This window comes from Rutidosis leptorrhynchoides, chromosome 4, assembly GCF_046630445.1.
Source record: "Rutidosis leptorrhynchoides isolate AG116_Rl617_1_P2 chromosome 4, CSIRO_AGI_Rlap_v1, whole genome shotgun sequence".
Taxonomy (NCBI): Eukaryota; Viridiplantae; Streptophyta; class Magnoliopsida; order Asterales; family Asteraceae; genus Rutidosis; species Rutidosis leptorrhynchoides.
Genome location: NC_092336.1, coordinates 12384378 through 12456466, shown reverse-complemented (window position 1 = coordinate 12456466; position 72089 = coordinate 12384378). Strand labels below are relative to the sequence as shown.

The window sequence follows — 72089 nt, the reverse complement described above, 5'->3', positions numbered from 1 at the left end:
ACATGCACAAGGGAAGAGCGATCTCTAGTTGGGACTTGGTGACTATCCTAAATGTATCTAAGTATGTTTTAGGATTACAAGTCATTACTAGTTAATCTTGAGAGCAGTGTTCCTCATTTAGCCTTAATTAATCACTAAGTCATTTCTAATAGCAATCATTGTTCTAGTGACATTGGCTTAAGTGTGTTGGTACTTGATGATCATACTAAGGATATCCAGATAAGAATTAAGATCACAAGTTGTTGATTAACACTTATGTGTTATGCCTAATCTTGATTAATTTGTCATTAAGATGTCATTATGCGTAATTAATCACAAATAGTGTTTTTATGACCAAAACTCAATTGAGTATGGAGAAGGCATCTATTCTAAGAATGTTGAGAAAGGTTTCATGAATTATAGATGTCGAGAACTAGTCAAACTTTATTTGGTCGAAAATGGTAATAGAGAAAACTGCGGTCGCACTGCGGTTGACCGTGGTGGCGACCGTGCAACTTGTTTTCACAAAACTGCGTTGCAATTCAGTTTGGGGTTTCACGGTTAACTATGCGGTCGACCGTACCTCGACCGTGTGTTTAGCTGAACATTTGATTTCATTCTTTAACTTATGTTTGACTTGGTAGTTTGCAAGATAAAGTATAAATTAGTGATCTTGCGTGTTTTATGTTAAGGTGTCGGTCATCACTTATGCATATGTGTGTGTCATTATCAAAACATATTCTTTGGTTAATCATACTTAAGTTTATTGTTTAGTGCATTAACCCATATTCAACCAACAGAGCTTAAACTAAAACTTAAAACTAACTAAGCTCGCACCTGATAAAAATAACAAAGAATACAATAAGAGCAAGAAAGTAGCCAAACTACAGAGGACGGTACCAAACAAAAATCAACGATTAATAACCATCTTCATCAAAATCATACGACAAAAAAAGAAGAGAACTCAAGCGTTCTTGATGAATTCTCCAAACTTCTACATCTCGACATCTTGTATCTGGCGTCGTCGTCTCGAGGCCCCCGGCTTTGTCGTTTTTACATCAGTAATTCCTTCAATAGTATTGGGGATGTCATCCCCGTTAATGGTGTCAGTCGCGAAATTAGTCATCGAAATATCAAATTCGACAAAAGATCGAAACGACCCCGAAAAACCATCAACCATGGAAAAGGTCGGAGATACCAAAGTTGAAGTATCACACGGTTTACTAAATTTGGATTTGACCGTCTCAAAATCAACCGTAACACCCTTAGCACAATCATCCACCGAAAGTGATTCGGAAGAAACCAAACCGTTTCTACCCATCGAAGAAGAAAAGCCTTTTAATACTATAGGAGGAGTAGTCACAATACATTCAACCTCAAGAATGTTATCCAAATCCTGTTACTCTATTATTCATATGAAAAAGTTTATTCATTTAGTTTTGCAATCTTCTATAGTATCATATAAATCTCTAAAATGATGATGTCATAAATAAAGATTATCCAAGCTTAAAAAAATTAAAAAATAAGGAAATTTTTTTTAAGCCCCTCATGATGATGTTATTAAAATAATTAATTATTTTTAATAAAAATTTTAACATGTTAATTGTATAATACATAAAGCATTATGTACAACCTTATGATAAAATACCCTTATGACCATATGTACAATATTTGAAGTATTATGTACAACCTTATGATAAAACACTCCCATGAACATATATACAAACTTTAAAACAAATTGTACAATCTTTTACAAAACACTCCATGAACACATGCACAAATTTTAGAGCATATTGTAAAACTTGCATATAGTAATTGTATTTTAGTTTTATAAAAAAAAATTAAAGAGACATTTGTTATTATTAATAATTATTATTAAAAATATAAATACTCAAGTTCAAAGAAAACTTTATTATTATTATATTATTATTATTCAAATATGAATTCTCTTTACATGATTAATTACGTTACATATGTATGCGAAGTACATGTCTCAATAAAATTTGTAATGTAACTTATATGACAAGAAAAATAATAATTGTGATGAAAATTGGAAGAAAGTGGCGGGAGAATGAATGTAGTTCATTTATTCTGACCAAGTTAAGTATATCAATATGTTTGTAAAAACAACGACAAGTTTCTTAGTCGGAATCTGTAGTTTTACGGGTCATTAAACAAAATGACTTTAGCATGTACGTTCACTTAATACCTAAAACATATCATTAAACTATTTCATTTAAACATACCCGTAATTCCACGAATATTTCACTAGTTTACTAGATAAAGTGACCAAGTTAAAATTGGCTTGGAATGACCAAGTCAAAATTGGCTTGGAATAGATGAAGCCATGAAGTAAATGTTTACCTCAACTTTAATGATTGATTTAGCCAAAATGGCATGTAACTAAATGTGAGAATTGAAGTTAGGCATTAAACATGGCTAGTAGGGTACATGCAAGGTTTTCAATATGCGTGGGGTACTTGAGTACGTTAATGGCGTTCTAAATATAATTTGACAAAATTTTATTTGTCTTGAATTTAATGTTCACATTTCTATTTTGATATTTCAAAATAATTTTATTAGTGACACTTTCAAATTTTCTTAACCAAGTTTATAAACTTTTATTTGTGATATAACAAAAGTTAGCGTGACAGATCTTGAACAAAGTTCCTAAGAGGGCCTGAAATTACTATATTAACTATTAAACAAAAATGGTGAATAGTAATCAGAGGCATTTTCGAAAGACTATTAGACAAAAATGGTGAATAGTAATCAGAGGCATTTTGGTTCTTTCAAAAAAGCCTCCCAACTTGTTCAAAAAATAAAACCGACACCCCAAACAGAGGGGGTAAAGTGTCAAATAACTATTTTCATAAGAATCTTAACTAAACTCCACCCAAATATTCAACGGGTCATATCTTCTCGCTCGCAACGAGTTAAATTTTTCCGACAATATCGTTAAACTCGAAATAATTTTAGGAACACAATGTCACTAACTGTCACACCCCCAGTTAGGGCCTGGGCGAAATGTGATTCAATATCATTATACATACCAACATATTATAAAATGAGAACAATAACTATATGAATAAAACCAAATTGTATTTGAATAAACGCAGCGGAAGAATTAATAATGTCGTTACAAGAATTATAAATTGTTCAAATGCAGAAAAGTAAATATGCGATAAGTCTTGATCCTAGCCAAGTAAGTCATCACATAAGCAGTAGATATAGAGGTCCTGATCATTCAGTACCTGAGACAAACATGCTAAAAGTGTCAACCAAAAAGGTTGAGTGAAATTCATAGGTTTAACAAATATGTTTGACCGTTTGTTTTTAGACCACAAGATTTGTTATAAAAGTAGATCACGCAGATCCAAAAGTAGTACTGATTCGTGATATTTTAGACTAAACGTTTGTTTTGTTGCCCCGATGATAAGTTGGCAGTACCTTATCACCATGTTTAAATCATTATTAAGAAATACAAAGACATCGCAGTCAAATGTATCGGGGACGTTACTCCCGATAGGCCTACCCCCAATAATTAAGAATGCCTTATCCTGAAAGCAATTAAAAAATATCACTGTGGGGTCTTAGTAGCATAAGCTAGTCATAGTACAGTTTAGGTTCGTACTTGTGTCTAAGTTGTTTAAAGTATAAAAGCAGCATGTGTCTCACTCCAGTAAGTATAAAAAGTGCTATAGCAATAAGAGTTGGGCTATGAAAGTCACCTTAGTAATTCGATGAGATAAAGTAATCCTTAAAGAGGAAGTATGGATGATCGAAGCACGGAATAAGTCAACCTAAGAATAAGTTGAGAATAGTTTAGATGTTTTGCCCGTATTATGATAAGTGTAAGTATTTTCTTTTATAGTAAGTTTAAAGAAGGTTTATCGTTTTGGAAAGGCTTTTCATACTAGACAAGCTTCCAATCTAACACTTTCAATTTAAAATGGCCTTTTCAGGTCATAGGTTTCTGAGCCACAGGATCCTTTAACTCGGTAATCCAAACTCTCCGCCTAGACTTTCGAGCGTCCATCCACTCGAGAAAGATCAAGATCTATACCCATCTAATATACCGTTCCAATACGTTTTTAGGTGCGTATAGGAATACAACACTTTAAATACTTTATACAATAAGTATTTACTTAAGTTCGATTGTATTATCGTTATTAAGATTGTTTGGTTTTTAAATCCTAATAATAAGTAGGATATATTTAAGTAGGTAAACAAGTGTTATACATAGAAATTGTGTTTTATGAATGGGTATGTATTAATATCAAGTTAATATGTATATATATATATATATATATATATATATATATATATATATATATATATATATATATATATATATATATATATATATATATATATATATATATATATATATATATATATATATATATATATATATATATATATATATATATATATATATATATATATATATATATCTTATATGTTAAAATATGTATAGTTTAATTTTAAGTTTTATGTCAATATAAGTACCAATAATTATCTAAAAATGCTAACAAGTATTTTATTGATTTCATAACAGTAAGTGACATGTATAAAACATTATAAAAATTTTCTATACATAAATATTAAGTTTTATGTATTAAATATTAAATTTTTTTTATAGCTAAAATACAAATAAATAGATAAACAAGTTTAACAACACATTTTATATTTTTCTTAGGTTCTACTGACCAAAATAAACTTAGGAAAAATTTATAAATTTTTGTATTGGTATAAAAGTATTTATTTCTAATTTCTTTTTCGGTTCAAGATAAATCAAAGTTTATAAAGTAATAATTATTATATCAACTCAATTAATTCATCTAAAATTTTTGTATGCCTAATATAGTGTATTAAGCTTATAAAAATTATTTGTACATTTATATTAATAGTTTAACTATTTAATTCAACTTTTGTATTGTTTTTAATTTAAATTCGGAATTAAATAGAAATATATAATTATTAATTCTAAAAATAATTTTTATAACTTTCTTATTAGTTCCTAAGTAATTTCCATTGATTATTGTAGTCATAAACATGTTATATCATTAAATTCAATTTTTCTTTTTAAAACAGATTTTCCGGTACTGTAGCAAAAGTAGAAGAAAATACAAATTAATTATTTAAAATGACAAATAAATCAAACATAAATTTTTATAATTACTTTTATGACCTAAGGAACAAGTGAAAATTATAAAACATAATATATAAAATTTTTTACTATTTATTTCTTCATTATATATATATACCGAATATAAAAAAAATCAGTTTTTAATTTTTAATAAATATAAATTCGAATGTATAATTCATAAAAATAATTTTTATAGTCATCAGGATACTTAATACTAATTATCATGTATTTACATTATTTATTATAATTAATTTCATAATTATTTGGTATTTAACATAAAACTAGCACAAAAATATGATAAAAACTAAATAAAAACTATAAAAATAATATAGAGAACTTACAAAAATAATTTTTGCAGAGGTTTGAGAGTATGATCTTCAAGTGAGAATAAATTTTTGAGGTGTAAAGGATTTTGAAAGAAATGGCTAGTATTTATAGGTGAAAACTTGGTATAAAAAAATGTATAAAAGAAATAAAAAGAAAACGAAAAGAAAAATAAAAATATTAAAAATTGTATCAGCCCATAATTTGTATTAAATAAAGAAAAGTGTTTTTATAAAGCTAGATCTAGATCTAGAATAAAATTAAAAAAAAATAAAAAGCAAAAAGTATTAAATTTTTTTTTTGTTTACTATTCGGCGCTACAGTAACTTTTTTTTTTTTTTTTTTGGGCATTTTAAATTATACGGAAGAAAATATAGATGAAAAAATGAGGGTCGTTATAGTACCTCCCCGTTAATGAAAACTTCGTCTCGAAGTTTTAAGTGGAGTTCCCGTCTGCTTCATCAACAGTTGGGAAGAGATGGGGGTATTTCCGTATCATTTGGTCTTTGCGTTCCCAGGTATATTCAGGGCCTCTACGCGAATTCCAACGGACTTTAACAATAGGTATGTTGCTCTTACGAGTTTCTTTGACCTCTTCTTTCATAATCTCTATAGGTTCTTCGATAAAGTGCATTTGCTCATCAATGCGGATATCATCCAAAGGAATAACAAGAGTATCTTCGGCGAGACACTTTTTCAGATTTGAGACATGAAACACATCATGTACTTGACTTAGTTCAGCTGGAAGTTCTAATCGATACGCAACGGGACCGATTCTTTGAATAACTTTGAAAGGTCCAACATAACGCGGACTGAGTTTACTTCGTTTACCGAAGCGGATAACACCCTTCCAAGGAGATACTTTCAACATAACGTTATCTCCAACTTGGAATTCTAACGGTTTTCGGTGAGGGTCGGCATAACTCTTTTGTCGACTACGAGCGGTTTCTAAACGCTTCTTGATTTGCACGATCTTTTCGGAAGTTTCATGAATAAGTTCAGGACCAGTTAATTGTCTGTCCTCGAGTTCATCCCAACACAACGGAGATCTACATTTGCGACCGTATAAAGCTTCGAATGGTGCAGCTTTAATACTAGAGTGATAGCTGTTGTTGTAAGAAAACTCGGCTAAAGGTAGGTGTTTATCCCACCCTTTTACCGAAATCGATAACACATGCTCGTAGAATATCCTCCAAAGTTTGGATAGTTCGTTCACTTTGACTGTCCGTTTGCGGATGATAAGCTGTACTCATGTCGAGTCGAGTTCCAAGAGACGCTTGCAAGGATTTCCAGAAATTGGAAGTAAATCGACTATCGCGATCCGAGATAATAGAAGTAGGGACACCATGACGAGTAACAATCTCTTTAACATAGAGTCGAGCTAACTTTTCCATTCTGTCAGTCTCTTTGATTGGTATGAAATGTGTAGACTTAGTGAGACGATCAACTATGACCCAAATCGTATCATTGCCATTTGCAGTCTTAGGCAATTTTTGTGATAAAGTCCATAGCTATACCATCCCACTTCCACTGTGGAATATCGGGTTGAGTTAGAAGACCAGAAGGCTTTTGGTGCTCGACTTTGACTTTCGAACAAGTAAGACACTTACTCACATAAGTAGCAATGTCGCCTTTCATGTTGGGCCACCAGTAGAACTCTTTCATATCCTGATACATTTTACTAGAACCGGGATGAATAGAATACCTAGTCTTATGTGCTTCATCCAACACTAGTTCACGGAGATTACCATAACGAGGAACCCAAATTCGATTACCAAAGTATCTTGTACCATTGGACTTAACTTGCAGTTGGTTTTCGAAATTTATAGGTCCTTCACCTTCGATAAGTGTCGGTTTAATAGCTTCCAATTGAGCTTCACAGATTCGTGAAATAAGATTCGATTTGATTTTTAGGTTTAAAGCACGAACACGTTTAACATCGTCTTTTCGGCTAAGGGCATCGGCAACTACATTCGCCTTGCCAGGATGATATTTCAGCTCACAATGATAATCGTTCAATGTCTCGAGCCATCGGATTTGCCTCATATTCAGCTGTTTTTGATCAAAGATGTGTTGAAGACTTTTATGGTCAGTGTACACGGTAAAATAGGTACCATAGAGATAATGTCTCCATATCTTTAATGCAAATACCACGGCACCTAACTCAAGGTCGTGTGTGGTATAGTTCTCCTCGTGTTTCTTCAACTGTCTAGATGCGTAGGCAATAACCTTTTCACGTTGCATTAAAACACAACCAAAGCCTTGCTTTGAGGCATCACAGTAAACAACAAAATCTTCAGTACCTTCAGGTAAAGATAGAATCGGGGCTGTGGTCAACTTCTCCTTCAGAATCTTGAAAGCAGATTCATGTTCTTCGGACCACTCAAACTTCTTCCCTTTTTGAGTTAGCTTCGTAAGAGGTTTGGCAAGAAGGGAAAAATCCTTTATGAATCTCCGATAATAACCGGCAAGTCCCAAAAATTGACGAATATGCTTCGCAGTCTTTGGTATCTCCCAGTTCTGGATAGCGGTAATCTTAGCTGGATCGACATGTATTCCTTTACTATCAACAACGTGTCCAAGGAATTGTATGGTTCTAAGCCAAAACTCACACTTAGAAAATTTTGCGTAGAGTTGTTCTTTTCTTAAGAGTTCAAGAATCAATCGTAAATGTTGCTCATGTTCTTTGTCGCTTTTAGAATAGATCAAGATGTCGTCGATGAAAACAATAACGAATTTATCAAGGTAAGGCTTGCAAACACGGTTCATAAGATCCATAAATACGGCTGGAGCATTGGTTAAACCGAAAGGCATAACACAGAATTCGTAATGTCCGTATCGGGTGCGGAATGCAGTCTTAGGAATGTCGGATTCCTTGACTCTGAGCTGGTGATAACCGGATCTTAAATCAATCTTAGAATAAACGCTTGACCCTTGAATTTGGTCGAATAGATCATCAATGCGAGGTAACGGGTAACGGTTCTTTATGGTAAGCTTGTTGAGCTCTCGGTAATTAATACACATTCTCAACGTACCATCCTTCTTTTTGACAAATAAGACAGGAGCTCCCCACGGGGACGTACTTGGACGAATAAAACCTAGATCCAAAATTTCTTGGAGTTGGTTAGAAAGTTCCTTCATTTCGGAAGGTGCTAAACGATACGGTGCTTTAGCAATGGGTGCAGCACCTGGAGATAAATCGATTTGAAATTCAACTTGACGAGGTGGTGGAAGACCAGGGAGATTTTCGGGAAACACATCGGGAAAATCTTTAACAACCGGGACGTTTTCAATACGCGTTTCTTCGAATTTGATCATTTTAACGTGAGCTAGTATGGCGGAGTAACCTTTCACAAGGTACTTACGGGCTTTAAGACATGAGATGATATTAAGATTGGAACAACTTCGTTCGCCTTGGATAATAAGAGTTTCTCCATTTCCTAACGAAATTTGAACGGTCTTATCGAAACACATGATGGCTGCTCTCAATGGACCTAACCAATCCATTCCAACCACTACATCGAAACTACCTAGCTTGACCGGAAAAAGGTCTATCTTGAATTCCTTATCGGCTAGAATTAGGTTGCAGTTTTTATATATTTTATCAATTTTCATTAACTTCCCATTAGCCACTTCTACTAATCGTCTGGTTTGTAGGGTTTGGGGCTTTTCAGTAAAAAGGGTGCAAAACTCATTTGACACATAACTCTTATCGGCTCCTGTATCAAATAAAATAGTGGCATAACAATTATTGACGAGGTACGTACCGGTAATGACCTCATCCTCATCACTGGCTTCTGCAGCAGTAATCACAAAAGCACGACATTTGGCAGTAGCATTTGCTCCAGTAGCTGGAGTATCTTTCTTCTTTGGACAATTCGGGCTAATATGCCCCTTTTCACCACAAATATAGCATGTTGGAGGAGCTCTAGCCGGAACAATGGCTCTATTCTGAGGTAGGGTTCTACAAGTCTTTGCAGCATGGCCTATCTTCTTACATATTGTACACACAGCAGTGCACTTTCCCGGATGATGCTTTTCACATTTAGAACAAAACGGACTAGTACCCTGATAACCGGGTCTCGTACCATTTCCCGGTTTCTTGTTAACATTTTGAGCTGAACCCTGAGATGGTTCAAATTTCCTCTTATTGTCACCGTTTTTAACTTCGACTTGTTTATTAACCGAAACTCTCCTACATTTAGCCATCATTAAACTCTGTGCCGTGTGGATCACAGCATCCACAGTAACCTTCTCGGCAGAAATCACATTCCCTTGAACATCCTCGGGTAGACCCTCGATATACCACTCTATCCTGCGGGCTTCAGTTGGGAACATTTCAGGACATAAGGTAGAAAGCTCCAAAAAACGATTGGTATAGCTTTCGATATCGGTTCCTTTAACTCTGAGTTCCCAGTACTCAGCCTCGAGCTTTTGGACTTGACTTCTTGGGCAAAACTTAGTGATCATCATGCCTTTGAGTTCATCCCATGGGGTAGCATTAGCATTATCTATTCCCACAGATTTGGCATGAGCAGTCCACCATGTCATAGCATTGCCAGTGAGTGAACTTGTGGAAAACTTCACTCGATCATTATCTCCGCAGTTACAGATACGGAAGATTGATTCTAGTTTTTCAAACCATCGGACCAGTTCTACGGCTTCTTCTTTTCCACTAAAAGTGGGTGGGTTACAGTTCTTAAAATCTTTATAGGAGCAAGTTTTAGAAGGAACATTATGATTGTTATTGTTATTGCCTTGGGCGGCCGCTAGCAACAATTGAAATTGTTCAGTAGAAAGAGTGACATTTGGTATAAGATTGTTGTTGTTGTTGTTGTTGTTGCCACGAGTTGAGTGAGCCATTGATCTTCAATACATAAATACATTATTAGTTGAAGAATCAAGGTGTTATAAGTTTACAATCATGATTTATAACGTTTGCACAACACACATAGGTGAATAAGACAATATGCTTAAATAAACACTTAACATTATTGGAAACGAGGCATTATATAAGCCTTTATTACACGAGTTTGGAATGGAAAAAGTTTAGGCATAAGCCTTTACATAGATGGGTAAATGGAAAATAGGAAAACAAAAGATAGGTTTTAGTTCTTCTTTTTCTCGTTCTCAGCTTCCTTCATAAATTTCTCTATCTTTTCATTTTTCTCCTTTTGTTTCTCGTGGAGGTATTCAAAATTATCGTAGAGGTTAGTGATGCGGCTGTTGACAAAGTTGTTGTTGAAATCCTTGATAGCCAGTTGATGATTGATTCGGTTTTTCTCTATTTTCATCTTAGACTCAACTAGTTCTTGGAGGTAGGCAAGAGATTGCTTTCCCCAACGGGTATTCCGTTCTTCCTCAGTCTTCACTTTCATTACTGTCTCCATCACTTTGTCCATGTTATTTTTCACAAGTTTTTCTAGCTTTTCAGTTTGAGAGTCGAAGGACTCTTTGATGATTTCTTTCAAGATTGTGTTTTCTTTTTCTAGGTTGTTTAGACGCATTTCTATCCGAGCAACATGGCGCCTACTATACTCTTTATTCTTATCACAACTTCGCTGAAGGTTGAGGAGGTTACTCTTCATCATCACGTGCTCAATGTTATTACAAAATAATGGACCGGCTTCTCTAGTGGCGGCGGGTTCGGGTTGTTTTCTCTTTCGAGATGAGTTTTCAGATGATTCTTCAATAGGCTCTTCTTCAGGCTCATAATCTGAGGAGTCATTGTCATGGTTAGGGAGGTCTTGATGAGCATTCCATTCGGGAGTATTCATCGGTTGATGAGAGTCAGAGTCAGCAGAATTGGTAGGATGTTTTCCTTTGCTTTCATTTCTCGGGGTTGGATAATATTCGGGAGACCCACGCGAGTTGTAACGAGTGTTTGGGCTATAGTTCATTGGTGGTGAAGGAGGACTATAAAGTGGGCTTTGAACTGATTTTTCGGTAGAAGATCCTTCAGTATCTTTCTCAGCTGGTTTGAAAAGAGTCATTTTGTTTATTTGATGATAGCTTGACATTCTAACATTAAGATAGAGACTTTGATTAGATTTTTAAGCTAGGATTGTAAAGAATGAGAGGTAGGGTTGAACTCTTTGCTTTAACATTCTAAGGTAATCCTAAGTGATTTAAAGTCTAAGGCAGGAAAGGTTATAGTTTCCTAGATCGCTAAGGTACCCTAGCTAACAAGTAAGGCACACATAAAATGCAATCCTGGTTCTCTATAACAGCCTGGTTATGCTCTGATACCAATCTGTCACACCCCCAGTTAGGGCCTGGGCGAAATGTGATTCAATATCATAATACATACCAACATATTATAAAATGAGAACAATAACTATATGAATAAAACCAAATTGTATTTGAATAAACGCAGCGGAAGAATTAATAATGTCGTTACAAGAATTATAAATTGTTCAAATGCAGAAAAGTAAATATGCGATAAGTCTTGATCCTAGCCAAGTAAGTCATCACATAAGCAGTAGATATAGAGGTCCTGATCATTCAGTACCTGAGACAAATATGCTAAAAGTGTCAACCAAAAAGGTTGAGTGAAATTCATAGGTTTAACAAATATGTTTGACCGTTTGTTTTTAGACCACAAGATTTGTTATAAAAGTAGATCACGCAGATCCAAAAGTAGTACTGATTCGTGATATTTTAGACTAAACGTTTGTTTTGTTGCCTCGATGATAAGTTGGCAGTACCTTATCACCATGTTTAAATCATTATTAAAAAATACAAAGACATCGCGGTCAAATGTATCGGGGACGTTACTCCCGATAGGCCTACCCCCAATAATTAAGAATGCCTTATCCTGAAAGCAATTAAAAAATATTACTGTGGGGTCTTAGTAGCATAAGCTAGTCATAGTACAGTTTAGGTTCGTACTTGTGTCTAAGTTGTTTAAAGTATAAAAGCAGCATGTGTCTCACCCCAGTAAGTATAAAAAGTGCTATAGCAATAAGAGTGGGGCTATGAAAGTCACCTTAGTAATTCGATGAGATAAAGTAATCCTTAAAGAGGAAGTATGGATGATCGAAGCACGGAATAAGTCAACCTAAGAATAAGTTGAGAATAGTTTAGATGTTTTGCCCGTATTATGATAAGTGTAAGTATTTTCTTTTATAGTAAGTTTAAAAAAGGTTTATCGTTTTGGAAAGGCTTTTCATACTAGACAAGCTTCCAATCTAACACTTTCAATTTAAAATGGCCTTTTCAGGTCATAGGTTTCTGAGCCACAGGATCCTTTAACTCGGTAATCCAAACTCTCCGCCTAGACTTTCGAGCGTCCATCCACTCGAGAAAGATCAAGATCTATACCCATCTAATATACCGTTCCAATACGTTTTTAGGTGCGTATAGGAATACAACACTTTAAATACTTTATACAATAAGTATTTACTTAAGTTCGATTGTATTATCGTTATTAAGATTGTTTGGTTTTTAAATCCTAATAATAAGTAGGATATATTTAAGTAGGTAAACAAGTGTTATACATAGAAATTGTGTTTTATGAATAGGTATGTATTAATATCAAGTTAATATGTATATATATATATATATATATATATATATATATATATATATATATATATATATATATATATATATATATATATATATATATATATATATATATATATATATATATATATATATTTATATTTATCTTATATGTTAAAATATGTATAGTTTAATTTTAAGTTTTATGTCAATATAAGTACCAATAATTATCTAAAAATGCTAACAAGTGTTTTATTGATTTCATAACAGTAAGTGACATGTATAAAACATTATAAAAATTTTCTATACATAAATATTAAGTTTTATGTATTAAATATTAAAATTTTTTTATAGCTAAAATACAAATAAATAGATAAACAAGTTTAACAACACATTTTATATTTTTCTTAGGTTCTAATGACCAAAATAAACTTAGGAAAAATTTATAAATTTTTGTTATGGTGTAAAAGTATTTATTTCTAATTTCTTTTTCGGTTCAAGATAAATCAAAGTTTATAAAGTAATAATTATTATATCAACTCAATTAATTCATCTAAAATTTTCGTATGCCTAATATAGTGTATTAAGCTTAGAAAAATTATTTGTACATTTATATTAATAGTTTAACTATTTAATTCAACTTTTGTATTGTTTTTAGTTTAAATTCGGAATTAAATAGAAATATATAATTATTAATTCTAAAAATAATTTTTATAACTTTCTTTTTAGTTCCTAAGTAATTTCCATTGATTATTGTAGTCATAAACATGTTATATCATTAAATTCTATTTTTCTTTTTAAAACAGATTTTCCGGTACTGTAGCAAAAGTAGAAGAAAATACAAATTAATTATTTAAAATGATAAATAAATCAAACATAAATTTTTATAATTACTTTTATGACCTAAGGAACAAGCGAAAATCATAAAACATAATATATAAAATTGTTTACTATTTATTTCTTCATTATCTATATATACCAAATATAAAAAAATCAGTTTTTGATTTTTAATAAATATAAATTCGAATGTATAATTCATAAAAATAATTTTTATAGTCATTAGGATACTTAATACTAATTATTATGTATTTACATTATTTATTATAATTAATTTCGTATTTATTTGGTATTTAACATAAAACTAGCACAAAAATATGATAAAAACTAAATAAAAACTATAAAAATAATATAGAGAACTTACAAAAATAATTTTTGCAGAGGTTTGAGAGTATGATCTTCAAGTGAGAATAAATTTTTGAAGTGTAAAGGATTTTGAAAGAAATGGCTAGTATTTATAGGTGAAAACTTGGTATAAAAAAATGTATAAAAGAAATAAAAAGAAAAAGAAAAGAAAAATAAAAATATTAATAATTGTATCAGCCCATAATTTTTATTAAATAAAGAAAAGTGTTTTTATAAAGCTAGATCTAGATCTAGAATAAAATTAAAAAAAAATAAAAAGCAAAAAAGTATTAAATTTTTTTTTTGTTTACTATTCGGCGCTACAGTAACTTTTTTTTTTTTTTTTTTTTGGGCATTTTAAATTATACGGAAGAAAATATAGATGAAAAAATGAGGGTCGTTATACTAACTATAGGCAAAATGGACGCTTTTTAAAAAACGATAAATATTTGAGGTGTTTTTCATACACGTTGATTTTGCGTTAAATTTTTAAAAATCGACAATTTCATAGCGAAACGCGGAGATGTAAAATAACATTTAAATCTTTGACGGGTTATACCTTTAATTCGACTCGAGTTGCGCTTCAACGACATGATCGTTAGCCACGAAATAATTTTACAAACTAAACACAATAAAATACATTGAAAATCGAACCCCCGGCGGCAAGCGAGGGTTCGATAACTAGTATATTACTATTTAACGCTTTATAAAGAAGAAATTCGGTGATATACTGATATGCATCATTGAAATTTCGAGTAGAAAACGTCCATAAATTTTTTTTCTTACAAAATGAAAGTGATATCTTTAATTGTAAAATTGAAAGTGGTGCACCCTTAAATAGAAATGGGTGAAAAGTATATTACTTTTTCCTGTTCTTTTCCTAAAAATTTAATATCATTAATCATACTTTTCCAAGCATTTACACGATTACATGTATAATGAAAACAAAAGTTACACTACTCCATTGAGGTTAACTTGAAATCCTTTGTTGAAGTGTCATACTGTCCTATGAGAACATAAACGTTTCCAAATGGAGAAACATTTAAACCGGCTTGAACCCATGCCTTAGAGCAGCCTCCCAAACCAAATCAATCCGATCAACGTTGATCGGGCCAACTTCATGATGTTTCCAACCTTCAAGAAGATGAACGATTCCACCCGCGTGACAAGCATGAACCACCCCCCTTTCCATTGTATACTGCTCAAATCATGTTAAGTAAATAGTAAATACAGTATCATATTAATAATTAATAAAGTGGATATTTCTCATCCTTCTTAAACCATTAGTTATGAGAAAGAAGGTTGTGGGGTTGTGACGTGTTAATGTTGTTAGAAATATGGTTGTTTGAAGAAGGTTGTGGATGACGTGTCAAAATATAATTGTTAGTTAAAATAAAAATGAGGTGAAAAAAGAAAGTAAATAATAAAAAAGTAACTAAAAAATGCTTTTGATCTTTTTCGATAAAATATGTTCCACACACCTACAAGCCACCCACTAACGGGCGTTGTGGGTGTTTTAGCCTTACGTCAGACAACGCTCCTAAACTACTAGGTAACTAGTGGTCTTACAAAAAAAGTACTTTAACTCGATGCCATCTAAAATTATAAATTCTGAAACTGTGACCCCTCCCACCGTATACATAAGAGGTATTTGCGTCTTTTTACTTTACCTCGCATGCTCCTAACCCTTGGACATCATCAGGAAGCTTCATGGCTGCTAGCTTACTATACGTGCAATCAGTTCGGAACTCAAATACTGGTGGAACCACAAACTGATGGAAATGAGTTCCTGGTGGTGCCCATTTTTGCGCATTTGGTGTAGTCCATTTGCCTAGAATCCACGTCTATTTAGAATAATGAAAAAGTTTGAATCACGCTAATAAATCAAATCATCTTTTTGCCAGTTATAACGCGGCTAACATAAATATACCAATTGAATAGTGTACACAATCTAACCTTGCAAAGTTTAGCTGCTTGATATTTGGTCACTTGAACCAGTAAATTTTGATTTTCAAGTGGAACTTCTTTTTGTATGCTCGAAAATCGTTCTTTGGATTTAGTAAGCATCTGTAGAAAATTTAGTCACCCAAACAAGATAAAGTTAGACCAGATAATTAAAAAAACCAGCATGTACCATTATGTTTTTTTAGCGTAAGGTGATTTAGGAATCATTATGTATTAGTAGCACATTTGGGGCTACTTTTTACCATTTCATTGTAACTTAAACTTGTGCTAAGTGATGAAACATTAAAATGTGTTTTCAAGTGCATACCAAGACTCTAACTTTGCGACGAGCTAAGTAAATGGCAATGGCTCTTCCAAGCTTCGAAGTAGCTCCCGTTAGGAACACCTCTTTTACATCTTTATGAATCTCGTTAAGAATAACGGCTGCAGTCAATGTGTTTCCGTGAACTACACGAACATTAAGATCCGGAAGTTTCATCACAAATAGTTTCCCACCTCCATTCAAAGCTTCGTTCTATGAGATATTTTTAATCAGGAAGGTCCAACATATTGTGCATAATAGTGATCAACACATAATAGATTGATACATAAAATGGATTAGACATTTACCGATTAGTTGGGGCATGACAAGCGTTATAAGTATTAGTAAATGGGCCAGCCCATATACAATTGTACGTGTTGGCCTTTAACTTTATGATCCTCAAATTTGAAATTCGCTTTTCTTATACTTCATGTTGATGGCAGGGGCGATCTTAAGTGGGACAAGAGTCGATTTTGAAATTTTAGTAATTTTTTTTTTTATTTTTCGACTTTGTCCCGGGTGGATTTTTTTTTTATTTTTTTGCTCCAAAACTTATATATTTTGCCCTAAAACCTTCAAATTTTGCTCAAAAATCTACAAATTTTGCCCCAAAACCTTAAAATTTTGCCCACAAACCTTCAAATTATGCCTAAAAACCTCCATTTTTTTCCCCAAAGCCTCCATATTTTGCCTAAAAAAGTTTCTAGGGTTTTAAAACGTTTTCACCCTAGTGAAAAAAAATCATGGTTCCGCCACTGGTTGATGGCATCCTAGTAAAACCCAATATTTTCCTATAAAGTTACAGGTATAATGTTTTACCCTGTTCGGGTTACTCGGGAGGGTGAATGGATCATGATATGCCTAGAGAGGTCTTTAAATGTTTTTTATTTTTTTATTTTTATTTTTTTATTTTTTGAAAAAGTGTGTTTTTTAGTTGTTTGACTCGTTTATTTATGTAGCATAATTGTATTTTAAGTCATTATTTGAGTAAGACAATGATCGAACCTTGTTCAAGGCAGCGAGACTAAGGACCTTGACACCTATCTTATCAGCCACTAGTATAGCTTCTTCAATTTGATTATTTATCCCGTCTTTCGCAAATGGTAAAAAATACTGCCATCAGAAAACACATTATTGAAAGAAATAATTCAATTTTAGTACTTATATCATGAAAAAATTTGAGTAAGAATTAGTCTAAGAATAGTACCATGAAACCAAATCTAGGTACAATCCAACTTTGAAGTAGTCTTCCTCTTAGATGGCAAAATGTGAGTAAGAAAGGCTTAGATTTAGCCCACATGATCAAAACCACCAATAAAGAAAAAGGCCACATTGGGAACATGATAAGTTCTGTGGCAAAGGGTAATGAGCTTAATGATCTAAAAACAAATGGAACATGCATTGATGACATAATATCAACTCCATGTGCTAAAAACACAAATTCTGGTGCTTTAGCTTTCTTGCCTACAAAATTCAAGAGAAACATGTATTAGGTAGTTGGATTTAAGCATATGTGGATCCTTTTTCCTAGTGGTGATATACCCAAATTACCTAATCAACTTGTTTAGTTAACAAACGACTAAAGTTTTTCAAGTAAATGGAAAAAGTTTTTCGTAATAGACTACTAGGGGAAAATGCATATTTTTACTCAGATATACGTAGTTTAACCGGGTTATCCCGTCATTATCTCTGACTCTTTTCCCCGAGCCACCCTAAGAAAGTTTTTAGTTTTTTTTTTTCTTTTCTTATCTAATCATGCTTAAATTGCCATTGCAATAAATCCCATGCACCTCCATTACATTATAATTTTAGAACAAAAATAAATAAAAAGGATAAACCCTCATTTGAACTTACGGAGTATTTCTTTATGAAGATCCCAAGAACTTTCATTCATGGTCTTCCCCAAAACATCAAAAAGTGGCAGAAAGAGGCAGAAATTAGTCTTCATGTCTTTATGGTGTATTAAATGGTACCTAAACAAAGTAACATATCAAATGGTAAACATGAATTTTATTCTCTCCTCTGTACGTTTACTTAAACAATTAAAGTTCAAAGCTTACGTAGGCGTATAAATGATATATTTGAGAATTGGCATGGTATCGAAAATGTGATGAGGGACAACCTCCACATTAGTGTGCCCCATACATCTTAGGAAATCGAATGCCAAAATATATCCGTAGAACGTGACGATCGAACCATGTCCAAGCAATGTAGTCCCAACAATTGGAACTCCTATTATTACATAAAGTAATAAATGCTCCAAGAATGTTGCATGTCCAGCTACACCAAAAATGGTAACACGCGTGATACAAATGATTGAGTTTTATGAAATGAAGGATCTAAGAATGATAGTCACTAGTTAAAAATTCAAATATTTTTCACTATGAGTATTTCACTAGTGTCTTATGCTACCAATCAACCTATATTAGGTCTTCCCCTCATAATATATACCTATTTGATTGTGTATATAGTTATATATGTATACATATATTAATATATGAGTAAAGTGAATATTATTAGGCTCTTATACACCTAGTGGGTGTATAGAACTAATATATTGTTAGTTCCTATAATTATAAAAAGTTAAAACTTTAAAAATTGTGCTTCGACTTGATTTTTAACCAATGATCTATTGGTTATACACCTAACTTAAATGTATAATAGCCATGTATTCTCTATCTTCATAATATATACCTGTATATGGATGGTTCACTTTAGAATTATGATGTAGCCAGTGATAATGTTGGAAGAAATATGATGTATGTAAGAATCTATGGAGCCAATAATATAAAGGTTCCGATAGCCCAATATGGAAAATCATGCAAAAAATAATCCCTGTTGCTTTCCAAATAGGAAGATTGGTCATTGTAGGGTTGATCAATAAGATTATTGAAGCTACAATTGCTTGAAGTATGATGAAATTGTCCCTGTGAAAAAAGAAAAAAGAAAAGATACAAAATGCCATAATTTTCAACTAAGAAAAAACTAGCATCTAATCTTTTTCTTATATGTTATGCAATTTTCTTTGAACAAAACGTAAATTATAGGTGGATCGGTAAAGTTAGCATATTACTTTTGAAAGTTGACACTTTTTTAAGTATAAAATAAAATAGAAAGGTGAAAGATTTACTAATTTTGGAATGAATTGAATAGTTATAAAGTATATCTAATTGATCAATCAAACTTTATAGTTGTTGTAGATGAACATTTTTTAGCTATAAAAATGATAAAAGAGAAGTTGTAGATAAACTTTATAGTAGTTGACACCTTAAAACATGAATAACTTGACATGTTTTTTTGACACTTACAAGTGTTTTTTGACACTTAAAAGCGTCAAAAAGAAAAATTCAATGACACTTAAAAGTGTCAAAAATTTAATACTCCACATTTTTCATGCATTAAAATATTCGACGTCTTTTCACGCTTCTAACTAACATTCACTCTTTTAAGCGTGAAAAAACTCATTTAAAATTGTCAAAACTATAAAGATAGTTGTAGTGATACCAATGCCATTCTTTGTCAATTTGATCAAAATCAACTCCTTTGTTAGATAATCGAGTATTTCGATTAAGAAAAAGCATGTTATCGAACGAACTCCATAATTGATGCACAAGTCCTCTTAGCGACGACAAGAGTAGAATATGAAAACGCCAACTATACTCCATTCGCCTTTTCTCGTAAACACTTGAATATATCAACTCAACCACAAGTGGCCCAAACAACAAGTACTGTTTCAACCAAGAACTCCAACTAAATTAAGACCCACTAGTGAATCCAATTAACATTAACATAACAATATATATAACACAATTATTTTTTCAAGAATCAACAAAATATGGGCAAAAAATGTAAAAATAGATAAAGAGATGCATACTTTGTAACTGCCTAAGTTCTCCCATGGCCAACCAAACAATGGAGCTCCCATTTTCCCTGATGAACAAACTTTTACATTTTCCAAACATATTTCATCAATATTTTCTTTTTGAGTATCCATTTATTTCTCTCTAAAAGCCTTCAAATACTTGTTGGTGTTCTTGGAGAACAAATGAGGACTATATATATAAGACAACACATATATATATAATTATAATTTATATATAATATTAATATTAATATATATGGTATAAAAGTTATTATTAATGATTGATGAAAATAATAAAAAGATGGTGGTAAGTACATATAGCAGTTAAAGGTATCAATCATGTAATGAAGAGGTACTTTACTAGTGATAATGCATGGTTTAAGATGCATGTAGTATATACACGACTTAATGAAAGGTGGAATATGAATAGAGGGTGGTGGTGGTTTATAGTTGAGAGTGCCGCCTTTAATTTTTATAAACATTAGAACTTTCCTCATTAAATACTTTCGCAATTTGCTACGTAATTGGTCAATTTACTCTAGTCAATATCAAATATCATTGTTACACTCTCTCTGTTTTAAAAAAAGGGGAATGGCTAATTAAGTGCTTTAGTAACATTTTTTTAACGGATACGGAGTACTTCGGTATCAACGAGAGAGTAATGAACCACCTTTGCGATTATTGCTAACCACCTTCGGAGTACTTCATTAATATTATGATTCATTTTTTGTTTAACTTCATTTCAACATCCAACTACATGCGTTTTTAATTGTAATGTACACAACTTTTTGACTTTGAAGATTTCCATAACCAATTGTCATTGGTTGCAAAATGACCATACAAGAGCTAAAAATATATAGGACGTGAATACGTACAACCTAAAATAGTATAATGTTTTTGCAAAAAAACTTAAATATGACGTTCTATACGTGCTATTCTGTTTTATGTATTCGTATACTTGCAATTTTTAAAATAAAGTTAGAATACGTCTGCGTAAACAAGTCAACTATATACAACGTTGATTTCAAAACACAGTTCTTATGAGAAAATTCTATGTGCGGATAACAACACATAAGTTTATGTGACGTACGACAGATTTAGACGAGGGATCAATCACGATCTTATCAACAAAATCGATCGTTCTTTAAAATTTTATTTATCACATTTATTTGAATATATTGTCATGAAAAGTAAAAAAAAAAAAAACACTATATAACCATATTTTTTAAAGACAAAATAACACCACTAATCACTAATGTTCGCCCAAAATTTCACGGATGGACCCAAATTATATTTTCAACGTGAATGACTCTAATGTATGAAAAGTTGCGTGATTATTCCTTTAAGATACTAGTGTTAGGGTTGGACTACTTTCCTTCTGGTAATGCCTTTCCCTGTGGTCACCTTGCCCTCCTCCGAATTCTCAGAGCCCGATGGGCCGGAAGAAGGGCCCGGCAGAGAAATCTAGTAAGAAAGGCAGGGGTTCTCAACCACGGGAAGGGGGGAGGGGGAAGGATCAGGCCATTTTTGTCCACCGCCCTTCTCACGGAGCCGTACGTGGACGTTACCTCATTGCTCGCGTAAAGCAAGCAGTCGAAGGCCGAATAGTGCATTTTCGGGTAAAGTATTCCGGTCGTTGGTCTTATATCCACTCCACCCCTTGACATGTGCTTTACTTGATCAGAGAATGCATCAGCTTATTGTCTTCTGGCATGATGGTTTCTCACATCTATAGACAAGGCACTCTATTTACTAGTACTGATTAGTACTAAACTCGCTTCAAGCTGAGTTAGTCAAGGAATCCGGAGATAGGTTCACCTGTTAGAAGTTTCGATCTATGGGCTTTATTTAGTAACGAGCTTTGTTAAAGAGATTAGAGAGGGGATGTAACAACGAAAGAGAAAAGGTTTTCTTTTAAAGCTATGGAGTGAATTCAGAATTCAAGAGGAAAGGATTAGTTGTTTACTTTTATAGAAGCTAAGGCAAGTAGTCAATCACTTTCAGTATCTCTTGCTTCTTTGGTTAGTTCAGTACGAGTGGCAGGCTCATCTTAGGTTGATTGTCAGTCAACGGTGCTTTCTTCTCATGAATTGAAAGAGTTCTATCTCATATAGGGTCAAAATGCTACTGCTCACCTTGATACTAAACCGGATCGAGCCCGGGATCTTATTTGAAAATGTGTTTTCGGGCTCACATGTCTAAATCCAGCATAATAAGCGTAGATATCTTAAAAATATAAGCCCGCTATTACTTTCACCAAGTTATTAGTGGTACTAGCACACTATAGCTGGTGACATATCACTTGGACCGGCCATTTCATTTGTGCTTTCAGCAAGTAGGCGACGCGAATCTATTTCTATGCTTCAATCGGATACCAAACAAGATAGGTGATTTATACTAATCACTACACCCGTAATTAAAGCATAGCATGATAAAGATAAAAGCATAAAACGACACGGGATTTAACATGGTTATATCTCAACTCCAGAACACGGAGAAGGGTTTACTCCCCGGGTACAAACCAGAGATTTTCACTATATAATTTCGTGCACACAATTACAATGAGTCAGGGTTACATTATATAGACAAAGCTAAATAAGGAAACAATCTAAACCGACTTGCTGGCCAAGCTAGGATCGCGATCTGGAAGCTTCCCTCGCGAACGCGACATTTTCACAGAAGATTCTGGAGCTTTCCTTTTCGCGTCTTGATCGTGTTGCCCAAGTCATCCGATTTCTTTCCTTGTTTAAAGTTTCCATATCTCAACAATCTCTCACTTGGAGACTTTGTACAAACCCATACCGATCACCTCAACTGTGTTTATACAAACCCACAATAACTCCAGACTAGGTGATTACCAACTCCTTTTGATACCGCCAGATGAGACACCCGAATCACATTGCACTTCACTCGTTAACCCACGAGCAAGTGAAGTCTTTTGACACCAAAAAACAAAGCTGAGCGATAATCCAATCTCTTATTAGTTACTAGCTTGGGACATCTCGGTTTCTTTCGCCACCATCTTCTAACACGAAGATCATCTTTTTACACTAGAAGACCAATTGAAGTATGCAACTCTTTAATTACAGGATTCTTCATGAGACTACACCGCCTCGCCGATCACACTAGACATGTCCAATCCCGAACCCACATGTCTGTGATCACCCTCATACAGGATTTCACCGTCTATCTACGATTTTCCTTCCCAGCAATTAGAAAATCCAACAGACGCTCTCGTAGACTTTTCATCACGGCTCCAGTGAGAACGCAGTCACAACCTCGACTATCTTTTCAACTTTCCGCTTTCTCGCTGGTACACTGACCTCCTCATAGTTATGAATTTCATAAACTCATCTTCTCATCCCAAGCACGCTCCCACTGTACGAGTAAGAAATAAAACTGCGGCTACTCGAGAAGAAACTTGATTTGTACCATCGGTCAGTCGCAAATTTCTTTGCCATTTGAGAACATTAGAGAACAACGTCGCATAACAATATCCACCACTCTACTAGTTGACTAAATCCCACTAGCTCGATAACTTCCGTCGGTTACTAAACTCAACCGAGTTCCCAACACCCTCAACGATTCTAGAAAGCTCATGTTCTGGGACTTACAAGATTATCCGCCCCTCTTCCATTACCTTAGGACTTCTAATTGATCACCCTCGAAGAAAACCACTTCTTTGTTGAAACTTCAACCAAAGAACCGAGCAACCGTCGAATGTGTTCTATCCGACACCCTTCGACAATCAATTTCCTTAGTGAAAAGAAGCTCAAATCAGACCGAATATTACATAATCCCTGGAATATCGACCAAACACCATTGGTCATCCCGTTTTCAAACCGCAAGCACCAAACTTCCCCGATACTCCTACTATCGACTTTCAATCGATGCATCTTGTTCGTTACCACAATCGCTCTAAATCGAGAAAAGTTTCTGAGAAAAAACCATCTCGCGCCGCATCATCAAACCCAAAAAATTTCACCCTGAAAACTCTCCAGATTCGAAAAATCATATCTCAAGATCCAACGGTCATATTATCCTCAAACTTGTACCACGTGTAGTTCAGTACGTCTTATATTCACAACCAACAAACCAAGTCAATCCAACAGTTAACGAACCCTCTACGAATTTTCTACTACAGAAGCTCCCGAAACTCCGAATTTGAAAGTTCAATCATTCTTTCGCACGGATCGCGAAGAACGAGAACTCAAATCCGACTTTCGGATCTCCCGAAAAATATCTCCACAACGAACCCATCGACCCGACCTTGACTCTGTAACCCTTCTCGGAAAAAACACCATCATGATGCAATCAGCGTCCCAATAACAACATAACTTCCAAGAACCGATAACCGCATCTTGTGTGATCAACTCTTCCAGATACATAGACATATCCATGAGTTCACTGCGACCAACTAAGTCATCTAGTCTCAATACATGTTGAAAGATAAATCTCTAGAACCGTCGTTTGAAAAAAAAACAAACCTAACCTGGCTGACAAGACATCGCGATCGCGATCAGAGGTCTCGCGGTCGCAAGTTGAATATCTCCAGCACCATCAATCTTTTTCTTGCTTCCAATTCGCCATCGCTCCCAAACTCGAAACCTTGAGCTTCGATACTATTTATTAGGATTTAGGACCCAAACAAGACAGATGATCTATACTAATCATGACACTCACGAATGACAAACGAGTAATTAAATCATAGAATGATAAAGATAAAAGCATAAAACGAAGCGGGATTTAACGTAGTTATATTCCAACTCCAAAACACGAAGAAGGGTTTACTCCGTGAGCGCAAACCAGAGATTTTCACTATATAATTTCGAACACACAATTACAACGAGTCGGGGTTACATTATATAGACAAAGCTAAATAAGGAAACAATCTAAACTGACTTGCTAGCCAAGCTAGGATCGCGACCGGGAAACTTCCCTCGCGACCGAGATTCTGGAACTTTCCTTTTCGCGTCTTGATCGTGTCGCCCAAGTCATCCGATTTCTTTCCTTGTTTAAAGTTTCCATATCTCAACAAATAGACGTTAGTTCCCCAACATTAGACTGCTTCACATGAGGTGCATACAAGGGTTGTTTAGTCTTTTTACGTATTTGAGTATATTGTATCTTAAACTGGCGAATGTCACAAATCTTGTAAGAAAATCAGTCTCATATTACGGAGTATATCTTAAAAACTATATATTTTATCTTATTTTGCGCAAATTTTTAAAATTCACACAACACTAAACGTGTGGACCACTTCAAACGAGAAATGGTGAAGAAACTACATATACAACAATATGTTGTAGGTTAATATGTTGCATGTCATCTTCGCCATTCTTCTATTGAGGTGTAGTATTGTGTGATTTTAAGAGGTTTACGTGAATAAAATAAAATATACAGTTTTAAAATATATATACACTGTAATATGAGCAGTGGCGAAACTTGAACCCCGATACAGATGGGGCGGATGTAAAAATTTAATAAATTTTTCATTGTCAGCTGGGGTAAACATTAAAAAAAAACCTTATTTTTTGGTAAATTTTTTTTTTTACTGTAAATTTTTATTTCCCGTAAAATTCAGGTAAGCCGGATACCCCCTTTGAGTTACTCTATGTTCCGCCACTGAATATGAGACTGATTCTGTTCTAAAATTTATTAGTGGGATCCGCCAGTTTAAGATACAAAATACTCCAATACCTAAAAAGACTAAATAACCCTTGTGTGCACCTCACGTGAAGCAGTTTAACATTGAGAAACTAACGTCTATGTTATTTTCATGGACCAACAATGCAACATTTTTTTTAAATATTATGTCATCCACATTAAAAACATATTTTAGGTATGTAGGATCGTGTAAACAGGATTAAACGATCGAATCTTCAATATCGAGTGCGGAATAACTCGATATTAGGTTTTACTATTAAAAACACCAATTAACCTTTGATCTTTGTATGTAATATGACTTTAGGATGATTAAAATCAACCCAAACGAATGCTAGACGATCAGGGATTCGGTTTAGACTCTTAGGAATGATTATGATACGTAACCCTAACAATGAACCCGAATTGGCCTCTATATACTTACAGCATGTGCAACCGTGCGGTTACCCAGTGTACCCGTACGGATACATATCTGCATCCGTGCGGTTGCATTCCAGCAGTGAAAGTTAAACATTAAAGCAAATTAACTTGGTCATAATGAACTCGGGGACTTATAATGCACCAACAAGATACATTCATGAAACTTTGAAAAAACATTAGTAACCAATAAGTTAATTTTTTCTTCTTTAAAAGACCCATGTCTCGAACTATGTATGGTTTGAGAACATGCTCAAATATAATGGTGTAGGTTCTAGCGAATAATAGGAAATTTCTTAACTCATGATATCCATAGTTCAAAGTTCATCATATATATAGCTATTTGTTTATGAACGATTGTTACACTGATCGATCACATCATTTAGGCATGCAAATCAAGATACAAAATAAGTACTGTATAATTCAGCTACGGAGTATTAGCTCTTGTATATAATTATACAAGATTTTGAGCCCGTGCGTTGCACGGCTACTCAAAATTCATTTTAAATAAGTCACTTATTTTAAATTTATGACGCTTGATCTACATTTTCAAATAATAATTGTAGTTGCGTTTAAAGGGGATATGTCGACCCGATAGCTTAAGTGTGGTTAATTTGAGTCTGTACTCTATTTCCAATAGGTCATAGCGGTTACTAATTGAAAGTTCAGATAAAATGGTAATGAGTTTGATTAGTTGACCAGATCAAAAGAGTCACAATTTACCCATTTTGTCATTGATTCATTGAAATATTTTAAACGTGTGTGTTTCAAATAACATGTTACATCATATTTGATTACCACAAATAACACCGAAGAATCAATAAGACTAAAATGAAATGGACAAAGAAGTGTTGAAACCAAGTTCATAATTTAGAGGTTAGAGAAGTACAGTTAGTCTAGCTCTCAGAATTAATTATAGCTTCCACCAAGTTCATACTTTAAAGGTTAGAGAAGGAACATACATATATTTTGTGATGCATATTTATAAACCACTCTCTCCACCAAGTTCATAATTTAAAGGTTAGAGAAGGAACATACATATATTTTGACGTTATATCTACACAAACAAATTATGTACTCCCTCCGTCTCAATTCTTTTCATTTTATTAACAATAAAAAAATTAACAAATATTTAATTAATGGTTGTCCTTAGAAACAAAACCGTCCATGTGTCACCATTTTCAATGTGCTCCGACGATCGCCGAAAGCTCTTAAAATGATGCATTTCTAGTATGTTAGTATGTTTCGTTGACAGAACGGGACTATAAAATACATATATATTTCATATTGCGTGTAGTTGTAACAACAAAAAATTGCCCGAGTTCTATCAGATTTAAAAAATCGGTTGAATCTAACTATGTAATGGTATAATTTTACTAATAGAGAGTAATACGTTACCATTCCCTCAAAATTAGTATTAAAAATTGTTCAGTAGTTTTTCTTATGATTTTATATGAACAAATGTGTGTATGAATATAATATAATAATAGGACATGTGTGTATGAACAAATGTCTGTAGTTGTTCTGATAATCGTAGTAGTATATATAGGAGTAGAGATCAAATAGGAATTAATTAAATTGTGTAAAATTGGGGTTAATGAATTTTTTAAATTAAAGGGTATATATGATAGTTTTAGTATTTAAATTGGGTATATATTATATTATATGATTTACTTGGGTAAATATGTGATTTTAAAGGTTAATAATAATAGTATATATGAGTATTAAAGTTTATCGTATTAATTATTTTGTACTTTCAAATATATATTTTTTCGACGAAAAAGGAAAATTTATTAAAAATAAAGGTACCTTCGTTAGACCAATGAAGGAAACCAAATACACTTACAAAGACATAGGGTTTTCAATACCCATGAAACAAACAATGACAATGGGTATCTTGACCCTTGAAACTTACAAAACAATTGCAAAAAAAAATGAAAGCCTAATGACTTAACAAATATGGATTGTAATCCCATACGTAAACGTGCTTGTATTCCAAGACAAAAGTAGTCAAAATTCTGAGTGCATAACAAGTCGAAAGGCATTTGCACCAGTGTAATCATTATCAGTTGCAGGGAACCAAATTAAATAAGCCTGGCTTCCTCTTGAACGATCAACATGTGTGATGTGCCAAAAGGCTTTGCAAAACTCATGACTGATTCTATCTAATTGGTATGATATAACCTCATGACTCATAACAAGTCGAAAGGCTTTACAAATAGTTGAGTAATAAAGGTTATAAACAATGAAGGTACGTTATTTTACACGAAACGAGAAGCGGGGAATCACAATCATATCTAAGGTGGTGGCATGCCTCATTACTTAAGAGTCGCTTAACATCTGAAAGGGACTTGAGAGACATAGATAGTTATATTGAAATTTCAACTTTTTACTCATGTATGCGTTATCAGCATAACTATTAGTCTATAACCTCTAAAAATTGTCTTAAAAAAAGTTAAAAAAATAAAAACAATGTCATTAACCGTGTCTCCATAAATTAAAATAATTTTACTCTTAGTTTTAAATTCAATTTAATTTAATGTAATTTTAGTATCTCATTTCTATAACAGATAAAAATAATAATATAAAAAAAAGGTAATAAGGTCCGACCGCCTGCCCCTCGGGATGGTATAAGGTTCGGATCCTGTAAATGTAATGCGGTTCAGGTTTCCTGCCCGAAAGCGCGTGCGTGCACGGCAACTCTCAGGTAATAATGCTCGGGGACACTGATGGAACATCGTCGGGGACATTTTGTGTGGTGTGGAGGACTTTGTTTTATAGTGTCTTCAAAGTAGAACACCATCAATATCGATATTGCTCTACTTGGTATGATAAGGTACAAACAAGTCTGTTATTGCGCTACAATCTAAAACTCCGAAAATATTGGTGTTTGTGAGATACGACTTGTTAAAAGTACTGTACACTACTTTCTGTGCAGCTAAAAAGAAAATCTTTAAAAGCCACTGCAAATGATTTAATTAAATCCAGAGAAAATCGAAGTGGTTAATTCGGTGTGTCTGGTTCGTGATGATAATGAAGTGGTTAATTTGGAAGCAACCACAAAGTAATAAACAAGTTCGCGCTTCGGGATGAAGATGACCTTGGAGATTCCGACAACAGTTCTGGGATCTTTGAAGTGGTTCGGACCATTGGTTTTTTGAAGGCCTTGAGAAGGAAGATTCGCTCCCCGATCATAAAGACTCGAAAAGGTAAAGGTAAAGCGGTTGTCGGGTAGTGTTTGAGCGGTTTTGATGATTTGTTATTTGTGGTTTTTTTTTTTTTTTGTTAGATTTCGTTTTTTGAATTGTTTCTTGTAGTTGATTGTATTTGGTGATAGTCTTTGTGATTCGGTTAAGGCTCAGACTTAGTTAACTTAAACTTTTGTTTAGTGATAGGATTCGTTATATGCTTCCGAACCTTGGAATGCGTTTAGTCTTATTGTATTTTTTGTTCTTCCTTTTCATCTTGGTAAAAAGTTTTTCTTCTATGTTATCGTTATTTTTGTTTAGGTGAAAAATTACCTAGTCCACCACGTGCACTACATTTTATCCAGTGATCAGCTTAACATTTTGAATTGTCCATCATTTTTTTAACCAATGAAATATAGCTTCAAAGAAAGATGATATTTGATCGGTGACAACTGACGAGTGCAATTAATGAACACTTCTTAATAATTGTGCATAATCAAAATTAATACTCGTACTTCAATTGAAATATTTAGAGTATATATATACAGTGGTGATTCATACCACATCACATTTATTGATATACACTGCATATTTTGCTTATATGCCAAACCACATAACCTACAAAAATTAGTAAGTACCAGTGTCAAATGATGTGACGATTTACAAGGTTGTCACATGGAAAGAATTATGGATTAAATGATAAATACGTTAAAGGATACATACAATAATTGAAACTTTGTCATGCAAAATAGTCAATAGACTAAGATGAGACTGAATACACTTTGTAAAATTCTGATCAGATCTAAAAAGACTTCAGCCAATTTATCAAACGTAAACAAAAACGTTTCAAATATTCATAAGTGCATCATGGTTAAAGATATTATTTCCATTATTCGCAATATGAGAGAGGTACTCCTATGTTAAAAGGAAAATAAATAGATTATTAGATGCGTTTGTGTATATTATATTTCCAAAATTGTGACAACATCTATAGAGGCTCTTCAACCCCTTTCAACATGGTTCACATGTCTACGTGTGTAATTTGCGTCACCAATTGGAGTATAAAGTCACTATAATTCGCGTCCTAACAATGACCATACACGTTAGTGTCCTTTTTTCATCTATAATTAAGAGGGGGAAAAAACAAAGAAAACTAACTAGCTAGGAATATATACGGTACTTCTATAAAAACCATAGGTTTCATAAACCTTTTACTCAGTACCGTCTTAGATATGATCTATAATTTTAAATAATGACCAGTAAATTCGGATCGAATGAATATCGAGTCTTTTTAAATTCAAGATACGTGGTGTTAAAATAAAATAAGTACAATACGTAAAACACTAATAAGGCTATCACCAACCTTTTTACTTTTCAATATTCAGATACATGGAAGAATAAGTATTTAGTTTATAGCTTGAAGGTTTAAGAAACATACGCGTTTATGGCTTGAAGTTTTAAAATAAATAATTGGGTTTATAGTGTAAAAGTTTATCAAAATTATATTTTTTATTAATCGTATACATTTAATTTTAAAAGCTTCAATCTTCTACTAAAACATTAGTAGTATACAAAAGAAAAGTCGGATCAAAGTTTCAATTCAAATAGATCCAATTAGGGATTATCACCAAAAAGCCCATTTTTTTGAACTTGTTTGCGTGAGAGCCCATAAAAAAAAAGTTTGACAATTTGCCCTCGCAAGGAGCAAAATGCCTCTTGCTCTCTTGCGCCTTGCGCCTTGCGTCCTTGCGACCTTAGTCACACTTGAGAGCAAGGAGCAAGGTGCCTCTTGCTCCCAGGTGGAAGCAAGGTGCATCTTGCTCCCTTGCTCCCAGGTGGAAGCAAGGACGCAAGGTGCCTCTTGCTCCCTTGCTTCCACCTGGGAGCAAGGTGCCTCTTGCTCCCTTGCTCCCGGGTGGAAGCAAGGACGCAAGGTGCACCTTGCGTCCTTGCTTCCAGAGGACGCAATGTGCATATTGCTCCCTTGCTTCCACCTGGGAGCAAGGGAGCAAGAGGCACCTTGCTCCCAGGTGGAAGCAAGGGAGCAAGAGGCACCTTGCGTCCTTGCTTCCACCTGGGAGCAAGGGAGCAAGAGGCACCTTGCTCCTTGCTCTCAAGTGTGACTAAGAACGCAAGGCGCAAGGGAGCAAGAGGCATCTTGCTCCTTGCGAGGGCAAATTGTCAAACTTTTTATTTTATGGGCTCTCACGCAAACTAGTTAAAAAAAATGGGCTTTTTAGTGATAATCCCATCCAATTAATTGATTTGCTTAAACAAACTAGAACCAATAAGGAACGCATAAACTTTAATCGCCTATTTGTAGTACTTTGTCTTAAAAGTCAAAAGTTTTCCATCTATATAACTAAGCATGCCCTACGGCAGATTACACCGCTTCTGATAATGAAGCTCGACTACTGACTTAAGTATATGCATATTTATCAAGGACCTCAATTGTAACGCCCAACATATGATAGTGTATCGAGTCAACTCTGTTTGAAAAGGTAGTTGCAGCCTATATCCTCAACAAGACCCCGCAAACAAAGATGCTTTTCTAATCCTAGCTTTGTTAGTTATGAGTTAAACCATCAAACTGCGCCCACTTCACATTTAGTACCGTAGGACCACAGTAAAACAGACAGAATACTAGATGCGCGTTGTGACACTTATGTCTTAGGCCGTCTAACTCAACAGCCACATACATTATTATCCATCAATCACATAACCATCTCAAGATAGTCTAATGGTTGCGATTTTAAACCCAGCAAGTAAAACTTACCATGTGATATTAACATTGTGGTCTAACCTCTAACTACCACCGATGTGTTATAAACCCAGCAACAAAACCCAACACCCAATAAAATTAAAAACAAAACATTACTTTAAAAATTACAACGTGCGATGCGACTATTTGCATCAATTCATATAGGAAAACAACGGTTGGGTTGCGTTCAAACTAAAATACAAACACCCTCAAACAGGGTCAACCTATCTCAATTGCTTAGAAAGTAAAAGCCAAATTAGACGTAAAAATCTACGATACAAGCCTAAAAAAATTAATAACCAAAATTACGTATATGCGCATGAACAAATTTGAACTTTTTCACTTTGTCTTTAATCTTGGATGAAAAATGTTCCATCCATTTAGGTGGCGGTTGATGTGTGATACAACTCATGATTCATGACGCCTGCAAAGTTCCCACTCATTAGCACATTGAGAAAGACATGCACATAAGTAAAGATAGCAACGGGCAAAAATGTCAGTTAGGGTAACAGGGCAAAATGAACACCACGTTAACACAACTTTTGTCCCTTTCTGTTTTATGGTTTTTGGTAGTTAACACAATGAAAATGACAACAAAGGCTAAATAATCAATATATTAGTAGTAAATACAAGTAGAGCATCATAGCCAGCTTGTTATTATGATAAATATGCTCTGGGCAACTTTCATACCATTTCTATTCATATTACCCGTTTCCTGTTTTAGCTATAAACTTAATGATTTTGCCCACTCAAATAAACCCAAATCGACCCACTCATAAGTTAAAGGATCAAAAATGACACCTCTAGAACTATGAATGGAACTTTAATGAGACACGGAATTCTGACCTGGGCATTTCCAGCTTTATATTTCTGGAGCTCCTCCTGTGCGTATAACAGCCTACATACAGAAGATAGAATGCTATTAAAATCCATGTTAAGTAGCACCTACAAAAAGGTGTATATGAAAGGGTGGTCTACCTCCGATGTAAATCGGTTATCTCATTAAGTAATTCCTTTTCCCTATCATCGGTTGCCTCTAGCTGGTATCAAATATAGCAAACATATTGGTATGTTATTAGTATTAACTATAACTATTGTAACAGATGCAATACAGTAGTCATTTAAGAGTAAAATGTGGGTACGAACCAACACCAAACCATTTATACCGTTAATAAAATCGGTTAACCAACCCACTTGAAGCTTTTTTTTTTACCAATATGAGAATTTAGCCATTTATTTATGATACCAGATACATACCTTTGATTTTTCTAGTCTAGTGATGTTGGTTGCTGTGCACTCTACATCTATGCTGCTGTTGGCTGAAGTAGGAATAACAGTTATTTTTGACAAAACAAATTACAAAAATTAAGATAAACATAAATATATTCCAACCTGTAGTGTCAGTAGATGAAACTTGCTTCTTGGAACTTGAAATGCCATTCTGTAACATGAAACTCGTAAACACTTTTTTGCATAATAATTAGTGATTTACAGCATATACATATTTAACTGACGTATACCCTTTGATGATTACTTGTCTGCTGAACTGAGGGTGGGTAATGGGTAGTTTGATTCTGTGGCATGGATGTAGCATCACCTTGAGACAAATGAAGAGCAATAGGATGTTCCATCATTACCTACAAATAGCATAGCACACATGAAACAACTATCACACATACATCAAGGCAGTATTTCAACTTAGATCTACTTGCATGAAGGTCTTTCAGATTAACCAAAACAGGACATATCATATTGCACTATTCTTGAACAACTGAAGAAGCAAAAGTACCATTCTAAAAAACGGACCCTCCACGCGCCGCCACTCTCAGCCGCCGGAGTTCCACGCGCCGGCGCGTGACGACACGTGCCACCTTTGTTCGCCGCTATTTTTTTTCCGGTACACTCGTTTTTTAATTCCGATTATACCCCTGGTGAGTATTACTGCATTCTGTCAATTTGATTTTTGAGTTCAACTTGGATTCTTGGACTGTTTTCAAAAGTACTGCTATTTGTTTTTCCCCTGCTACTGTCATTGCTTGTGTTGGTTACTGTTTTTATTAATTATGGGTGATGAGAAGAAAGTAGATGGTAATTTAAGTGAGATTATTCCAATTGCCGCCCGATTGACGGATAATAAACTTAATGGTTCTAATTTCTTTGAGTGGAGTAAGACCATTCGTGTGTATCTTAGGAGTATGGGAAAAGCTTCTCATCTCACTTCCGAACCTCCTAAGGATGATACACGTGATCTTTGGTTACAAAATGATGCCAGACTATTTCTTCAGATTATGAACTCCATTGAATCTTCGGTTGCTTCTTTGGTTAACCATTGTGAGTATGTAAAAGATCTTATGGATTATTTGGATTTTCTATATTCCGGGCAAAAGAATATCTCTAGAATCTTTAATGTGTGCAAAGCCTTTCATCGCGGTGAACAACAAGACCGGTCTCTAACTACATATGTTATGGAGTTCAAGAAAATTTATGAAGAGTTTAACTCCTTGCTTCCCCTTAGTGCTGATGTTAAAACTATGCAGAGTCAGCGTGAACAAATAGCTGTCATGAGCTTCCTGACTGGTTTGCGACCAGAGCATGATGCTATTAAATCACAATTTTTGAACGAGTCTACAATTCCTTCTCTTCAAGAAACATTTGCCTGTGTTCTTCGTCATGAGAGTGTTAGTACACCCCAAATTTCTTCTGATCACAACACCGCTCTTGTTAGTCGTGGAGGGTTAAGCAGGAGGAGGGAGGACTCGTGGAGGTTATCGAGGAAGTTACCGAGGAAGAGGTGGTCATATTGATAGGGCTAATGAAGTTTGTGTCCCTAATTCTGATGTTGAGTGCTATTATTGTCATGAACCTGGGCACACTAAACGTACTTGCAAGAAACTACTAGCTCAAAATCTGAAGAATTCCTCTGCACACGTTGCTTCCTCCTCTACATTCACTATCTCAGCTGATGAGTATGCTGAATATGCTCGATTGAAAGAATCTGTGAAACCTGATGCGGCTGCAACTGCTGCCTTTGCCGAAACAGGTAACTCTAGCACTTGTCTCTTATCATCGGCCTCCAAGTGGGTCATTGATTCCGGTGCCTCGGATCATATGACAGGTAATCATCACCTTTTCTCTAACTTCAATACCCAATCATCGTATGTCACGATTGCAAATGGCACCACCTCCCCAGTCCTTGGTTCTGGCACAATCAAACTTACCCCATCTATATCGTTATCTTCTGTTTTAAGCCTACCTAACTTTTCATTTAATTTGCTCTCTGTTAGTAAGATCACTCGTGATCTGAATTGTGTTGCTTTAATGTTTCCCGATTTTTGTATCTTTCAGGATCTATCGACGAAGCAGATTATTGGTAGAGGACGGGTTTCTGATGAACTATACATACTTGAAACCACAACAAATTCACCACGTTCGTTAGTATGCTCGAAGTCATCATCTCCTCTCGTTATGCATTGTCGGTTAGGTCATCCGTCTCTACAGAGTTTGAAGAAACTATGTTCCGAGTTTTCTAGTTTGTCATCTTTATATTGTAAGTCTTGTCAACTTGCTAAACATCAGCGGGTCCATTTAAGTCCTAGAGTCAATAAGCGGGCTACGTCCCCATTTGAGTTAGTTCATTCTGATGTTTGGGGTCCGTGTCCTGTTACTTCGAAGAATGGTTTTAAATATTTTGTTACTTTTATTGATGACTATTCTCGTGTTACATGGCTTTATTTAATGAAAAGTCGTTCTGAAGTATTTACTCATTTTTGCTCCTTTGTTGCTGAAGTAAAAACACAATTTCAGGCTTCCGTTCAAATTTTGCGAAGCGATAACGCAAAAGAGTTTCTCTCAGAGTCATTTACATCTTATATGCTTCAGCATGGTATCCTTCATGAGTCATCTTGTGTTGATACACCCGCACAAAATGGGGTTGCGGAACGGAAGAACAGACACCTTCTTGAGGTGGCTCGAGCACTTTTATTTCAAATGAATGTTCCAAAACCATTTTGGGCCGATGCCGTGTCAACTGCATGCTTTCTTATTAATCGTATGCCGTCTACCGTTCTTAATGGTGACATCCCATACGCCGTTTTGTTTCCTACAAAACGTCTATTCCCGATTGAGCCTAAGATTTTTGGTTGCACTTGTTTTGTCCGTGATACTCAGCCTCGCCTAACCAAATTAGATCCAAAATCTATTAAATGTGTCTTTCTTGGATACTCTCGTCTTCAGAAAGGATATAGATGTTTTTCTCCTACTCTTCAGCGTTATGTTGTTTCTCGAGATGTCACATTTCAGGAAGATTTCCCTTTCTATCCCGTGTCTACTTCTCGCAATCATGAGGAGAATGATGACTTGTTAGCGTATATTGTTGATGTACCCACTCCAGATCCTACACCCACTCCAGATCCTACACCCACTCCAGATCTTACACCCACTCCAGATCCTACACCCAATCCAGATCCTACACCCACTCCAGATCTTACACCACCAGAACAGCCTGATCACTTTCAGTATGTATACAGTCGACGTCCCCATCCTATATCGGAGCCCGTTTCTGTACCACAATCAGCATCGGTAGATCCTCCCGGTGAAGTACCAAGTAATGCTTCCAGTGAGATTCATGACAACCAATCTTCAGACTCTGATTTCGATATACCCATTGCTCTTCGAAAAGGTAAACGCACATGTACTTATCCTATTGCTTCCTTTGTCTCTTATGATAAATTGTCTGTAGCGTCTCGCTCTTTTGTTGCTACCCTTGACTCTATCTCCATTCCAAAAACTATTGGTGAAGCTTTGGCCCATTCTGGATGGCGTGCCGCTATGATTGAGGAGATGAATGCTCTTGATCATAATGGCACTTGGGCATTAGTTGACTTACCTGTTTCCAAAAAGGCAATCGGTTGTAAGTGGGTCTTCGCTGTTAAGGTTAATCCTGATGGTTCTGTGGCACGCTTGAAAGCTCGGTTAGTTGCTAAGGGTTATGCTCAAACATATGGGGTAGATTACTCTGAGACATTTTCTCCTGTTGCTAAACTCATATCTATCAGATTATTTGTTTCTTTAGCTGCTACGTATTAGTGGACACTTCATCAACTTGATGTAAAGAATGCCTTTTTACATGGAGATTTGCACGAAGAAGTATATATGGAGCAACCACCTGGGTTTGTTGCTCAGGAGGAGTCTGGTAAAGTATGCAGGTTACGAAAAGCAATATATGGTTTGAAGCAATCCCCTCGTGCTTGGTTTGGGAAGTTCAATACTGTGGTAAGGGACTTTGGCTTAAAAAGAAGTGCATATGATCACTCGGTATTCTTCGCTTCATCAAACTCTGGGTGCATTTTACTTGTTGTTTATGTCGATGATATTGTAATTACCGGGAGTGATAAAGAAGGAATTAACAGATTGAAAACATTTTTAAGTACCCAATTTCAAACAAAGGATCTTGGTCCCTTAAAATATTTTCTTGGTATTGAAGTCTCTCGAAACAAAAGAGGCATTTTCCTATCCCAGAGAAAGTATTGTCTAGATGTACTCACTGATTCTGGTTTGATTGACGCAAAAACTTGTGAAGCACCAATGATACCAAATATAAAGTTGAAGGCGGATGACGGAGAACTTCTTATCAACCCTGAAAAGTATAGAAGAATTGTCGGCAAGTTGAATTATCTTACCCTCACTCGTCCTGATATTGCCTTTCCCGTGAGTGTTGTTAGTCAGTTCTTATCATCTCCAAGAACCTCACATTGGGATGTTGTCACTCATATTTTGAAGTACTTGAAAGGTACTCCTGGTCGTGGCATCTTATACCAGAATCATGGTCATCACACAATTGAGGGTTTTTCTGATGCTGATTATAATGGTGATCCCACAACTAAAAGGTCTACAACAGGTTACTGTGTCTTCGTTGGAGGAAATCTTGTATCTTGGAAAAGCAAGAAACAGAATGTGGTATCTCATTCTAGTGCGGAATCCGAATATCGAGCCATGGCACAGACAACTTGTGAACTTATATGGGTTCGTAATCTTCTTGGCGAGATTGGCTTTGCTCAGTCCGAACCAATGAACTTGTGGTGTGATAATAAAGCAGCCATTCATATTGCAAGCAACCCTGTCTTTCATGAAAGAACCAAGCATATAGAAGCTGACTGTCATTTCACTCGAGAAAAATTAGAAGAAGGGATTATCAAAATACCCCATGTCAAAAGTAAAGAACAGTTAGCCGATATATTCACCAAAGCATTACCCGGAAATTGTATCTGTCAGTTTTGTGGCAAGCTGGGCATGATCAATATCTATGCTCCAGCTTGAGGGGGAGTGTTAGAATAAAGTTGATAGTTGGTTGGTTACAGCTGTGCATTTAATATTTAATATATGGTTTATACCATAATCTTCTAAGGTTATTGTAATGTATCTATATATACCGGTACTTGTATGCTCCTGTGAATATACAGAAATATAAACACACACTTCAACTTTAGGTATGTTTCTTTCTCTGAATGTTCTCTAATTACACATACCAACTGGGCCCACATTTGTAGAAGGCAAAACATTTTGAGTCTACAATACTATTTGCTTCTGCTTTCAAGCTTCAATGGTAGAGTCTTTCATGGTCACTTTAGAGGTAGTAAAACGAGTGGGTTGGGTAACGGTGAAAGATATCTGTGATATCCGTTAGGATCGGCCAGGTACCCAGCGCGCGCGCGCACACACACATATATATACATATATATATCATGGGAAACTCTTCTAGCGCTCTGATAGGCTAAAAAAGAACACAGGTTGATAACCAACACCCCTTGGGCTTTGGGGTTTTAAGAACATGTATTTCCAAATCAGAGAATGCAAACCAACAACCGGTCTACTTGTTTAGCTAAAAATGTTAAAGTTCGATATAACAAGCAAGCATCTAGTTATTGTTTCTGTTACTTATTTGAATTTACTAATAACAAAAAACATATAATAATATGCTAAGGGCATATAAACACAAATTAGTCTATTAAAAGAAAGTTTTGCAACATTATAACTACAAAATAGCAAGAAGATTCATAAGTAGGGTATGCTCATACCCGCATGCTCGGACTCTTTAGTAGTGCAGGAGATGAAGTTCCCTGGAAAAAAATAGGGCCTGGTAGTAACAATCTACAATGTACATGATAACGGGAAAAAAAAAAAAAAAGAGAAAAATAATTACCTTGTCGGGTTCAGCAGTCTCAGAGGTAACTTTGAAACGCCCTTTTTGTTTAATTATATTGGACCTTGCTTTCTCATCTTGTTCATCACTAGTTACTGTTACACCAATATTATTAACAGAACAACTACGCTTCGTTTTTGATACAGCAAAAAAATAATATGAAGTTGTGAAAGATCAAACTAATAGCTTACATGTTGTTTTGGTAGCTTTAGGCATGGACTCAGACGTGACCCCATCTGTTATCTGAAGTGACTGAGATCCATTGGAGCTAGGGACAACAGGAACCTGGCCTTTTAACTTGCAGCTGAAATAAATTTATAAAAGAACATGACAATGGTGAAGTAAACTACATATTCATCGGTACCTCCAAAATAAACCATAATGATTGTTTACTGAGGATCTAGTCCTATATAGATGTCTACCATTTTGGAGCTAGTAAGTAGCATGTAAAAAATCAACTAAGTCACAAGTAATTTCCTACAGTATGGAACAGTATAAGCTTCTGATAAATCATATTTGAGTCTTCATTTTTAGGACTGTTCTGAATCTTGACCTTAAAATTTCCTTTAGTTGATTCAGATAGAGAACATACGGCGGAGAATTCAAAAGTTGACGGAGAATGCATAAAATCCATATATCCAATGAAGACACGCAATCAAACTATATAGAATAAGCAGAGGAGGCCTTTTCACCTTATTTATAAATGGGTCGCTTTGGGTTACCATTTTGTCTTTAGCGAGTCAATTGGGCTACGGTATCAAGTTTAACAGAAGTAAAACGGGTCGAGCAAGCAGAAAGTAATTCAAATACACGGGAATCTCCTAACTGCATTGTGAAATCAAGTAAATATTTTTGAAACAGTAGGAGATCCTTTCGGAAGCAGTGTCTTCACCTTTGGGCTGAGGAAGACTTTCTTTGCCCGAGAGAATGAAGGAATGATTTGTCTACATCTGGTGGGTTTGTTTTTGTTGTAATAATTTTTAAAACAATACAGTTTCTATAATCAAACTTTGCACATTAATAATTTTTAAAAACCTCAATGAAGCGATAAATAAGTCTGTGGTTTGCACGACCCAACCTAACCAGTTTTGAGCTGATGTTAAAATCTACCCATTTTGACCTGGACTCACTTTGTCTGTTACCAGCCCTCCCATTTAGGCATTCTTACGCAAGAACAGCTTACTCCAAATTTGTAAAGAATACTGTATATGTTTGTGTGTGTGTGTAATTAAAGAACATAAACAACTACATATATCATCTATGCGAGAGATGTCATACTCATCCACTGTAATGCCTCTAGGTGAAGATTCCCCACTGTGAGGATGAGATGCAACACCATTAGTGGATACTGTACTGATATCCAAGTTGTGTTCATCAAAATCACTCTTGTTGCAATCTTCAGCATTTGAAATAGAACTCCGCGGACTCGGGTGTCCATTTGTGGAACTGTCACATTTGCCTCTGAACGTTTATATATAACAAAATGAAAGCCATACACATAATGAAAGTGTGAAAAATGTATGATAGTAGATGTAAAATTCCAAGATGATCCAATAGTAGATGTCACTAAAAGAGCAACAGTATGTAGAAGAATTATAAAACTGTATTGTGGGAAATGGTGTAGAAAAACAGACGTTAGCATACCCAGAGGATGACGCAGAAGAGTTGACAGCTGAAGTAGATTCCACCTGAAAATATGTTGAACTATTATTTTAGGGGAAAAAAAAAACATAATACAAGAGTATATCCACAATGTAATAAATATTGACATACATCTCTAGTTCTTGAAGCCTCGGCCACATATGACAACGGATGCACAAGCTCTTTTTCACCAGTACCAGTCCCATTAATGTCAGATGTAGTCTCTTCATCGTGGACCTATTCACGTAAAAATTAGATTATTAATACAATAAATAATTACTATGGTTATTAGTTTGGTTTATTTACATTATTATGGTGTCGTCATTAATATGCACAGAGCTTATCGTTGATATTTATCTATGTAAGAACCTATTAGCAAGAGAAAACAAGAAATCAATTATCATACCAATGAAGCCTTTTCTTTCAGATCTTCAAGGTCGAAGTTCCAGCCGCTAATACCTCTTTTATATTCATTCTAGAGACAAGTTGCAGAAAATTGAAATTACTAACCAGTAACTGACAAACACGCGAGCGCGCACACACACACAAATCACAGTCCAGTCACCACATGAGTAGGGAAAGATGAAAGTGAATATTTGCAAATACAACTAATTTGAAACTCAACTCAGCAAACCTCAACCAACAATTAATTCATAACATTAAGAAAGAGCTTTACCAACTATAATCCAATTGTAAACAAAATATGTGAATAAATGGGTGGGCCAGGAAAGTTAAGTAAGGTTGAAACAGGTACACTTATAGTATTGATCAAAATGGGCAAACATTTATATGGACTTTTTTAAATTTTTTAAATAAATAATCAACACATGAAATATGGTTAAAAAATTCATATAATCAAAGTAAAAGTCTAAATTTTTAATTGTCAAAAATAAGAACATATCAATCGACCACTTCATTTATAAGTGGATTAAGATCTGCCAGATCTAGTAGAAACATAAGTTAAGACCTACAGTTATACATTGCCTGTATATGATTCAAAATGTTCCATATTTTTTATATACCATACCTGAGACATTTCCTCCTTCTGTCCATCTGGTATTTTCTTTTGCACAAGCATTTCTTCTTCCTTTTTCTATAATTCCAAAATACAAATAACATGACATGGTAAACAGAGTAAATATAACATATATGTTTTGACAAAGGCAGAGTGATCGCACATAAAAATAATACCTTCAATGCCTGGATCCGGTCACCAAGAGTTGGCAGCCCTTCTAATAGCTTACGTGCTATAAACTCATTAGATTTTGCTTGTTTGAAAAAAGAATGCTTCAGAAGCCGTTTGGCAGAAGGACGTTTTAAAGGATCTTTAACCAAGCAACTCGCAATCATCTGCTTAAAAGACTTTAAACGGAGAAGACACCACACAAAACATTAGGCAATGTGATCAAACAGTGAAATAGAAATAATAATAAACTGATGATTTTACCTTTGAGAACTTCTTGTCCCTCTCATAATCAAGACCTGGAGGTGCATTTTGCAACGTCATGAGCAAAACCTGTAATTTTAAAAGTATTTTAAGTTGTGAAGACCTGAATTTTTTATATACCAGACTTGCCAGCTGATATGTGGCACATAAAAGAAGACATGAACATGTAAGATAGATGCACCTTCATTGGAGGATATTTTGAGAAAGGAGCATGCCCGTGAGCAAGCTCCAAAGCTGTTATGCCGAAAGACCAGATATCAGCCCTGTAAAGATTACCAAGCATATTCATTATTTTCCACTTTTTCTATTTATCTTACTCGGCAATATAGATATTTAAAAAATAAGAAGAATACCGACTTAAAGTCATAGCCATGCAATTGTTCCATGACCTCAGGTGCCATCCTGGGAGAATGTAAACAACAGAAACAATAAATTCAGATAAAGTCTATTATTATTATTTGGAACTGTAAGCCATTTTGACAAAAGAGAGTCACTTCAGAAGTTATGCAAGTGTAGAAAAGAATACCAGCATGGTGTCCCAACAAATGTATTACGCATGCGCTGTCTATCGCCGGAATCGAATAGACAAGCAGAAACACCGAGATCTCCCAGCTTGATGTCACCGCTCTCACAGATGAGAACGTTACCAGCCTATTAAAACATAAAATGAATAGTACCCGAAACTCAATTTTAAGATGTGTCCACAAACAAGTAGAAACGGTGTCACAATAAAAGCGCACATAACATAGCGATGTACCCAATAAACCAAAAACACTTGCAACTCTTGTATTATTTTCTACTAACAAGTAACATGAACCATTGTTTAATAACTGTCAAAAACCACGATTGCGGTTTGATGCATTGGCCTTACACATGAATCTAAAATAACGTGTAAATATGATAATTACTTCTACAAGCCATCATAATCTAAAATAATGCCAGCTATATATGATAATTACGTCTGAAACAACGATTAGAGATAAATTGTGCTGATAAGTACCAAGGATAGAGAATTTGAGTGTTCTCAACATGCTAATCACAATACAGATTTTAGAGAACATAAACAGCACACAACTTGGATAATCGCCCGGATTAGGCATCTCCATTGGGATAATGAACATGCCTTATACATATTTATTGTTCCCCTTACATTATACAAGGAGACAACTAGATGTAGCCAGATAAAACACTTGTGGCAGATACTTATTGTTAATATGATATATCTCACTCATCATAGTCTATTTCAAAATAAACAGTAAAAAAGTAGCAACAAGATAGCAACATTGTCTCGTCCTTGGTAAATGCAATAATGTAAATGCAAAAGCAGCTGAAATCAATGCTTAAGGTACGAGAAAACGTACACAATAATAGCGTGTGGTATAAATTTCGAGACTTTGAGATTTAAATGAGAATAAAGTTTACCTTAACATCTCGATGAATGAGGCCATGATGGTGAAGATACTCCAGTGCTTTTAATACCTCACGCAGTATAGTTGCAATAACAACTTCCTCAAAACCCTCAGGATGAGCAGACTTCAGTATATGAAGGCAAGAGCCACCAGGCATAAATGGCATGACAACCCATAGGTTATGGTCGTTCACAAAGGAACAATGTGATTTAAGAACATTTGGATGATCAACCAAGATCATCGTCTGAGCTTCACGTGATATATTGTTCTGATAACATATTAAAAAATGAGCAATAAAACAGAAATAGTAAGAAGTTCATCAATCAAACATAAATAGGTACTCCAACTCCATAAATCAATTTGTTATGATTCAAGTTCAAAAAAAGTGTGCATCCTCAAAGTGATGTTAGAGTTACTAACATCACCATATTTCATGCAGTCAACTTCCATTTAGAGTTCTCAATAATCTTTGTTCATTTATCATAAAGGAAGATAGATAACTAAGAAAATCTTTCAATCCTTAATGCGAAAATAACACTACCAAAGTTCAAATACAGTGATATCTCAGAATACAATTCTAAGTCAGTTATTGGTGGCTGAGCTGGAAACAACAAAGTCATATCCTAATCTCCCAAATGATGTGCAGTTCAATTTAACTTATTGCAATTATCAGTCTGTAAAGGAAAACAGGGTAGCAACTCGCAAAACCGTTTAGTAAAAGATAAATTCTACGATCCTATAAGCTAAAAATGAAATTTCAAACACAGTATATAAAATATATATATAAGCAAATAAAGCAATCAGTTCAGCTAATCAAAGTGAGTTTACATATGCTATACAAAAAAGAATTATTATTATTATTATTATTATTATTATTATTATTATTATTATTATTATTATTATTATTATTATTATTATTTTATTTTATCCTATATACTAAAAACACGCGCCGGAATTCGTCGTTTCAGTTGTTTCGGATTGTCGTTTTGAGCTTGCGCTCACACTACAAACAAACAGTCCCTCTCAACTGTGGCTATATTTACACAACGGCCCCTCAAGTTTACACTTTTCCAGGGGTAAAAAGTGTAAATATATAATTTTATTAAAATAAAAGAAACTAACTCCACCCGAATTTATAACGGGCCCTATCTTCTCGCTCGGTGCGAGTTAAATTTTTCCGAGACCACCGTTCAACTCGAAAAAATCTTACGAACCCAACGGGACTAACTATACGCGAAACGTACACTTCTCAAAAAACGCTAAACACCTCTGGCTATCTTCAATACATATACATACACTTATGATAAACAACCCAAACTACCTACATCATATCGATGGTTATGTTTACATTTTTTACACAATCTTCGTGACGTTAAAAATGCATATGCCATTAGGTATACTAGGTACTAACTACGTGTATCCAAAAACACCCGTAACAAAGCGTTTTTATTTCCGTAAATACATAATGCTACGTTAACCATGATTATGTAACCCGAAAGGCACCGCGGCATCGCGCGGGCCACTTTTCTAGTTATATAAACAAACAAACGAATCAATACTGTTCTATCAAGTTCAACCACAGTTTTAAACTCATTGCGCTAAATATATGGACAAATCATCAAATTCAAATCAAATCAGTGCATATCATCATCATAACATGCAAAAAGAAGACAATATATGAATTAGTTAAACAATCAACAGGTAACCATCATCCAAATTAGAATATATGAACAATTCAAATTATTCCAGATCATCAAAGTAGAGTTACATATCATTATCATTATCATACAAAATAATAATACTAATATACTAATACTAATATAAACTAAACAAACAACATATGAGTGTTCTGTAAAGCATAACCAAGGTTCTACACTTTCTATAAACAAATCATCAAAGATATAATAAAATCAGTCTAAATAGTCAATATACAGTATAGTATAGTGTGAATATATCACATGTGTATATATCATGCAGGAACATTAAAAGTGTCAGAAAAACAAAAATTACCAGATCACTATTGGCACGTTCAAAATCGAGAATTTTGATCGCAACGATCTCGTTATTCGGAATACACATAGCTCGAAAAACGGAAGCACTAACACCTTGTCCTACCTCCTCATACAGCACATAGTTTTCAGCACCAACTGGATACTTTTTCTTCTCCATTTGTGAATGTTATTTCAAATAATAATAAAAATAATAATAATATTTTATAATGTTTATTATTTGTTTAAACAGAATTGAAGTCTATTGAACATCGAACAATACGCAGATGCAGCTTTCAGGTGATCTTCGAATCCGTATTCTACAATAATTTCTCTTCAGAGAAAAACAAAACACCGCATAAATATCATTAATTAATTAAATAAATATATAGTCAGAACAACTTATAATTATAATAATAAAAAACAATTAAACAATATACTCAAAAATAAAACGTAAATAAGAATTGAGATATTAAAGTTACGTAATAGAACGGAAAAGCTCACAGGAATTGACTTTAGGTCCATTTGATTTGATTAATAACTGCGAAATCAAGCGATCAGAGTTGTGATGTATATATTTTATTAAATTTATATATATGTTTATATTTGTGTACCTGTAATGGTATGAGTGAAATTGAAGAAATGTGTTGTAACAGAGATGAAGACGGTGACGGTGACGGTGACGGTGAGGGTGACGGTGACGTTGATAAAAAGAAGGGGGCTATTGTAACGGCGCACGAGCAGGTAACGAGAGGATGCTTTATATCTTTCGGAAAGCAAAAGCAAATGTGTTAATGATATTAGCTAGTATTACGCCACGTGTTATTTTTATGAGTGACGACTACGACTATTTGTGTTGGACTGGGATTTGAATTTGTTTCGGGGATGATTGTGGGGCCCCTCAAGTTTTTTATTTTTGCAACATATTGAGACCATCTTTATTTTTTGCGTAAAACATTTTTCTTTCTTTCACACTTTAACATTTTTATTTTTATTTTTTATTAACATTAAAAAAATTTACTTTTTATATTTAGTCCTTAAAAAAGTTAATTTTATGCAAGTTCTCAACCAAAGTTACCCCTATTATTTTTGGATAATTTCGCTTAATTTATACTTTAAAATAAGTTATCTTTTTACTGGCCATAAATAAAAAAGTACTTATAAAAATGTCTAGATTGTTGTGATAAAGTAAATATGGATGACAGTTACTCCTAATTATAAGTCAAATAATGCACAGTAAATCATGTATGTAAATATCCCATCAAATGTAATCATGTAACTTGCTTGAATGATATATATATTTCATATATACTCTCTCTCTCTTTATATCTTCTAATAATTATCAATAGTCCACAGTCAAAAATCACGTCACTAAATGTAGTTATAAGCCTACTGAATTATAACACGTCACTAAAGGTAGTTATAAGCCTACTGAATTATAACACGTCACTAAAGGTAGTTATAAGCCTACTGAATTATAACACGTTATCAGCACGAAGTGCTCCGTATAATTAAGGTAAAAAAAAATTCTTTAACGATATCTTCTATTATTTATTAGTAAGGTAAATATTATTATCATCATAACTAACATTTATATTTATGTTATTTAAGTTATATATGGTCGGTTATACCGCCTGAATTATATTTTCGTAATCTAACTTTTATTAACTTCACTAACATTTATATTTTTTATATATGGTCGGTTATACCGCCTGAATTATATTTATGTAATCTAACTCTTATTAACTTCACTAACATTTATATTCATGTTATCTAACATTTATATGCAATTAATCATTATTTATTTCATGCATACCAATGTTTATTCTTAAATTTATTATTTATGCATAATATGTTTATTCTCTTAATCTTCGTATTTATACTAAACGTATTTATACTAAATGTATTTTATAGTAATCATATTTATACTAATAAAATTCTTTTATTAAAATTATTATTAATATAACGAGTACATAACAGTCGTTAACGTCAATTAACGACGTTACAACGGTCATGTATATATAACAGTTGTTAACGTCAACTGACGACGTTACAACGACTATATTTTTCAAATATAAAATAAACATCTCCGTTTTTCACATTTTCACAAATCAATCTTCATTTTCTCAGATTACCACTCTCAAAAAGTTTTTGTAAAGGTGATTCACACAAGGGTGATTTTTCCTATTGTATTGGTCATATTAACTATCATCATTGTTGCTAATATACCACCGGGTGAACCTATATTCTATCCTGCCCTTGTGGTTTTATTATTTGTAATCATACCATTATTTTGTTGTTTGCTACTTATGAATTTAAAATGATTCTAATTTCATGTTGTTAGAAATTGATTATGATTATAATTTATGTTGTTCATCTTTCTGAAAATAGAAAATGTCAAACTTATCAAAGCTTGAGTTTGATGCCCTAGACGTATTGGGAACAAACTACACATCATGGGTCATTGATGTAGAAATAAATCTTGGATCATTGGGTATTCTAGAAACTTTAAAAGAAAACAATACTTGTTCTGATCAAGATAAATTAAAATCAATTGCTTTTATTCACAAACATATTGATATCACCTTAAAACATATGTATCTCACTATCAAAGATCCACATGTTTTATGAGAAAGTATCAAGGATAGATTCGATAATCAAAAGGAAATATTACTCCCAGCTGCGAGGGAAGAATGGAGAAATCTAAGGTTCCAAGATTTTAAAAAGGTAAGTGAATACAGCTCGGCCATGTTCAAGATCCGTTCAAAGCTTCAATTATGTGGTCAAGAAATAAGTGATGCTGATATGATGGAGAAAACTTTCTCCACAATGCATTCTGCAAACATAACTATACAAGAAAATTTAAGATTGCAGAATTACAAAACTTTTTCCAAACTTCAAACTTATCTCTTAGTTGCAGAAGTGAATAAAGAATTACTGATGAAGAATCAAGAATCTCGTCCTACAGGTGCGCTAGCATCCCCTGAAGCTAATGCTATTAACATTAACAATAATAATAATAATAAAAGAAATGCACCTGGACGAGGACGTGGGCGAGGTCGTGGTCATATTGGCCAAAACCATCATCATGGAAATTACCATAACAATAATAAAAATCATAACTATGTTCGAAATCACCCTTATGGTAATGGTCGTGGTGGTGGTCGTGGTCGTAATGTTTACGGTGGTCGTGGTCGTGAACAAAGAAATAATAATCCACAAAATTATAAATTTCAACTACCATACAATCCCACAAATCATAATGTTGAAGGAAGCTCTTCAAAGAATATTGAAGATTCTTGTTATCCATGTGGTAAACTTGAACATTGGTCTAAGAACTGTCGAACAAATCAATATTCTGTTAATCAATATCAAGAATCCCTAAAGGGAAAAGGAAAAGAGGCAAATCTTGTGGATGACCTTGATACAATAATCACTGAGCCAACAAGTGACTACTTTAATGAATAAATTTTCTATTATATGTCCATATCAAATAAATGGATATAGATTTACGATCTATATCATATCTACTTTACTATATTTTTCCTTATTATGCACTTTCGTTTATAACATATTTTGAATGTAATATATTGATGAATTATGTACTCATTATTTATTTCTCATATTTTTGAAGTTCATGATGTACACTACTGGAGTGTAAAATTAGTCAAATGGTGGGGATCTTTGTATTGCAGACAGTGGTACCACACACGCTATACTCAAATCTAAAAAATATTTCACTGATTTTAAAGCAACAGAAGGAACGGTACATACTATATCAGGTCCTGCGGATTTAATAAAAGGAATGGGAAATACAAAATTCATGTTACCAAATGGTACAAATTTTCTGATAAAAAATGCCTTATTTTCTCCCATGTCAAAGAGAAATTTGTTAAGCTTCTCTGACATATACCAAAATGGATATGATTATCAGTCAGTGACTACAGAAAATGATAAATACTTAAGTATCACTGACAAGAAGCATGTGATTGAAAAACTACCAAGACTTAGTTCTGGTTTACATTATACATATATAAATGTACCAGAAGCACACATAGTAGTTAATGAAAATGCATGTGATCCTGTAATGATCAATCTGTGGCATGAAAGATTAGGCCACCCAGGATCAACAATGATGAAAAGCATAATTCAAAATACTCATATAACAACCCTCATATTTCCATACCTGAATTGACTAATTTGACTATAGGGTTGTTATCCATACGTAATATATAATTAAATTCGACGTTGATCAAATATTTATTTTTAGTCGACATGTTCTGTTAACTAAAGTTTACACTAATTATATAAAATAACTTTAGTTAATATTAATGCGTATTATATTTAAAACTATATGTAACATAATTATTAATTAAATGATAAGTTATTTTAATCATTATATATATTTTTAGCTTATAAAAAAAATAAAAATAAAAAGAAATAAGATTTTTTTTATAAATTAAATAATGAGCCCATGAATTTTGACTAAATATTTTCAAAAACAAAAACTTATTAAAAACATTTTTAACATGTTTTTTATTATTTTGTCAAAATTGACACCTTTATTTTATTATTTTTTTTATTTTCACCAACCATTTTTTACCTATAAATACATGGCTCTTCATTCATTTTTTCTTGCTAAACACAAAAACTTAAGTTATTCTCTCAAAATCTTGAAAAAAATTTGAGGTACTTTCTATTTTTATTAATTTTTTTTTCAATATTGTCATTTATATTTATATTTATTGTATATTCTTTGTAAAATTCGAAATTAATTATGTTTATATGTTATAATTAGTATTATAAGTGTTATGATGCATAAAAATAATTTTAATAATTTATGGAATATTATTTATAATTAAATACGAATTATGTAGTGTTTAAATGTAAAAACAATGTAAAATTCGTAATAAATACTTTTAACCAAAAATAAAATATATATAATTTTTTTCTGAGTTTTTAAAACTTATATAGATCTAAAAAAATTATAAAAATAATTACTTGGGTCGAATTGGTATTTATTATATAATTAAACTCTATTATTATGTAATTCGAAGGTAAATTAAGAATAAATATAAAATAATAAAAAAATATTTTTTTTAAATATTTTTCTACAGGTTATTAGACTGATAGAAACTTATAAAAATTATAAAAATAATTATTTGGGTTTATTTAGTAATTATGTAGAATTAAAATTATTTTGTGAATACATTAAGGGTAAAAACAAAAATAAATACAAAAATATAATAAAAACATTTTCTTAAATTTTTCTAATAATCTATATGATTAACTAAGACTATAAAAGTTATGTATGTAATTTTTAGATATTTAATTTATTATTTAGACATTTTTGAATAATGTTCGATTAATAAAACACTATTATTTTTGAAGTAATTTAGGTATTTATTTAAAGGTAATTATATTTAATATATATAAGACATACTAAGGTATAATAACTAAATATTAAATAAAACTTAGGTTATATTATAACATATATAATTATTAAGTACATTAATAATTCGTTGTGTGTATACACCTAAAGTGAAGGTTAATCAAAGATAATGTATAATTCATGTGAACTTCATCGCTACTCACGGTCGTAAGTGAATGATGTCTAGGTTGCCATTTATGGGTAAGCTTGTGGATCTCGAATGCCATGACTTAGATTCTGGTCAAGAATCCTGGGCCCCCGGTTACATCTGGTCATTCCTGACTTATTTGATAGCAACGAAGTTTGAGTAAAGTTATACAACGTCTTGCTAAAGATTAACCCGAACTTTCTAAAATTGAAAAATTACTATAAGTGGAAACTTTCCATAAATAGTAACCTTCCAAAAATGGAAATTCTTTAGTGAACCATTACTATCAATATAGTACTATATACTATTGTCTGTTAGGCAATGTCTGATCATACGTTCTATCTCTAGGTTGAGATCTCGGTCACGTCCTTCCGTTCAATTCTTTCGTGTGCTATTAAGGTGAACTTCATAGCCCCACTTTTTACCGTTTCATAACTGTTTTATAACTTTTGGGGTGAGACACATGCTTGCTTTATAATTGTTTTACGCTTAGACACAAGTACTAAATTGCTAACTATGCTGTCATGCTTTGATTCATGCTAAATCCCTACCGTAATATCGTTAATTGCTACGTTTAAATGCAAACTTAATTATTGTGAGTAGGTCTATTGAGAGTAATGTCTCTAACCATTCGACCGTTGGTCTTTGGTTACATAATAATGATTCCATGACACTGACAGTACAAGGTGTCATAGGGTAAACTTGTTTAGTAGCGATATTACAAAATGCATCAACACTTTTAGATTGATATTTCTATATCAATCAACTTTAAACTAAATCTTGTGGTCTAAAACTTTGGATATTATCTATAAACCTATGAATTTCACTCAACCTTTTTGGTTGACACTTTAAGCGTGTTTTGTCTCAGGTGATGATTGAGCTAGCTGCTACTTGCTACTAGATGATTGATGTATGCTTTGCTGCTTGCATGGAGTCCATCATTCATATTTATCATTTTGTTTAAGACATTTTCCATTTACTGTACTCTTATGATGTAAAACTTTGAATAATGCTTCCGCTGTTTATTTAATAAATAAAACGTCTCATTTAGAGTCGTTCTCGCTTATACAACTGTGTTATGATATGATTGGTCACAATTACCCCTGGTCCATTTTGGGGGTGTGACAGATTGGTATCAGAGCAGGTTGTTGTAGAGAACCAGGATTGCATCTTATGTGTGCCTTATACAATTAGGTACCTTAGCAATGTAGGACTACAACTTTCTTTGACTATAGTGCCTTTAATTGTTACCTTTAACTGTTAAATGCTACACTATACTTTAGAAACTTTGCTTATCTTAGAATGCCGAGCCAATCTAAGAACTCTGCTCATTCTCCTAAGTTGTATTCAATTCCGCCACCACATTTAAATGCGACACCGTTCTCGACATTCCTATGTCATTTATCATGGTTTTGTGTATTACATATGTATTACATGAAATATTATCCATGAATTTTTGAAACTCCTATATTTGTTACTATTCATACTCAAACGTATATAACTCCCTGTTATATCACGTACCTATATGCTTTATGCCTTTATGCATCAGTTTGCGAACCGAAAAATGTCATTGAGTTATCGAGAATCTCAAAGACATTATAATGTCATTACTACTCATATTCATTACTTTTATACCTTTTATTTCTCGTTATTGAATTTTCTTGACGGATGGCGTCTACGAAACTCTAGAATGGAAGGGTTTGGATTACCGATTTAAAGGATCCTATAGCTCAAGCCCCTAGACCTGAATAGGCCATTACGAATTAAAAGTCTTTAATCGAAAGATTATCATTTTACATACTTATCATTTTATGATCTCGACACGTCATACTGCTATTATTGGATTATAGACACATCATATCTTATTATATCTTATCATATCTATCTTAATAAACTTTGTCTAACACTTTTCCTAAATTTCCTCCGTAAATTATGGAAATCTTTTTGCTATATATACGTATATCAAGAAGACAAATATATCATTCAATATTCAACACTCATCTCATAACAAAAACCCTTATTCCGATCAGATAATATGGATTTCTCACATGATTCCTCGAACTCCTCGAGCTCCAATGGCAGCGTAACCGGAATGAACCAACCAATTAGTCATCATCTATTTTGGATGAATTGGGGATGGGTTCGTAGTAAACTTAATCAATGGAGACAAGAAGAAGGTGATCCCTTTCACCAACCGAATTCACCTCTTGGTGAAGAACCAGAAGCACTTACCGGTGAACCCGTTCGGAACACTATTTTCACCCTTATTTCCAGGGTATCCAGTCACGAATATATAATATCTAAAATTCTAGATCTTATTCATCCACTTGTCCGAACCGCCAATCACCCCGGAATAATAGAAGAAGTCAATGAGCTTCGCGCTCGTGTGGTGGCTCTGGAGAATATGGTGCGAAACCTACGAGCACCAGCAGCAGCACCAGCAGCATAACCAGCATCACCACCAGTACCAACAGCATCACCACCAACAACATCGGCTTCACCAACAACAAACACCATAATCTGTACCTCGGATATCAACATCATATGCCCCATAGATACCAAGGAATATTAGTAATAATGAGTTAAGATGTATTGACTCATTCTTCCTGAAAATTATATATGTATACTTTATATATATATATATATATATATATATATATATATATATATATATATATATATATATATATATATATATATATATATATATATGGTTTGGAACAATAATAAATCTTTTCGTATTAAGCTATTACGTGTGAATCTTAAATAGTATGTACTACTTGGTTAATTCATATCACTAATATGCTATGATATACATTCCTCGTTAATCACTGCTTCATCACAATAAACTCCATTTCATAATAAACTAAGTGTATTATTCAAATACATGTTTGGTTTTACACTTTCATTTTCGATGTACTCAAAACTCTTTAAAAAACATCATTCGTGCCTTGTGAATTTCACAAGAATTCCACGAGCATCAACATCATATACCGAGGTATATCAATAACAATGAACGATGGAGTATTGATTCATAACTTCATTAAAGAAAGATTCTGCGATGATTATGTAATCTCTCAAGTTTTGAAGATTATTTATTCTCGCTTCAACCGCAAATCAAATGATTTTAATAGTATATTAACTCATTAAATCTATATTATACGTGAAGAATACATATATGAACGTATATCTTCATAAAGATTGTAATTAAAAATTCTTTTGTACAAACTGTTAATTGTGAAAATATTTTAACGGGTAGGTAAAACCCGAGAAATATTTATATCTCACATCAATATCTTACATTGTACATTCTTCAAATTCTGATTCAATAATTAGTAACTATACTACTTACATCCACATATGTATCCGTTCACTAAAGAACAACCATTTTCATATAAATTTAATTACCTATTCTGATTTGGACATATCGGAATCCAAGTAAAGCTTTAGCAAGTGTAATCTTCCTAAAGATCACTACATTCATGAATTATATTCATTTGTATTCTATGATGAATTATCACATCAAACCACCGAAATTATCGTTCATTACTTTTGAAATCAACAACGCCTATTCATCAACCATTAGATCCGTTGACGATTACAATCAGCGTTTAATCATCTAAAAATGAAATTTCTTGAAACCATCTCGGATTGATAACCGATGAATCAAATATGGCTGCATTAAATGCAGAGGAAACAGCAAAATTGTAGATGGTCTCAATGGCCAAAAGTTTGATAATAAAGAATGGTACGTTGGAAAAGCGCAAAAGAAAATTTGGAACTGAAAAACGGATTGAGCTAACCATGGAGGAGACCAAGGACAAATACAAGGACCAAACCCTATATTCAAAGAATCCAAGTAATTCTGGATCCGATGAAATCTTTAGAGAATATCTTGCTCCGAAGTTATGTTAAAAGCTTGCGGAAAATTTTTCTTCATCAACCTTTGAACTTAGAAATTCCAAAATGTCGTTATAAATATCCTCTATATTTCTGAAGATATTTTCATAACGATTCTTGTCCACAATTAAGTATCTCTTTGCGATATCTTTATAAAGGAAACTATTTTAGTTTCTATATTCAGTAAAATTCAAGTTTAAATTATAAATGTTTTGAAGAAATGTTGGAAATTGAAGCATGAGTTAGTATAATATAATGACGTCAGGCCAACGTGATTATATTACAGTAAGTCATGCTAAATTTTTAATGGAAGATGATGATTCATAGACTTTATAATCATTATTTGCCATGTTACACGACTCTTACATTCTACTTAATCTCTGAACATATCAAGAACATATATTCTTGATAGTTCTATCCTCAGTAATTCTGGTAATTTACCAAATCAAATCGTGATATTACGCTTAGAACATTAGGTTCATTCGAAACTTCATACCTACAAATTCTGGACCATTACTCGCTTAACTTAGAGTCGAGAGCAGAATAAAAAGGTAAAGAGCTCTGACATATAAGGGAAAATACAAAGCCCGATAACAACACGGAAATTACAAATCGTGTATATCAATGCGTATAGCAACATAAAGACACGGGAGAATTAAAAACACTATAACCCCAAGAGCATAGTAGAAGTAAACAGATTCCTCTGGTGGTAAAAGAAAAAGAAGCATGACTGCATATATGGTCAATATAATAACAAATATCAATACGGGATTGAGTATATTAACAAATCTTTTGGAAGTATGAATCTAGGAAGAAAGTATAGAAGTGGTGAAGATAATGAAACGGAAGAAGCTAATTTATAACAAAATTTCCAAACACAGCAATCGAGGCAATTCACCGCATTTAATCAAAGAAATCCCAAAATTCCGTAAATACCGGATAATCAAATCTTATAGATTACGAAGATTTCCTTTAATCCCTTGAATTCCGGAAATCAATCGTGACTACGTCAAAAGTTAAGGCGAACATTTAATTTACTCATTCACTCTTTTACGATAGCTTCATTTATACTCTTTCTATAATCGAATCGTTCTATCCATATTATTCAATAGTGATAAAACTTTATTCTTCAACTTATATTCATCATTACAATATTCTTGTTGTAAACAATGATGATCTCTATCAAACTTCATGACTATAATTTTCATGAACTACTCTCTGTTTTGTCTACCCTAACATTGTGGCATAAACGCTCAAGGTTTAAATGAGCTCGATATTATTCATAACACATTTTATATATCCAATTTAGTGAAATGACTTGTATAACATCATCATTTTGAATGATCTCCGCATTAATAATAAAATGCACTTCGTAGAATAACTTGTAGAAATTATGGTATGTATGATTTTAATTCTTGAAACAGAACAATATTCTATCCGTTGGAATTCACGCAAGGCCCCGAGCATACCTGGGAACGTGAAAACCAAATAAAACGTAAATATCATCGTCTATGTACGAACAACACCGATTAATGGCAACAACTAAATTTCGGGACGAAATTTCTTTTAACGGGTAGGTACTATAACAACCCTCATATTTCCATACCTGAATTGACTAATTTGACTATAGGGTTGTTATCCATACGTAATATATAATTAAATTCGACGTTGATCAAATATTTATTTTTAGTCGACATGTTCTGTTAACTAAAGTTTACACTAATTATATAAAATAACTTTAGTTAATATTAATGCGTATTATATTTAAAACTATATGTAACATAATTATTAATTAAATGATAAGTTATTTAATCATTATATATATTTTTAGCTTATAAAAAAAATAAAAATAAAAAGAAATAAGATTTTTTTTTATAAATTAAATAATGAGCCCATGAATTTTGACTAAATATTTTCAAAAACAAAAACTTATTAAAAAACATTTTTAACATGTTTTTTATTATTTTGTCAAAATTGGCACCTTTATTTTATTATTTTTTTTTTCTTTTCACCAACCATTTTTTACCTATAAATACATGGCTCCTCATTCATTTTTTCTTGCCAAACACAAAAACTTAAGTTATTCTCTCAAAACCTTGAAGAAAATTTGAGGTACTTTCTATTTTTATTAATTTTTTTTCAATATTGTCATTTATATTTATATTTATTGTATATTCTTTGTAAAATTCGAAATTAATTATGTTTATATGTTATAATTAGTATTATAAGTGTTATGATGCATAAAAATAATTTTAATAATTTATGGAATATTATTTATAATTAAATACGAATTATGTAGTGTTTAAACGTAAAAACAATGTAAAATTCGTAATAAATACTTTTAACCAAAAATAAAATATATATAATTTTTTTCTGAGTTTTTAAAACTTATATAGATCTGAAAAAATTATAAAAATAATTACTTGGGTCGAATTGGTATTTATTATATAATTAAACTCTATTATTATGTAGTTCGAAGGTAAATTAAGAATAAATATAAAATAATAAAAAAATATTTTTTTTAAATATTTTTCTACAGGTTATTAGACTGATAGAAACTTACAAAAATTATAAAAATAATTATTTTGGTTTATTTAGTAATTATGTAGAATTAAAATTATTTTGTGAATACATTAAGGGTAAAAACAAAAATAAATACAAAAATATAATAAAAATATTTTCTTAAATTTTTCTACTAATCTATATGATTAACTAAGACTATAAAAATTATGTATGTAATTTTTAGATATTTAATTTATTATTTAGACATTTTTGAATAATGTTCGATTAATAAAACACTATTATTTTTGAAGTAATTTAGGTATTTATTTAAAGGTAATTATATTTAATATATATAAGACATACTAAGGTATAATAACTAAATATTAAATAAAACTTAGGTTATATTATCACATATATAATTATTAAGTACATTAATAATTCGTTGTGTGTATACACCTAAAGTGAAGGTTAATCAAAGATAATGTATAATTCATGTGAACTTCATCGCTACTCACGGTCGTAAGTGAATGATGTCTAGGTTGCCACTTATGGGTAAGCTTGTGGATCTCGAATGCCATGACTTAGATTCTGGTCAAGAATCCTGGGCCCCCGGTTACATCTGGTCATTCCTGACTTATTTGATAGCAACGAAGTTTGAGTAAAGTTATACAACGTCTTGCTAAAGATTAACCCGAACTTTCTAAAATTGGAAAATTACTATAAGTGGAAACTTTTCATAAATAGTAACCTTCCGAAAATGGAAATTCTTTAGTGAACCATTACTATCAATATAGTACTATATACTATTGTCTGTTAGGCAATGTCTGATCATACGTTCTATCTCTAGGTTGAGATCTCGGTCACGTCCTTCCGTTCAATTCTTTCGTGTGCTATTAAGGTGAACTTCATAGCCCCACTTTTTACTGTTTCATAACTGTTTTATAACTTTTGGGGTGAGACACATGCTTGCTTTATAACTGTTTTACGCTTAGACACAAGTACTAAATTGTTAACTATGCTATCATGCTTTGATTCATGCTAAATCCCTACCGTAATATCGTTAATTGCTATGTTTAAATGTAAACTTAATTATTGTGAGTAGGCCTATTGAGAGTAACGTCTCTAACCATTCGACCGTTGGTCTTTGGTTACATAATAATGATTCCACGACACTGACAGTACAAGGTGTCATAGGGTAAACTTGTTTAGTAGCGATATTACAAAATGCAGCAACACTTTTAGATTGATATTTCTATATCAATCAACTTTAAACTAAATCTTGTGGTCTAAAACTTTGGATATTATTTATAAACCTATGAATTTCACTCAACCTTTTTGGTTGACACTTTAAGCGTGTTTTGTCTCACGTGATGATTGAGCTAACTGCTACTTGCTACTAGATGATTGATGTATGCTTTGCTGCTTGCATGGAGTCCATCATTCATATTTATCATTTTGTTTAAGACATTTTCCATTTACTGTATTCTTATGATGTAAAACTTTGAATAATGCTTCCGCTGTTTATTTAATAAATAAAACGTCTCATTTAGAGTCGTTCTCGCTTATACAACTGTGTTATGATATGATTGGTCACAATTACCCCTGGTCCATTTTGGGGGTGTGACAACTCATGGACATCCATTGACGGATCAAAAGAACCCTCATGATGCACTTATTCCATGTACATCATGCTCACTTGGAAAATTGATAATAAGACCATCACCTCTTAAGGTTGAAAAAGAATCACCAATGTTTCTTGAAAGAATTCAAGGTGATATATGTGGACCAATTCATCCACCATGTGGACCATTTAGATATTTCATGGTCCTAATAGACGCATCCAGTAGATGATCTCATGTTTGTCTATTATCAAGTCGAAATGTGGCATTTGCAAAATTTCTTGCTCAAATTATTAAATTGAGAGCACATTTCCCTGATTATACTATTAAAAGGGTGAGATTGGATAATGCTGGTGAGTTTACATCTCAAGCATTTAATGATTTTTGCATGTCTATTGGGATTGTTGTTGAACATCCTGTTGCCCATGTGCATACACAAAATGGTTTAGCCGAATCACTAATCAAATGATTGCAATTAATAGCTAGACCATTGATAATGAGAACAAAACTCCCAGTATCTGTACGGGGTCATGCAATTTTACATGCTGCATCATTAATTCGCATTAGACCAAGTGCAAGTCATACATATTCTCCCTTGCAACTTGCTTTTGGCCATCAGCCAAATATTTTCCACCATAGAACATTTGGTTGTGCGGTTTATGTTCCTATCGCGCCACCACAACTCACTATAATGGGTCCTCAAAGAAGGATGGGAATATATGTTGAATATGAAACATCTTCAATCATAAGATATATTGAACCCATGACGGGTGATTTTTTTACAGCACGTTTTGCTGATTGTCACTTTAATGAAACATTGTTCCCTAGATTAGGGGAGAAATAAAAAAAATAAAGAAACTGATGTTTCATGGTGTGAACCTCAATTAACGTATCTTGATCCTCGCACAAAAGAATGCGAGATCGAAGTTCAAAAAATAATGCATATGCAAGAACTTGCGAATAAATTGCCTGATGCATTTACAGATACAAAAAGAGTGACTAAATCATATATACCAGCAGCAAATGTTCCAGCTCGAATTGAAATTCCAAAAGCTGGCAATAATGTCACTCTTGAGTCTTTGTCACGCCAGAAACGTGGGAGACCAATTGGTTCCAAAGATAAAAATCCTCGAAAAAGAAAATCAGCTGATAATGAGGTAAAAGAAAGTGTTCAAGAAGAACCACAAATCAATACTCCTTCTGCAGAGGAGATTGATGATGTCAATACGGAATTTTCAATTAATTATGCACATTCAAAAATATTATGGAACCGAAATGAAATGAAAAATCTTGATGAGATATTTTCATATAATGTTGCATATGACATCATGAATGATGATGATGGTCCAAAACCAAAATCTGTCATGGAATGTCAAAATAAACATATTTGGGATCATTAGAAAGGAGCAATACGAGCTGACTTTGAATCGCTCAATAAAAGAAAAGTTTTCGGATCTATCGTTCTTACACCTAAAGATGTGAAACCAGTGGGATATAGATGGGTTTTTGTGCGAAAAAGAAATGAGAAAAATGAAGTTACAAGGTATAAAGCTAGACTTGTAGCTCAAGGTTTTTCTCAAAGAGCGGGAATTGATTATGATGAAACTTATTCCCCTGTTATGGATGCAATTACTTTTAGATACTTAATCAGTGTGGCCGTTTCTAAAAATTTAGAAATGCATCGCATGGATGTTGTGACTGCTTATCTATATGGATCACTTGATAGTGATATATATATGAAGACACATGAAGAATTTAAGGTATCAGAAGCAACCAATGCAAAATCCAAAGAAATGTACTCAATCAAGTTACAAAGGTCTTTATATGGGTTGAAACAATCGGGTCGCATGTGGTATAAACGATTAAGTGATTACTTGATATGCAAAGGGTATACCAATAATCTTATTTGCCCATGTGTATTCATTAAGAAAACAACATCCGGATATGTGATCATAGCCATTTATGTCGACGATCTTAACATCATAGGTACAAATAACACTGATCCATTTCGTCCCTGTGAAGATCATGAAGATATCCTGGGACCAGAAGTACCATATCTTAGTGCAATTGGAGCTCTTATGTATCTTACAAATTGTACAAGACCTGACATTTCTTTTGCAGTTAATTTGTTGGCAAGGTTCAGCTCAGCTCCTACCAAAAGACACTGGAATGGGATCAAACACATATTTAGATACCTTCGAGGAACTACTGATTTAGGACTATTTTATTCTAGCGAATCAAAACAAGATTTGGTTGGTTATGCAGATGCAGGTTATTTATCTGATCCACATAAAGCTAAATCTCAAAATGAATATGTATTCCTAAATGGAGGTACTGCAATATCATGGTGTTCTAAAAAACAAACACTTGTTGCAACATCATCAAATCATGCCGAAGTGATTGCATTACATGAAGCTACTCGGGAATGTTTTTGGTTGAGATCAATGACACAACTCATTACCGATTCTTGTGGACTAGAACGCGATAAAAGTCCAACAACTATCTATGAAGATAATGCAGCTTGCATAGCACAGATGAAAGAAGGGTATATCAAAAGTGACCGAACAAAACACATACCTCCTAGATTCTTCTCATATACTCAAAATCTCATCAAAGACAACCAGATTGAAATGAGATATGTTCAATCCAGCAAAAACTCTGCCGATCTTTTCACCAAAGCACTTCCAACTGCTATTTTTAGAACGCATGTTCACAATATTGGCATGAGGCATGTTCAAAAGATGTAAAAGATCAACGATGTCTACTTGAGGGAGTCAACTCTATGCTGCACTCTTTTTCCCTTAGCTAAAGTTTTTTCCCAATGGGTTTTCTTTAGCAAGGTTTTTAACAAGGCAGTAATTTATAGTCAATATCCGAGCTAATAGAATTGTCATCCAAGGGGGAGTGTTGTGATAAAGTAAATATGGATGACAGCTACTCCTAATTATAAGTCAAATAATGTACAGTAAATCATGTATTATAAATACCACATCAAATGTAATCATGTAACTTGCTTGAATGATATATATATTTCATATATACTCTCTCTCTCTCTCTCTCTCTCTATATATATATATATATATATATATATATATATATATATATATATATATATATATATATATATATATATATATATATATATATATATATATATATATATCTTCTAATAATTATCAATAGTCCACAGTCAAAAATCACGTCACTAAAGGTAGTTATAAGCATACTGAATTATAACACGTCACTAAAGGTATTTATAAGCCTACTGAATTATAACACGTCACTAAAGCTAGTTATAAACCTACTGAATTATAACATAGATATAATAACTAGAAGAGCTATCGCATATATAACAAGCAAGTTCATTAAATTTTAAGATATTTATTCACACACGAATATTAGAAAACGGACTTCAAGCATAATCCATACAATAACAATAGAAAAGCAATCAAATACATACATATTTACTACTGCATTACTAAGAACCTCCAACAGTGTAAATTTCCAATTTGGCTTAAAATTCCCTATCCGGAAATAGATGAGGTGCAACCATTGACCAAATGAACAAACCTGCAGTTGCCCATGAAGTTATAATACGGACCCACACTGATGGCCATCCAACATCGACCAACCTGCCACTTTCCCCAACCGAAGTTGACCACCCTGTAAGAAGCATTGCGGAGTACATGCTGGCAAGGGAGAAGATAATGTGGAAGAAAGAATACGAATATGAAACAGGTTTATTGTTTTCTTTCTCTTCATGTTCGTCTCTTTTGTCCAAGGGTAGAAGTGGTTTTTCACCACCTGAAATACAGAAACAGAAGTTAGGAATATTGGAGTAAACAACTGTCAACTAGTATATTATGAGTTTACCTGCACGAGGTGAGTCGGGAGGGGAAAGCAAAGTAGTAGAAGATCCAGCTCGGACAGCAGAGTAAACAACTGAGAGGACAGTTGTGAGCAACCCAACAGTAAGTGTGCCGGTGTTAACAGCTTTTGAATGCTTGTGGAGACCATTGCAAGCATAATCCCTTGGTTCACTTACAAGTCCACTATAGCAAAGATACATGCAGTACAATGAAATAACAGATGCTGGCAGAATGCTCCCACTCACCTAATGCAAATCAACGGAGTTTGTAAAGTGAAAATTACTAAATTCAAACGAAAAAGTAGTATAAATTAGCCATGTGTACATGTCACTGTGCACTTGAAGATGGTAACATCATGTGTCTGCTAAGGGAAGGTGGCAACCAGGCGGGTTTATTTGGGGGGAAAATAGGTTTGAGTCAAAACAGGTCATTTGTAGCTACCACATATCAACATACAGAAACCGCTTGTCTGACTTCTTAACATGAAGGTTCGGGCTGACTCAAGCAACCTTTTGTTCGACTTGATTAATTAAGTTACAGATATTTAGACTCATATATGACTACAGAACAATTTTATCAAAATTTGCAAATAGAAGGTTGTGCACACTAAAAATGCTCTTTGGGACCCTTATGTAAGGAAATGTGTCAATTTTTACATATCTACTAGACTCTAGTCAAAATGCTAAATTGAATAAAGAATTTATCACAACATCAAAATTATCTAATTTGGCATTATTAGTAGAGTCAAAATGCTAAATTGAATAAAGAATTTATCATAACATTAAAATTATCTAATTTGGCATTATTAGTAGTGATTAGTAAGTGTGAGAAAACTTTATTTTTTTACAAGGAGTTGGGAGGGATTTAAAAACTTACTGTAGGATGCAAAGTGATAATAGCAAACACGAACACAAGAATGAGAGTCATCACAATAAAGAAAGTATTGAGGCCACAGTCCTGTCCAGATGGAGTAAACAAATAGAACAGAAGTCCCGAGAACGAGAATGTTGCAACATAACACACAAGTGAGACGACAAGCAAGGCTGCATACCTGTTATAAATTATTGTACAATTAAAAATAGATTGAACCAAGTAAACAACATAACTTGTTTAATTCTCTAGACAAAAAATATATATACACATACACTATTTCGAATAAGTAATTGAGAAATGTTATAATTACAATAAATTCACAAAATTTTAGATACAATGTGATTTGTCATCATTCAAATATTGGTTAGAGAAAGAAGAGTGGGAACAAGTAAACCAATGATGATGAAAAATCATTTTAAAACTATTTCCGTATACATCCTTTTGTAACCATGGCATTTCTCTAAATTGATATAGAATATTATAGACATTATATAAAAATACATGAGACTTTCGAGCCTTTCGACCCGTTTCCTCTTAAACTGCCAATTGTTCTAACAATTTGACCCATTACAGATAAAGCATAACCGAAACCAACCCATTCATAAGTAACTGAGTCAAAACTGCCACCCCTACGCGAAAGGTTTGAACATGTGTATTTCAAGAAAGGAGATGGTTAGAGCTTACCAGAACTGCTCATCATATGCAACCCATTTGTCATTCCAACTATGGACAAAGTCCAACAAGAGCACAACCTGGACAAGGAGAAATAACCCGGAGCCAATTTTCGATGTCGACTCTGCATTCACAATTCACAAATGATGTATGGTAAGATATCCAAAAGTAATGTATCGTACATATTGAGAGCAAACGGAAATTATGCCCTAGTAAGATACTTGGAGGCTCCACAGAAAGCTTAATACTTTGCTAAACATCAACCACAACCGGACTAATAGAAGGAAATTTCAGGTAATCTTTCATTGTTTATCCACATAAGTTGCCCCTTCATAAATTATATTCTGGGATAAAGCCTTAAATCGTAGATTGGTATTTGTACAAGGTGTCTGAATGTATGCCACACGGTAATTATGTTATACTGAATAACAACAACAACAACAATACCCAATCCCGCACATGCGAGGTATGGGGGAGGTGAGATGTAGACAATCCTTCCTCTACCGTAGAGTAAGAGAGAAGTCGTTTCTTTAACCATGAGTCGAGGCCCATAGGAAGAAAAAGTCATCCCCTCTCTACTCCAGGGCAGAGAGATTGCTTCCGTGGGGACCTCCGGCTAAAAAAAAAAAAAAAAAAAGGTTTAAATAAATAAAATGAAAAGAAAAAGAGACTCCATGGAAATGGTTTAATCAAATTTCCATGGGTTTTAAATGCTGCCTGAAAATCAATTTAGGCTCAAAGCGGCAGTTAAGACGCCACTATATCGACGCTTGTTGTTGCCTCAATAAATTGAGCCAAAAAAACTCGAAAGGCATGCCAGGTGGAAGTTGTTGCAAAAGCAAAGAGCCAACCACCCTTAACAAACCAAACACCACTCATGCACCTTTACGGTAGACATCCCCGAAGACACACAACTAAAGGGAACCAACCAAGCTCACGAGCAAAGAGGGTCGTCCTCAGCCATAATAGCCCCAAGATGCACCGAACGATGCGAAGCACCAAAATCATACATACATACATACATACATACATACAAGCATGCATACATACATATTCGTACATACACACATACGCATGCCTACATACATCCGTACACATACGCACATACATACATACGTACATACATACCATGCACACCTACATAAGCATACATATTACATATATACATAATTATTTACATACATACATCCATACATACATACATACATACATACATACATACATACATACATACATACATACATACTTACAAAAGCGTATACATACATGCAAAAACAAACATACCTACAAACAAAAGCATACGTCCATACATAGACCTATAAACCTACCTCATACATACATACATACATGCAAAAACAAACATCATACTTCATACATACATAGAAGCATAAACAAACATCATACATCATACATCATACATACGTAGATACATACAAAAGCATATACATGCATGCAAAAACAAACATACCTATAAAACCTACATCATACATACATAGATCACTAAGAAAGAAGATACATAAGCATACGTCCATCTTTGTATACCTGCGAACAAAAAGCATACCTACAAACATAAGCATAAATACATACATTCCAAAAACCTACATACATATAAACATCCGTAGACATTCGTACATACATACGAACAAACAAACAAGCATGCATACATACACAAACATACAAAAAAAACATACTGATATAATAATAATACAAATAGTACATAAAGATAATAAGGAAGAAAGTACTAGTAGTACAAATAATAGTATCAGTAACTAATAATTAATAGAAATAGTAATAGTATTAATATTGATAATACTAATACTAATAATAAGAAATAGTAATAGTAATATGCTAATAATGGTAAGTAGTAATGTTAATAGTAGTAATAGTAAAAGATTATAATAATACTGAGTACAAAAATAGTGAAAGTATTCATAATAATAATAACAATAATAAATAATAATAATAATAATAATAATAATAATAATGATACAAGAAATAATATTGCTAATACACAATACAAATAATAATATAATAAAAATAATAATAATAATAATAATAATAATAATAATAATAATAATAATAGTAGTAGTAGAAAAGCACTAATAATAATAATAATAATAATAATAATAATATACGCACCCTACTCGACTATTCTTATTCTAGCCCTCCATGCATTCCTATCAGAAGTCATGTCCTCAGTCAACAAAAGCTCCTTCATGTCGAGCCTTAGTCTATCCACCCACCTCCGAGTAGGTCTACCCCTTCTCCTTACGCCGTCGACCGTGAGTGCCTCGACTCTCCTAACCGGGGCAGTTCGTGGTCGCCTCATCACATGCCCAAACCATCGAAGTCGTTCTTCTCTTAGCTTGTCGATAATGCTTCCGATTCCAAGGTTATACTGAATAGTCATCACATAATCAGCAGCAATAAAAGGGTAATGCGAAGCAGTATTTGGGTGCACTTAGGTTGTTTAAGGTTGTAATGATCATACACGGGTACATAATAATCATGCAAATTCCATTCACTTTAAATATAATCAGATGCATTTACCAAAATGGTGTGTGTGTGTGTGTGTGTGAAAAAGTAGACTGTTTGAGAAATGGAAAGATATCTCATATTAGGTTAAGAAAAGGGTAAATAACTACTACATTGCACTCATGGATTATTAGTTATACTGTAGCTACAGCTAAAGAAAACTAATCAAAACTAATCATATACATCAATGTGAGCATAAGCAGAAGCTGTTGATCCAAATACTAGAAACTGATGGTCAGATAATCAGTTCAAAGGCACAAATGCAGACACTCTTATATGGCACGCAACACCTGACATTATAGTCAAAACGCATATCGCTAAGATATACAAAAATAAAACGGCATTAAGATTTTACTATATTCAGATGAAATTACCACAGATATAACAGAGAAGGAAATAAAAAATGACCCGAGAAAACATAGATGGAACAGCTTACCATAAAAGCTGATTATCTCATTTGGGACGAAAAACATAAGGATAACGAGAAGACACCAACAAATGACTTTCATCATCCATCCACCATGGTGCAAACTATCACGTGGGTCTTTTTGATTTTTCACCCCAACCATTATAAGAGAAAGAATTAAGAAAAACAAGAAGTTCCCCAAACTAACTCGCAAGACAGCATCAGTCTCGAACCACTCCCTATCGGGTGTTTCATAAAAGTGATTAATCCCTGCATCAATAGCAAATAATGTTGGACCAATCTTGACATAAAGTAATAGTTAGAGGTTTATTTTGTGAAATTATATCTCAAATGGATTTGAGGAGGTGGAACATGTGAACGGATAACAAGTGGGCTAGCCGTCATTGTTTTCAATTTTGCTTCTTCCTTGACTTTTCTACTTTATTCTAGACTTGACTATCCTAGATGATTCTAGACTTGGTTATCCTAGATTATTCTAGACTAGACTTGATTAACTTAATGGATAAGGTTAATCAACTATAAATAGGGATGTAATAAGGAGATTGTAATAAGAGTTTTTCTATAATTGGAGAAGGATTTCCAATAAGTTCTTATTCTTAAATTTTACTATTCTGTCTTCATAATCTGGTACCAAATTTCTTCAATTGGTATCAGAGCTGAGTTACAAAAGGGATCGTGTTGTTGATCAAAAGGACTAGATCAATCACCAGATTCTAAGACAGAAAAATACGAGCGTCGATCGAAGACCAGATTCATGGGAGATATTATCAATACCGCGGATGCAATCAAGGATACCAGTCATCTTACGTTCCAGTGCCCTATCCTAACTGCGACCAATTATCCCATCTGGTTGCTTAGGATCAAAGCGATTTTTAAGGCACATGGAATCTGGGAATCAATTGAACCTGGAACTGATGTCGATCAGAAAAAGGATAATGCTGCAATCGCTTATCTGTATCAGTCTTTACCTGAAGACTTGATTCTTCAAGTTGCAAGTTGCACCTATGCGAAGGAAATCTGGGATGCAATCAAGACCCGTCACCTTGGAGTTGAACGAGTAATGGAGGCTAGGCTTCAAACTCTTAAAGCTGAATTTGAAGCAGCAAGGATGAAAGATAATGAAAAAATTGATGATTTTGCAGCAAAACTTTCTGGAATTGCCTCAAAATCAGCTGCACTTGGAACCGTCATTGAGGAAACCACGTTGGTGAGAAAAATATTAACTGCGATACCAGAAAAATTCTTAAATATGGCAGCCACTATCGAACAACTGGTTGATCTCAAAACGGTGAAATTCCAGGAAGTTGTGGGTAGGCTAAAAGCTTACGAAGAACGAACCAGTCTAAAGACTACAAATAACAGCCATGACCAACTTCTGTTGTCCTATGAAGGATGGGACTCAAGGAAGAAAAGGGAAAACAACTTTGGTCGAGGTCGAGGGAATGGCCAAGACACCCGGGGTAGGGGCCGAGGTCATGGACAGTTTGGTGGTCGAGGAAGGGGTTCAGGCCGCGGACAAAACTTTTTTGCTGGTAGACAAACAACTGAAAACTTAACTAAAGATCGATCCAAGCTGCAGTGTTTTCGATGTGATGCATTTGGACACTTCTCATCGGATTGTCCAACACGAAAGAAAAGAGAACAAGTAAATTTGACTCAAGCTAGATCAACCGAACTACCAGTGGCTAATGATGACAGACCTGCACTATTGATGTCCGTAGCCAATCAAAGAAGCGAGAAGGAAGTAATTCATCTAAGTGAAAAGAAAGTTTTTCCAGCAAAGTATGAGTCACATGATGGTGGAGAAAATATGTGGTACTTAGATACTGGAGCAACAAACCACATGACAGGAAACAAAGGACTGTTTTCAAAACTTGATACGGATATTGGTGGTACAGTGAGATTTGGGGATAACTCGTGTGTGGATATAGAAGGAAGAGGATCTATTCTTTTAACATGTAAGAATGGTGAACAACGTTTGTTGACCGACATACTTTATATCCCATACTTAAAAACTAACATATTTAGTCTTGGGCAAGCTGAAGAAGGGGGTTGTGTAATCTTGATCAAACATGGTTTCTTGTATATGTTTGAGGTAGATGGATCGCTGCTAATGAAGGTTCAAAGGTCCCCTAATCGGTTGTATAAAATTAATCTCGAGGTTGGGACACCAATCTGTTTACATGCCAAGATTGATGATCCAGCATGGTTGTGGCATGCCCGTCTCGGTCATGTGAACTTTGATACAATAAAGCAGCTAGGGACGCCGGTTATTGATCACCCTACACAGATGTGTGAAGCATGTTTAGCAGGGAAACATTCACGACAAAGTTTTCCTGTCCAGACGACTTTTAGAGCCCAAAATCTACTGGAACAGGTTTATGCAGACCTGTGCGGACCCATATCCCCTGCCACCCAAGCGGGAAACAAGTACGTTATGCTGATTGTTGATGATCACAGCATGTTTATGTGGTCTTTCATGTTAAAAATCAAAGGAGAGGCATTTGAGCAATTCAAGAAATTCAAGGCAATTGCTGAAAATCAATATGGAAGGAAAATAAAGGTCCTTAGAACTGATCGGGGAGGAGAATTTACATCCAACGAGTTCAATCAATATTGTGATTATGCTGGAATCACAAGACAGTTGACTGCACCTTACACGCCACAGCAGAATGGTATCGTTGAAAGGCGAAATCGAACAGTGATGAGCACAACAAGGAGTATTCTTAAAGCAATGGATATGCCACAAAGTCTCTGGGCTGAAGCAGTACGTCACTCGGTTTATATTCTAAACAGGTTGCCCACGAAGATTCTGAAAAATCAAACACCATATGAGGCTTTAAAAGGAAGAAGACCAAATCTTGATCATTTACGGGTGTTTGGATGTGTTGGATATGTGAAAGTACCTTCAGATCAAGTAAAAAAACTTGATGACAAAAGTATTCCTATGGTTTATTAAGGAACTGAACCAGGAACTAAGGCACATCGTATGTATGATCCCGAGAAGATGAAAATAGTAATCAGTCGAGATGTGAAATTTGATGAAGCACGCAAATGGGATTGGCATTCCGGAGTAGAAAACAATCAAGAACCTAATCACAAAGGAGAATTCGTGATACATATAAACCCCGGTGGAGTTTTCTCGGCTGATCAAAATTCCGAAAATGGGCCTACTGAACCAGGCAGCCCAAGTAGCTCATATAGCCCACAAAGCAGCAACTTCTCAAGTCAAGGAAGATCGACCAATGAGGAAAGCATAACCCATTCTGATGTTAGCAGTCCTGAAACAACAGTAAAACAACGAGGACCTATGCTGTCTCGTCTCCCGACAGATACAGTCAATGAGTCAGATCCATCTATGGCAGAAGAGGAGACATATGATGATACACCACCACGAGGTTGGAAAAATCAAAGTGATGTATATGATCTTCTTCTTACTGAAGGAGAACCAACAAATTTCAGGGAAGCTACAAGATATAAAGAATGGCAGCAAGCTATGGAAGGTGAAATAGCTTCCATTGAAAGGAATAATACTTGGGAGTTAATGGATCTACTCCAAGGACACCGACCTATTGGACTAAAATGGGTATACAAAATTAAAAGAGATGCAAAAGGAAATGTCACACGTCATAAAGCACGGCTAGTTGCCAAAGGCTACATCCAGACACATGGTGTAGACTTTGACGAGGTATTCGCACCCGTAGCTAGACTTGAGACTGTTAGACTTATTCTAGCTTTGGCAGCCCAAAGAGGGTGGGATGTTCATCACCTAGATGTTAAAACAACATTTCTACACGGTGACCTCAAGGAAGAAGTCTTCGTATCTCAACCGGAAGGTTTTGTGATAAAGGGAAAGGAACAAAAGGTGTACAGACTGTCAAAGGCTCTCTATGGCCTGAAGCAAGCCCCACGTACTTGGAATACAAAATTAGATGGAGTTCTAAAGGAATATGGATTTCGAAGGTGTAAGCTTGAACAAGCTGTATACACAAAAAGAACACAAGAAGGATCACTTTTGGTAGGAATTTATGTTGATGATTTGATTGTAACGGGTAATAACCAGGAGAAAATCAAACAATTCAAAAGGCAAATGGAAGATAAATTCGAGATGAGTGATCTGGGCTTACTT

The 72089-nt window shown here is 33.8% G+C and overlaps 4 protein-coding genes across 8 annotated transcripts in view; 1 reads left to right on the top strand and 3 right to left on the bottom strand.

Moving 5' to 3' along the window:
- Positions 1-15093: 15093 nt before the first annotated feature.
- LOC139840905 (very-long-chain aldehyde decarbonylase CER3-like) lies at positions 15094-20624 on the bottom strand. Its single transcript, XM_071831146.1, has 12 exons — positions 20587-20624; positions 20284-20461; positions 19914-20137; positions 19104-19336; positions 18470-18689; positions 18264-18382; positions 17617-17873; positions 17415-17522; positions 16416-16622; positions 16100-16210; positions 15814-15987; positions 15094-15341 (listed from the first exon to the last, which is right to left on the bottom strand). Exons 2-12 carry the CDS (start codon positions 20401-20403, stop codon positions 15186-15188), a joined length of 1929 nt encoding a protein of 642 aa, XP_071687247.1. The 5' UTR covers positions 20404-20461; positions 20587-20624; the 3' UTR covers positions 15094-15185.
- Positions 20625-32410: 11786 nt separating this feature from the next.
- Positions 32411-46665, bottom strand: LOC139904534 (serine/threonine-protein kinase BLUS1-like). Of its 4 annotated transcripts, none has more exons than XM_071886448.1 (23): positions 46599-46665; positions 46489-46525; positions 46007-46318; positions 44010-44264; positions 43114-43238; positions 42945-42989; positions 42769-42850; positions 42588-42656; positions 42332-42502; positions 42168-42233; positions 41547-41615; positions 41273-41377; positions 41144-41187; positions 40778-40945; positions 39691-39803; positions 39500-39594; positions 39375-39416; positions 33822-33938; positions 33694-33742; positions 33559-33620; positions 33280-33341; positions 33148-33199; positions 32411-32725 (listed from the first exon to the last, which is right to left on the bottom strand). In XM_071886448.1, exons 3-23 carry the CDS (start codon positions 46163-46165, stop codon positions 32717-32719), a joined length of 1959 nt encoding a protein of 652 aa, XP_071742549.1. In that variant the 5' UTR covers positions 46166-46318; positions 46489-46525; positions 46599-46665; the 3' UTR covers positions 32411-32716. The 4 variants fall into 4 exon arrangements, with proteins under 4 accessions (XP_071742549.1, XP_071742546.1, XP_071742547.1 ...); XM_071886445.1 differs by having other exon boundaries at positions 32412-32725; positions 40778-40960; positions 46599-46663; XM_071886446.1 differs by lacking the exon at positions 46599-46665 and having other exon boundaries at positions 32412-32725; positions 40778-40960; positions 46467-46525.
- LOC139904639 (uncharacterized mitochondrial protein AtMg00810-like) lies at positions 37453-38616 on the top strand. Its single transcript, XM_071886572.1, has one exon. The coding sequence runs from the start codon at positions 37453-37455 to the stop codon at positions 38614-38616; it is 1164 nt and encodes a 387-aa protein (XP_071742673.1).
- A 16271-nt stretch (positions 46666-62936) lies between the features above and the next one.
- The window catches only part of LOC139904571 (uncharacterized), a 12155-nt gene continuing 3002 nt past the window's right edge, over positions 62937-72089 (bottom strand). For both annotated transcript variants that reach the window (XM_071886485.1, XM_071886486.1), the window contains 5 exons: positions 67970-68209; positions 65011-65122; positions 64330-64504; positions 63458-63698; positions 62937-63388 (listed from right to left, as the gene is read on the bottom strand). In XM_071886485.1, the coding sequence (XP_071742586.1) occupies positions 63099-63388; positions 63458-63698; positions 64330-64504; positions 65011-65122; positions 67970-68209 (1058 nt within the window). In that variant the 3' untranslated portion in view covers positions 62937-63098. The remainder of the gene's footprint in view (positions 63389-63457; positions 63699-64329; positions 64505-65010; positions 65123-67969; positions 68210-72089) is intronic.

What these genes read in the sequence shown, in the direction of transcription:
- LOC139840905 (XM_071831146.1), bottom strand. Translation starts at nt 20,403, where the DNA reads ATGGATACTCAAAAAGAAAATATTGATGAAATATGTTTGGAAAATGTA. An exon ending in TCTTCATAAAGAAATACTCC is followed by an intron (nt 17,874 to 18,263) that starts GTAAGTTCAAAT and finishes TGAATTTTGTAG; the next exon opens with GCAAGAAAGCTAAAGCACCA. An exon ending in GTCTCGCTGCCTTGAACAAG is followed by an intron (nt 16,623 to 17,414) that starts GTTCGATCATTG and finishes AATATCTCATAG; the next exon opens with AACGAAGCTTTGAATGGAGG.
- LOC139904639 (XM_071886572.1), top strand. Translation starts at nt 37,453, where the DNA reads ATGGAGCAACCACCTGGGTTTGTTGCTCAGGAGGAGTCTGGTAAAGTA.
- LOC139904534 (XM_071886445.1), bottom strand. Translation starts at nt 46,165, where the DNA reads ATGGAGAAGAAAAAGTATCCAGTTGGTGCTGAAAACTATGTGCTGTAT. An exon ending in TAAAGCTACCAAAACAACAT is followed by an intron (nt 39,595 to 39,690) that starts GTAAGCTATTAG and finishes TTGGTGTAACAG; the next exon opens with TAACTAGTGATGAACAAGAT. An exon ending in TAAAGAGTCCGAGCATGCGG is followed by an intron (nt 33,939 to 39,374) that starts GTATGAGCATAC and finishes TGCTATTTGTAG; the next exon opens with GTAATGATGGAACATCCTAT.